Source organism: Camellia sinensis, chromosome 3 (assembly GCF_055761805.1).
Source record: "Camellia sinensis isolate YWXY chromosome 3, ASM5576180v1, whole genome shotgun sequence".
Taxonomy (NCBI): Eukaryota; Viridiplantae; Streptophyta; class Magnoliopsida; order Ericales; family Theaceae; genus Camellia; species Camellia sinensis.
This window is the reverse complement of record NC_138963.1, coordinates 196,103,801-196,175,889: the sequence shown is the minus strand read 5'-3', so window position 1 is coordinate 196,175,889 and position 72,089 is coordinate 196,103,801. Positions and strand designations below refer to the sequence as shown.

General features: G+C 36.3%; 2 protein-coding genes and 1 non-coding gene across 9 annotated transcripts; 2 read left to right on the top strand and 1 right to left on the bottom strand.

Moving 5' to 3' along the window:
* The first annotated feature begins 24,993 nt into the window (after window positions 1-24,993).
* Window positions 24,994-44,550, top strand: LOC114299548 (uncharacterized). 7 transcript variants are annotated; one of them, XM_082921807.1, is made up of 11 exons: window positions 25,125-25,450; window positions 25,629-25,701; window positions 26,112-26,173; window positions 27,140-27,473; window positions 27,615-27,696; window positions 27,777-27,852; window positions 28,934-29,014; window positions 40,154-40,293; window positions 41,681-41,930; window positions 42,784-42,847; window positions 43,605-44,550. In XM_082921807.1, the coding sequence occupies exons 4-11, from the start codon at window positions 27,197-27,199 to the stop codon at window positions 44,198-44,200; spliced, it is 1,566 nt and encodes a 521-aa protein (XP_082777933.1). In that variant the 5' UTR covers window positions 25,125-25,450; window positions 25,629-25,701; window positions 26,112-26,173; window positions 27,140-27,196; the 3' UTR covers window positions 44,201-44,550. The 7 variants fall into 7 exon arrangements, with proteins under 7 accessions (XP_028100117.2, XP_028100119.2, XP_028100118.2 ...); XM_082921808.1 differs by having other exon boundaries at window positions 25,605-25,701; XM_028244318.2 differs by lacking the exon at window positions 26,112-26,173 and having other exon boundaries at window positions 25,042-25,450.
* Window positions 44,551-45,377: 827 nt separating this feature from the next.
* ERG28 (ergosterol biosynthesis protein) lies at window positions 45,378-55,565 on the bottom strand. The gene is made up of 3 exons (XM_082921820.1): window positions 55,337-55,565; window positions 54,035-54,241; window positions 45,378-45,752 (listed from the first exon to the last, which is right to left on the bottom strand). The coding sequence occupies exons 1-3, from the start codon at window positions 55,449-55,451 to the stop codon at window positions 45,685-45,687; spliced, it is 390 nt and encodes a 129-aa protein (XP_082777946.1). The 5' UTR covers window positions 55,452-55,565; the 3' UTR covers window positions 45,378-45,684.
* A 4,462-nt stretch (window positions 55,566-60,027) lies between these two features.
* LOC114299552 (small nucleolar RNA U31b) lies at window positions 60,028-60,113 on the top strand. Its single transcript, XR_003642362.1, has one exon. It is a non-coding gene; the product is annotated as a small nucleolar RNA U31b (small nucleolar RNA).
* Window positions 60,114-72,089: the final 11,976 nt, after the last annotated feature.

Here is a 72,089-nt window from a genome sequence, read left to right as displayed (position 1 = left end):
TAACTACTAGTATAGTAATATAGTAAGAAGCACGTTTTAATTTTTTTTTTTTTAAAGAAAATAAAAATTAGTGAAAGAAGATTAGGTTGGATAGATTTGTAATATATATATATATATATATATATTTTATCTTTGCTTTTGAAATTATAAATTATGGAATTATTAACATTTTTAAAAACTACTACGTTAATAGATTAGCCAATACTACTTTTAAATTTACTTTTTAATTCAATAAATCCACAAATTTATTATGAGGTTTTGGAGTTTCCATAATGTTGCTTGTTAAAACCAACTTTTGCTTATATCATATATAGGTAGATTATCTGTCCATAGCGCAAGAAATATACCAGTTACCTATTAATCCTATAGGGGGGTAATGTTGATTTATTTGGTCGTAAGAGTCCTCTAATGAACTGAATGGTCCTGTTTGATTTGGAAATGTGTATTTATTTGATTTGGGTTTATTCGATTTGACTCGTTTACCAAAAACGAACCGAACCGAGCCGAGTCGAGCTTTGCTGAACTCAAGCTCAGCTTGATAAAAAACTGGACTCGAGCTCGGTTCAGCTCGACTCGAAAAAATTTTTAAATATTATTTAATATATAAATAATATATTTATTATGTAATTTAAATAGGTGAGCTCGGCAAGCTCGTGCGTATAGCGATTCCAGTTTTGACCTGTCACTTATTGTGTTCCAGATTCTGGCTGGTATGGTTTTGAATGGTGATTCATATCTTATTTCCCTTGTCTCCCCTCTATTTTGGTTATTGGATTGTAGTTGTCCATATAGAACAGGTTGGTTGATTGTTTTTCCAAACCTGTGTTGTTCAGAATTTTGGTCTTCCGCTCGAGCGGGGATTGCAAACCCTCAGTACTTTGATCGTCTGCAAAATACTGGAGAAGTGTTTTCCATGCTCGAACGGCATTTCCTACACTCGAGCGGTTTGCCTATTGTCTGCAAAAGTTCTGGATGTGTGTATTTGATGCTCGAGCGAGCCACTTTTGCACTCGAGCAGAACAAAACTTTGTGTCTGACGCTCAAGCGTCAACTCTTCCGCTCGAGCGAACCATGCGTATATCAGATCGTAAAAATGACATTTTATATCACTTTTTCATTCCTCTTTCTCTCTAAAACTTTCCAAGGACCTAGATTTTGACTCTCTCACTTTAAAATACTCTCACTTTCTGCATTTTGACCTTGATCTAGTAGGTTCCATACCCTAGTGCCTTTGTTAAAAAGTTAGAGCACCTCAAGATCTTCATTTTCATCCGATTGGAAGTTGGTTTCCGCATTGTTGGAGTTTCACCTTGCTTTGCTTGGTCTTCTAGCTTGAGGTAGAGATTTTCTATACTTTGTTATGATTTTTAACTTAGTTATTTGTAGTTGTGTAACAATGGTGGGATTTTGGAGTATTTTGAGCCAAACCTAAGGTTTGGGTAAAATGTGAAAGAGGGGTTTTTGGTGGAAATGAAATAAATGAATATGGGGTTTGAAAATGAAGTCATGTTATGTCAAAATAGGTGATTTTGGCATTTGGATTGGTATTTTGAAAATAGGGATTTTTGCCCTAAATTGATTATCATATCTATTTTGTATAAATAGTTGAAATTAGTGTTGCAAACATGGAATTGAGTGAGTATTGAAATAGATGATGGAATTGAGTATATAATGCTTCACACATTTGAAAATTTTGGATAAATTATCTATCTTGAGATTGTATATCTATTTAGAAATATATGTATTGTGCTATCGGTGGAGGATAGCTTTGCTTGTTATAGAAATTGCATGTGGATTAGGTGAATTGAAACTAGTCCATGGTTGATTATCATTGAATATGATCATGTTGTGAATACATTGTATATGTATGATTATTTGGGAGGAGAAATGGGGATGTACTCCATATATGTGATTATGTGATTATGTGTTTAAATACATTGCATATGTATGATTGTTTGGGAGGAGAAAGAGGATGGCCTCCATTATAATTAAGCTGGCCGGAGTATCCTAGATGAAAGTCCCGAAATTTATACATAGGTGCCGATCCCGTGGATAAAATATCTGTAAAATGGCAATTGAAAGTGTTTGTATATTGATTGTGAAATTGTTGAAACATTGAGTTGTAGTCTCATTTGGGTTATTGAAAAATAACGGAATTGGCTCATGTATTGAAATGAATTGAAGGAGAATGAAATGGAATAAGATCTTGGTATTTTATGACTATATAAAAATGTGAATGTTTAATCCTTGGCATTGTATATGCACACTGCACTTATATCTTCGTTAAATCTCATATACTGTGTTAGATTGTTCCTACTAGACTGTGGCTCACCCTATTTAGGAAAAACATTTTCAAGTATTGAAGGCATGCCTCCGCCAAGACAATAGCTTGGAGGGACTTTTAGGAGCACGAGCTTCTTTGTTTTGACTGTATATTTTTGTATAGCCAAAGGGCTTTATTTGTAAGAGCTAGTCTCTCTTTTGTTATAACCAAGTCAATGCTTGGAAAGGTATAAGCCGATAGGGCATTTACTTATGTTAAACCCTTTTGTATTATTGACTTCATGTAATGAAAGGACTATTTACTCTGATTTATGTAGCTATTAACAAATGTTTGGGTTGTATTTATTATATTATTTTGGGGGCGTTACAACTTGGTATTAGAGCGTACTGGGTTTGAATACTTTGGATACGTGGGAAGTGGTTAGTACCACAATAGGTTTGTCTCACTTGGTTGTGACGTTTGCATGCATTGTATGCTTATGTGATAACATGCTTATCTGATTATATGGGTATGTGATTTAGTTCTTAAGATGTTGATTGGGTCTACGGGTTTCTAGTCTATGGGTTTCTAGAAGTCCTATTAGAAGAGCACTTGATCACTGCTGTTTCTAATCGGAACTCCAGCAACACCGCGGGATGGTCATTGTCTAGGAAGGAAATTTGTATGTGTTTATGTGATTACGTGCTTATGTGCAGTGAATTATTGTTGTCCATCGTATTAGGACGCGAGTAAGTTAGTTTCGGCACATTTGTAAATGTGCTAATGCATTTTGTTACCTTTATTAGGATGTTAAGACGTGGTCGTGGTGGTAGGCGTGGTAGGCATGGTAGGCCTAGGAGGCATGAAATGCCTATACCGAATGAAATTCCGGCACAGGAGGAAAGAGTTGGTTAGGCCAACATGGTTGAGCCAGTCGATCAGTAGGCCATAGGTGTCTTAGCTCGTGAAATGGCCAGAGCGTTACGAAAATCTATGGACATTCTCGGGGCTAAAAATCATGTCCAGGCCCTGAAGCAGAGCCTTCTTTTCTGAAGAGGGGGTTTTTTCAGTCTAATCCGAATGAGTTTTTGGGTGACCCAAAGGAGCCACTGAAGGCAAATGAGAGGCTTGAACAGATAGTGAAGACGTTCGAGATGCTTGACATCAAGGGCGACCAGATGAGGGTGACCTTGGCGTCTTTCCAACCGAAGGGGGATGCGGGTCAGTGATGGAAGTATGCGGGGGGACACATTGGAGAGACTTGGAAAGCTTTTGTTAATGCCTTCTAGGACAAGTTTTTACCTCCCACGGTTAAGGAGAAGTTGAGAGACTAGTTCTTCAAGTTGGTGTAGTTGAACACACTAGTGGTTGAGCTTGAAACCATGTTAGACTTATTTATTCTGGATTCTATTTTTCTCTTTCAAATAAATTAAAACATAATTAAATAAATCATCAAAATAAATAAATATAACAATAGAGAAAAATAGAATCCAAAATTTATTTTGATGATTTATTTAATTATATTTTAATCAAAATTTATTTTGATGATTTATTTAAAAGAGAAAAATAGAATCAAAACATAATTAAATAAATCATCAAAATAAATAAGTCTAACAATTTCCCCCTTTTTGATGATGGCACACAATGATGTTTTGATTTGATTTGGGAGTAAGAAAAGCTCCCCCTCAAGTCATGCTCCCTTAATTCATTTCTAAATACATAGGTTAGCACATATGTAATAAATAAGCTTTAATCAACAACATGATATAAGATTAAGATATCAAACGATAAATGCATAATCATCAAATTAGTTCTCAAAAAATATCATAATTTGAAAATAATACCATAATACATAACATCATATAATTTTGATTTATAGAAGATCAAAGCTTCATTTTATATATCTATCTTTGAGAGATATTTATTGTAAGCTTTCTTTAAAAGAAAAAATACTATTTTATCTTGTAAAAGTATTGCAAACACTGTGTTCTTGAAATCTTGAGAGTGATTGTGAATCACCTAAGATTTGCAAGGGTTTGGGCTTGTGAAGTCTGTGTAAAATCCGTGGAGGATTGCTTCATTTGTAAAGAGATTGCTAGCACCCCTGTGAAGCTAGAAGATAGTGGAAAATCTCAAGTGAAGCTTGAGGAGTGGACGTAGGTCGAGTTGAAGCCGAAGCACTATAAATTTGTTTGCCTCTCTCTCCCTTATCTCTTTATTTTATTTTAAGTTGTCATAACTATATTTCACATTTTTACTGTGCTAAAATCATTAACTGACATAGTTATTAAGACACTTGTTTTAATTATTTTTATTTCATTAATTATATTTATCTATTGTGCTAGTCATAATTTTTATTAGGATATTATTAATTTTAATTGTAAAAACCTAATTCACCCCCCTCTTAGGTTGTCTTTTGGGTAACAATTGGTATCAGAGCCTAAACTCTTGTTTTAGATTTAACCATCTAGGAGTTTCGATCCATGGCAACCTTAACTAAAGGACAAGCCACAAATAGGCCACCATTGTTTGACGGAAACAACTATAGTCATTGGAAGGATAAGATGACCCTATACCTACAAGTCACTGATTATGCCATGTGGATTATTGTCACCAAAGGTCCTAAAATTCCTACCAAATTAGTAGACAATATTAGTGTACCTAAAACTGAAGATAAATTTGATGAGAAAGATCATAAATTATTGCAAGCCAATGCTAAAGTCAAACTCACCCTTGTTTGTGGATTAGACTCTAAGGAGTATAATAGAATTTCAAGTTGTGATTTGCCAAAAGAAATTTGGGACAAACTTGAGGTAACGTATGAAGGTACAAACCAAGTAAAGGAATCTCATATTGATATGCTTGTTCATAGTTATGAATTGTTTAAAATGAACTCTGATGAATCTATTTCAAGTATGTTTACTTGATTTACTGAAATTGTAAACTCTTTGAAATCTCTTGGCAAAACTTATACTAACACTGGGTTGGTAAGAAAAATTCTTAGGTGTTTACCAAAGAATTGGGAAGCAAAGGTCACAGCCATTATAGAAGCCAAAAATCTCTCTACACTTGGATTGGATGAGCTTATGGGTTCCCTTATGACTCATGAGATCACCATTAAAGGACATGAGGATGTTGAAAACAAAAAGAAAAATGGAATTGCATTCAAAGCCTCATCAAATGAAGAAGAACATGAAAACTCCAGTGAAGATGAAAGCTATGTCATGTTTAGTAGAAATCTCAAAAAGCACTTCAAGAAAAACAATTATGGAGGAAGACCTTTCAAGAAAGAGTACAACAAAGAGCCTATAATTTGCTATGAGTGCAAAAATCCTGGACATATGAAGATGGATTGTCCAAAATTGAAGAATCATGGAAAAGACTACAAAAGAAACAAAAAGGCCATGGTAGCAGCTTGGGAAAAAAGTGAAGATGAAAGCTCAAGTAATGAAATTGAAAATGAAGTAGCCAACTTATGTCTCATGACTCTTGAAGATGAAAACTCTATTCAAGATGAGGTAACTACTCTTTATGAAGAACTTGAAAGTGCATTTCATGAACTATCAAATGAAATTAGAAAAGTTTGTGCCAAAAATAATGTGTTGAAGAAATCTGTTGCATCTTTATCTATTAATGTAGAAAAATTAAATAAATAAAAAATTGTTTTGAAAAATGATTTTGACACCATCTCTAATGAGAAAACTACTTTACAGAACAATGTTGATGATTTAACAAAAACACTTGAAAATTTTGTAAAATATAGAGATAATCTCAACATGCTTCTTGGAAATCAAAGATGTGTTTTCGATAAGGCGGGCATTGGATATGACCCTATTAAAAAATAAAAGAATCTCAATACAATTTTTGAAAAGGCATATCTCATGACACACGCTCATGTTACTTGTCATTATTATAGAAAGAAAGACCATTATATATCTTATTGTCCATTCAAAAAGAATATGAACATGGGAATTAAAAAGATTTGGATTATTAAGGGATCTAACAAAATTAACCAAGAAGGACCCAAGAAACTATAGGTACCAACAACCAACACTTGATTGTCATCTTGTAGGTTTGCTTTAAATCCAAAGCTAAAGAAGGGAAGTGGTACCTTGATAGTGGATGTTCCAAACACATGACCGGAGATAAATCATTCTTTACTAAACTATCATCGAAAGATGGAGGATTTGTTACTTTTGGAGACAACAAGAAAGGAAAAATCATCGGTATTGGTAGCATCGGTATTTCTTCTAACCCTTCTATTGAAAATGTTTTACTTGTTGATGGACTTAAGCATAACCTACTTAGTATTAGTTAATTATGTGATAAAGGTAATCGAGTTATTTTTAATAAATCACATTGCACAATTGAAAGCACAAATGATCATAAAGCTTTATTTGTTGGTAATCGCTATGACGATGTTTATGTTTTTCATCTTAATGATCTCTATGCTAGTGATGTTAAATATTTATATGTTAATAATGAAAATAGTTGGTTATGGCATAGAAGACATAGTCATGCTCATATGGATTTAATTGCTAAACTTTTGAGAAAGGATTTGGTCATTGGACTTCCAAAAATTAAATTTGAAAAAGATCATCTTTGTAGTGCTTGTCAACAAGGAAAACAAACTAAAACATCATTTAAATCAAAATCTCATATTTTCACAACTAGACTTTTACAACTATTGCATATGGATTTATTTGGTCCCTCAAGGACATCTGGTCTAGGTGGTAAACGTTATTGTCTTGTTATTGTTGATGATTATTCAAGATTTACATGGGTTATATTTTTAGCACACAAAGATGAAACCTTTTCTTCTTTCACAAAACTCTATCATAGAATTCAAAATGAAAAAAGCTTTCTTATTACTAATATGTTAATTCCTTTTTTAGTCATATCTTTGTAGAATCAATTTTGATGTCATAGCATGTTTTTGAGATGTATACTATCTATATTTTGAATTGTACATTTATGATCTCAAGAATATGCTCAATACGAAAATTTCATACTTATATGCTTTACATATGAATATTTGAATGAGTTATGAAATTCGTTGATTATGATCCATCAACAATGTCTAAATGAAAAGAAGTACCATACGTTTGTAAAGACATTGTATCTATCCTATTGAATATCTTTTGAATATGGATTATATTGGCATACATCTCATGAAATGCTTTTGATTAATAAATTGATGAATTAATTGTTTATAACATTCATGTTGTATTCCACATTAAGTAAAATATTTTATCACACTTGAATATGTGGATTGAATTGATGAAAATGCCTCTTGATAATGCTATGTGATTAAATGAGATTGTTGCATCATTTTTTAATAAAACAAAGAGCATAACACTATTTTCTTATGCATATTATGCTATGTGCTACAACTTGAAAATTCTGAAAAATAGCATTCCAAACTCTTGTTTGATCATTGAATTATTTTTCACTTTTTGAGTTTGTGATAAGAAGTGATTTGTATTGTATTTTTATTAAGTAATAGTGTTTGTTCTATGAATACTATATTTACACAAATCACATTAGAAAAGAGTAGTACCAACTTAGGGAGAGAAATCATTTTGCTAACATACTTGTTAAACCCTTTTGAGATGAACTCCTCATGAAAGAAAATTGAAGATTGAAAAGCTTCCATCTCTTGAACCTAACGTATGCCTCATATACTCTCTTAAGCTTTTGAGGTAAAAATTCTATCTTATTTCCTTTGAGCTAATATTGTTATTACTTTGATATGAAAAAGATTGATTATACTTCATATAATTTGCAATGTATACTCTTTGATGATGCTCTTTCCTAAAAATCATGCCTATGCTTAAAATGTGTGCTATATATTGAAATTCATGATTTTTCTTGGCATATGGATTGATATACCTTGAACATGCTTCATTATTTGGACTTACATTAGCTCCATGAGATTATATTGCGTTTAACCTATTACGAGCAATACTTGGTATTCTACATAATACTTGAGCTATGATTGTTAAATCTTCTAGATTGTATATTGGTATCCTTGGTAGATTGCATGTTGGTATCATTTTGGCATCCTTATTGGTAATATTTTGCATCCTATTTGATATTATTGAGGAAAACATTTCAATTATGAGTTTTCATTATTCACATCTCCTATTGATTTTGCCAAATGAAACAAGGGGAAGAATTTAAACTTGATTAGTTTTAAACTGTGTAATTTTTTTTGGATTCTGCATCTTGAGGTAAAATTAACTTTGCATACATTGATTTTTTTAAACCCTCATGGTATTTTATTTGCATTATCATTCCAGCAACACCAACGTCCCATTAAGTTTAATTTCTGCTGGTATTATTTTATTTTATTTTACTTTATTTTTATTTTTTTATTTTGCTATTAGGCTTCATTTCTTTTTCCTTTTTTTTTTGTTATTATTTTTTGTTTGGGCTTAATTTTCTTATTTTTTTCTGCTTTTTAATTTTATTTTTCAGTACTTAAACATTAAAACAAAAACAAATCAAAATACAACTAATTACATAAAAAAAAAAACCATTCATTTTTTTTACGGCCATACGCCGATCAAACTAAACATATTTCAAAAAAAAAAAAAAAACAACCCTTCATTTTTTTTTCGGCCATACGCCGACCTCACTTACTCATCTCTTCCACCGTTTTCTTCTTCTTTTTATCACCTTGGGTGACCCTTGACGCCCCTGCCCTCGTGCTTTCGTCGAGAGCGACGACTCCCCACTAACTATCAAAGGCCAAGAATGACGTTGCTCCAAATCGGGCCATAGAGGTGGTTTTCCGTTTAAGCTCTTTATTTTCGGCCTTCAGTGCGCCTATTTTTGCTAGCGCATCCTTGTACATGTGCTGAAGCAGAGAGAGTTGGGCGTTGACCTGATGGAGCTCGCTCGTCCTGTTCTGCAATCGGTGAGCCAATTTTGTGACTGCAATCACCGTCTCCATACATGACGTCAGTGTGAAATGATTGGCTTCAATGTCTGATTGAGCTATCATGATTTGCTCAATCGACATCATAGGAAGGTTAGGCAGAGGAATGACAGGAAGAGTAGGAGTAGGGGCACTCGGTCCAGCAGAGCTTATGGGATTGTTCAGGTCCGGAAACAGAGTGAGGGGATGGGATGAGGAAGCTATGGATTAGAGGTGAGAGGTGTCAACGAAATAAGTTGTAGATAAATAGAAGCGAACAGACTGAGGTTTGGCCTCCTCCGTTCAGTTTTTTTTGTCTCTCGATGAGGAAGAAGAAACAAACGAGAGTGGTGAAAAAGAGATAGAAGAGAATGGTGAAGAAGAAAATAGAAGAGTGTGTGATTTAGAAGAAGGTTGAAGAGAAGAGGCTCAAGAGAAGAAGATAAAGAGGGCGAGATAGCCGAGGCGAGCGGCAATCGAGGAGAGCTGCTTTTGTCGGCCAATGAAGCAAAAGCTAGGCCGCGTGGCAACCGCGTTTTGCGAAAACGAGAGTTACGAGGGAAAGTTGTATATAATATATATATATATATATATTTGATGTTATTTATCACTATCATTTTCCTCCGCTTCCTCCAAATTCTGACCCATGATTTCCTTTTGATAATGTCACAGGGGGAGAAATTATATGATGTTATGTATTATGGTATTATTTTTAAATTATGGTATTATTTGAGAACTAATCTGATGATTATGTATTTATCGTTTGATATCTTAGTCTTATATCATGTTGTTGATTAAAGCTTATTTATTACATATGTGCTAACCTATGTATTTAGAAATGAATTCAGAGAGCATGACTTGAGGGGAGCTTTTCTTACTCCCAAATCAAATCAAAACATCATTGTGTGCCATCATAAAAAAGGGGGAGATTATTAGACTTATTTATTTTGATGATTTATTTAATTATGTTTTAATTTATTTGAAAGAGAAAAATAGAATCTAAAATTTATTTTGATGATTTATTTAATTTTATTTTAATCAAAATTTATTTTGATGATTTATTTGAAAGAGAAAAATAGAATCAAAATTTATTTTGTCCCATTATTTCTTATCCTAAATGTTGTTAGAATGTATTTAATATTTGATTAAATCAGATGTTCAAACGGCTATGAAGGTTCAAAAGGCCAAAAGGTTCAAAAGGTTCAAGTGGAAGATATTCAAATTTATAATGATGGAGTGGAAGATATTCAAATTGGTAATGATGGAAGTACAACGGCTATAAACGGCTATAAATTCAAATGACTACAACGGCTATAAACGGCTACAAATTCAAATGAATACAACGGCTATAAACGGCTATAATTTTCATTATATATACCAAAGCTTCTAATGTAAACAAGTTATAAAAAATCTGAAAATATTCTTTGATCTATAATCACTCACATCTATTCTCAGAAATCATACACTGAGCCTTATAGCATTAAGCTCATCTTTCCTGTGTGAGATTTACAGAAAAATCAAAGCTTCATTTTATATATCTATCTTTGAGAGATATTTATTGTAAGCTTTCTTTGAAAGCAAAAATACTATTTTATCTTGTAAAAGTGTTGCAAACACTGTATTCTTGAAATCTTAAGAGTGGTTGTGAATCACCTAAGATTTGCAAGGATTTGGGCTTGTGAAGTCTGTGTAAAATCCGTGGAGGATTGCTCCATTTGTAAAGAGGTTGCTAGCACCCCTGTGAAACTAGAAGATAGTGGAAAATTTCAAGTGAAGCTTGAGGAGTAGATGTAAGCCGAGTTGAAGCTGAAGCACTATAAATTTGTTTTCCTCTCTCTCCCTTATCTCTTTATGTTATTTTAAATTGCCATAGTTATATTTCACATTTTTACTGTGCTAAAATCATTAACTGACATAGTTGTTAAGACACTTGTTTTAATTATTTTTATTTCATTAATAATATTTATCTATTGTGCTAGTCATAATTTTTATTAGGGAATTATTAATTTTAATTGTAAAAACCCAATTCACCCCCCTCTTAGGTTGTCTTTTGGGTAACAAACCACATTCACTAGCTTGTCTAGGTTTGCACCGGAGTTAGTGGTGACTGAAGAGTGTCGGTGTTTGGATTTTAAGAAGAGGTTGAGGACCGGTCTCATGTTCTGAGTGGCTGGGTCCATGATTAGAGACTATGAGCACTTTGTGGAGGTGACGGCCCATCTTGAGACTATCACATAGGCAAAGGAGGAGAGGATGAGGGGCTCTAAGAGGAGTCAGGATAGTCCGGGGGACGGTAAGAGGCAGAGGGGTTCTAACCCTCAGTCCTTCTAAGGAGCTCAATCGAGGTCAACATTTCTAATGCTGAGTTCAGGTTCTGGGAGAGGTGGCCAGGGGGATATAACCTGTTTCAAATGTGTCCAGTTAAGCCACAAGTCTCCAGCTTGCCTGCACAGATGAGAAGGGCAGTGAGTAGCATCATCTTCGGCTCGTTCTCAGGGCAAGAGTCAAGGTAGAGGGCAGTCACCCACTTGCTATCAATGTGGGCAAACAGGGCACCTAAAGAGGTTTTGCCCTCAGTTGGATGGCACATCTAGTACGTCTGATTCGAGGCAAACACAGAGTCACCAGCCAGCGCAGTCAGCACAAGCCTTGAAGGCCAATTAGGGAGCCTCTTCGGCTCAATCCGTGTAGTAGGCTTATGCTCCAAGAGGTGAGCAAGTAGATCAGAGGCTAATAGGGCGTGTGTATGTTGTTACCGCGCCATTTCTTATACTGACTCCATCTATAGTGAAAGGTACCTTTTTATTTTGCAATTCAATTGTTAATGTATTGATTGATACGGGTGCATCCTATTCTTTTATCTCGTCTGTATTTGCATCAATTTTGGGATTGGAGTTGGCACAGTTAGCATCGCCTATTTGTGTAGAATCACCTATTGGCGGTGAGGTCATCTTGAAACAGGGGTGTCGGGGTTATGACATAAAGGCTGTCGATCGTCGAGTTCCATTTGCATTTGTATTGTTTGACATGTCTAGTTTTGATATTATTTTGGGTATGGACTGGTTATCATCATACCAAGCTGTTATAGATTGCTACCGTCAGAGGGTTATTGTATGTACCTTGAGCGGTGATTGCTTTTATTTCTTAGGGGACCGGGTGGATAGAGTCTTATCACCGATGTATGATCCGCGTGGGCGGAGTGAACTTAGTTGTCTCCTTGCTAGCTTTTTTAGTAGTGAGTGTGATGAAGGCCAGGTTGAGTTGCCAAGGGTGGTTTGTGAATACCCCGATGTCTTTCTCGAGGATCTTACTAGTTTGCCACCTCACCGGGAGATCGAGTTCTCTATTGACTTAGTGCTTGGCACAACACCAATTTCTATGGCACTGTATCGGTTTACACCTGCTGAGTTGAGTGAGTTAAAGATTCAACTCCAGGAGTTGTTAGATAAGGGTTTTATCCAACCAAGTACTTCACCTTGGGGAAAACCTGCTCTCTTTGCTAAAAAGAAAGATGGAGCGTTGTGACTTTGTATTGATTACCGAAAGCTGAACCGGATAACTGTTAAGAACAAGTACCCAATGCCTTGTATAGATGATCTGTTTGATCAGTTGAAAGGGTCTTGTTGTTTCTCTAAGATAGACTTGAGGTCGGGTTATCATCAGTTGAGGGTAAGGGAGGAGGATATCCCGAAGACGGTATTCCGTACGTAGTATGGCCATTATGAGTTTCTAGTGATGTCTTTTGGGCTAACCAATGCACCGGTTATATTTATGAATTTGATGAATCGGATCTTCCGTGAGTTTGTGGACCGCTTTGTGGTCGTCTTTGTAGACGACATTTTGATTTACTTACCCTCTGAGGAGGAACACGAGGAACACTTACGAGTAGTGCTTGAGTTACTTAGAATCCATAAGTTGTACGCTAAATTCGAGAAGTGTGGGTTTTGGCTAAAAGAGGTTAAGTTCCTTGGTCACGTGGTATCCGGGGAAGGCGTGACTGTAGATTCATCCAAGATAGAGACAGTGCAAGATTGGACACAACCTAAGAATGCTTTTGAGATCCGTAGTTTTCTAGGGTTGGCTGGGTATTGTCGAAGGTTTGTGAAGGATTTCTGTAGACTAGTTTCACCTTTAACTAGGCTGACGATAAAGGGAGTTAAATTTGTTTGGGACGAGACTTGTGAGAAGTCGTTCCAGGAACTTAAGGTTAGACTCACCACTGCTTCAATCTTGATTATTCCGGAGAAGGGTTTGGGTTTGGGTTATTCAGTGTATTCATGGGAGGGTTTGGGTTGTGTTCTGATGCAAGAGGGAAATGTGGTAGCCTATGGCTCACGGCAGTTGAAAACACATGAGAGGCATTATCCTACTCGTGATCTAGAGTTAGCAGCGGTGATATTTGCCTTGAAGATTTGGAGGCACTATTTGTACGATGAGAGATTTGAGGTGTTTTCTGATCACAAGAGTCTGAAGTATCTGTTTACACAGAAAGACTTAAATTTGAGGCAGAGAAGGTGGATGGAGTTCATAGAGAATTATGATTTCAAGTTGCATTATTATCCGGGGAAGGCCAATGTTGTAGCCGACGCCTTGAGTAGGAAATCTATTAGCAGTGTGGCTTGTATCGCCATTCGGAAATGGGAGATGTTGGGTGCTCTTGGGGAGTTTGACCTATATCTTGGTGAATCCATTGAATCTATAGTCTTGTTTACAGTAGTTGTCTAACCTACACTTGTGAACCGAGTGTTAGAAGCGCAAAAATGTGACCTTGAAGTAAAAACCCTCAGGGAGAAGATTTCCAATGGAAAAGTGGAGAGGGGCTTGAATGTGTGTCCCGACCTAAGTGTGAGATACCTTGACCGTTTGTTCATGCCGAAGTCTTGCCGAGAGGAGGTACTCTGAGAGTTTCACCATTCATGCCTTGCGGTGCATTCGGGAGGCACAAAGATGTATCACGATCTTAGTGGCCAGTTTTGGTGGAGAGGTATGAAGAAGGATGTAGCTGTGTTTGTATCGAAATGCCTTACTTGTCAACAAGTAAAGGCCGAACATCAGAGGCCAGCAGGTTTGTCACAGCCCTTGCCTATAGCCGGGTGGAAGTGGAAGCATGTCACGATGGATTTTGTTGTGGGCCTTCCAAGGACTCAATGGGGTAGTGATGCTATTTAGGTGGTAGTTGACCGGTTGACCAAGTTTGTGCACTTCATACCTATGCGCCTGAGTGATTCAGTAAACTATCTTGCCGACTTGTATATCAGGGACATAGTGAGGTTGCGCGGGGTCCCTATGACGATTGTTTCGGATAGAGATCCGCGTTTCACAATTCGATTGTGGCAGAGCTTGTAGAGTGTCTTGGGCGCTAGTTTGACCTTTAGTACTACGTATCATCCTTAGACTGGCAGGCAGTCCGAGCGTACTATCCAGATCCTTGAGGATATGCTTCGAGGTTGTGTCATTGATTTTAAAGGGTCGTGGGAAAGGCACTTACCCTTAGTGGAGCTTGCCTATAACAATAGCTTTCAATCGAGTGTTGGCATGGCACCATTTGAGGCCTTGTATAGCTGACCATGTAGATCCCCGGTGTGTTGAGCCGAGGTGGGTGATGCACCTCTATTGGGTCCAGAATTGGTTCGGGAAACGACGGAGAAAGTAGTATTTATTCGTAAAAGGTTGGTTACGGCTTAGAGTCGCCAGAAAAGTTATGTCGATCGTAGGATGAGACCCTTGTCTTTTGAGGTGGAAGACCATGTATTCCTGAAAATATCACCTAGGCGGGGTTTGATGAGATTTGGAAATAGTGGGAAGTTATCCCCTCAGTTTATGGGCCCTTTTAAGATATTTGAGCGGATTAGGAAGGTTGCTTACTGTTTGGTGTTACCGCCACAGCTTTCTGAAGTGCATGACGTGTTTCATATTAGTATGCTTCGGAAGTATGAGTCGGATCCATCACACGTGTTGGATTGGACTGACTTAGAGGTAGATGAGGATGCCTCGTATGAGGAGAGACCGGTGAGGGTCTTGGATAGGCGAGACCAAGTCTTGCAAGGCAAGACAATTCCCTTGGTTAAAGTATTGTGGAAACATCACGGAGTCGAGGAAGCGACTTGAGAACGTGAATTGGAAGTCCGAGAAAAGTATCCGGACTTATTTATTGATGTTTGAACATTTATTGGATTGCAATTATGATTGGTGATATGTGAAAGCATTGTATATATTGTTTACATTTTGGAAGCATGAATTTATTATTAACATAGCATATGTTTAAGAATGTGGAATATCATATGTATTATATCACTTTTGGAAGCATTGTATATGCGGTGTAAATTTCTTAAAAACTCGGATTTTGGTTAAACATTGTAAATGTTTTGAGAAATTGTAAATTTTGTTTTAATATGGGACTTGTGTATTAAGTTAATAAGAATGGATGACCGGAGAAAAGGTCATGGTATTGAACTTATGAGAATAACGTTGTGGTGAATGGTTTAATTTTGGTTTTCAACTTAATTTGTAATTTCGAGGACAAAATTCCTTAAGGGGGGGAGGTTATATCGATTTCGATTTTGACCCATCACTTGTTGTGTTCCGGATTCGGGTCGATATGGTTTTGAATGATGATTCATATCTTGTTTCCCTTATCTCCCCTCTGTTTTGGTTATTAGATTGTAGTTGTGCGTCTGGAACAAGTTGGTTGCTTGTTTTTCAAAACTTGTGTTGCCTAGAATTTTGGTCTTCTGCTCGAGCGGGCTTTTTTGCGCTCGAGCGAGGTTTGCAAACCCTCAGTAGTTTGATCGTCTGCAAAATACGGGAGAAGTGTTTTCTACGCTCGAGCGGGTCGGTGCTCGAGCGGACTTTATTGCGCTCGAGTGGTCTACCTATTGTCTGCAAAAGTTCTAGATGTGTGTATTCAATGCTCAAACGGGCCACTTTTGCGCTCGAGTGGAACAAAACTTTGTGTTTGACGCTCGAGCATCAACTCTTCCACTCGAGCGGACTGTGTGTATATCAGATCGTAAAAGTGACATTTTATATCACTTTTTCATTCCTCTCCCTCTCTAAAACTTTCCAAGGACCTAGATTTTGACTCTCTTACTCTAAAATACTATCTCTCTCTCTCCACATTTTGACCTTGATCTAGTGGGTTCCACACCCTAGTGCCTTTGTTAAAAAGTTAGAGCACCTCAAGATCTTCATTTTCATCCGATTGGAAGTTGGTTTCAGTATTGTTGGAGTTTCACCTTTGCTTTGCTTGTTCTTCTAGCTTGAGGTAAGGATTTTCTACACCTTGTTATGATTTTTAACCTAGTTATTTGTGGTTATGTAACAATTGTGGGATTTTGGAGTATTTTGAGCCAAACCTAGGGTTTGGGTGAAATGTGAAAGAGGGGTTTTTGGTGGAAATGAAATAAATGAACATGGGGTTTGAAAATGAAGTCATGTTATGTCAAAATGGGTGAGTTTGGAATTTGGATTGGTATTTTGAAAAGAGGGATTTTTGCCCTAAATAGATTATCATATCTATTTTGTATAAATAGTTGAAATTAGTGTTGCAAACATGGAATTGAGTGAGTATTGAAATAGATGATGGAATTGAGTATATAATGCTTCACACCTTTGGAAATTTTGGATAAATTATCTATCTTGAGATTGTATATCTGTTTAGAAATATCTATATTGTGCTATCGGTAAAGGATATCTTTGCTTGTTGTAGAAATTGCATGTGGATTAGGTGAATTGAAGCTAGTCCATAGTTGATTATCATTGAATATGATCATGTTGTGAATACATTGTATATGTATGATTATTTGGGAGGAGAAAGGAGATGTACTCCATATGTGTGATTATGTATTTAAATACATTGCATATGTATGATTGTTTGGGAGGAGAAAGGGGATGGACTCCATTATAATTAAGTTGGCCGAAGTGTCTTGGGTGAAAGTCCCGAAATTTATACATGAGTGCCAATCCCACGAACGAAATATCCGTAAAATGACAATTGGAAGTGTTTGTATGTTCATTGTGAAATTGTTGAACCATTGAGTTGTAATCTCATTTGGGTTATTGAAAAATAACGGAATTGGCTCATGTATTGAAATGAATTGAAGGATAAAGAAATGGAATAAGATCTTGGTATTTTATGACTATATAAAAATGTGAATATTTAATCCATGGTATTGTATATGCACACTGTACTTATATCTTCGTTAAACCTCATATACTGTGTTAGATTGTTCCTACTGGGCTGTGGCTCACCCTATTTAGGAAAAACATTTTCAGGTATTAAGGGCATGCCTCTGCCAAGACAATAGTTTAGAGGGACTTTTGGGAGCACGAACTTCTTTGTTTTGATTGTATATTTTGTATAGCCAAGAACTTTATTTGTAAGAGCTAGTCTCTCTTTTCTTATAACCAAGTCAAGGCTTGGAAAGGTGTAAGGCGATAGGACATTTACTTATGTTAAACCCTTTTGTATCATTGACTTCATGTAATGAAAGGACTATTTACTCTGATTTATGTCGCTATTAACAAATGTTTGGGTTGTATTTATTATATTATTTTGGGGGCGTTACAGTGCGAGCTAAAGCTCGGCTCGTTTACTAAAAGAACCAAGTAGAGCCGAGCTTGTTTATGAACAGCTTGATTCATTTGCAGCTTTATGTGTAATGTTTCCTTCTCTTTGAGTGATTAGGGGGAGTGATTCACGATGTTTATTTTTGGTGGTTGATATGATTTTTGGCAAACGTGAGAAACTCTATTTTGTGAGGAAGGTGGAAATTGTATCTGGCAGTGTGGTTTTCTATCGGAGTAACTAGGTTTGCATTTTGCTGGTCCGCTCGACTTGTCCCACTGTGGATGTGTTTTCATTTTTAATTGTTTTTTGGGTTTTCCGGTTTGGTTCTAGTGTTGTTTAGTACTGGTGTTGTGTTGTCTGGAATGATGAGTAGGTAAGGAAATTTTATGATTATGATTTGTAATATGGAATTTTGTGTATATCAATGGGTTTGATGATGTGTTGCTTCTGTTTTGTGGCCTAATGCAATGTGTTTAGTTTTTGGTGCATATGTAGTGTGTCACATTGTGGTTTTGCTGGTCTGTTTTTGTGTTTATTTTCTGATGTTAAAGTCTTCATAATGGGTTTGTTACGTTAAGGAGTTTTTTAATGTATTACATTGATTAGAGTATTATGTTTGAAAAAGTACACTAATTTTTTTTTATGTATTTTACATTGAAATGTTACGTTTGTGAAAAAAATACTAAGGAGTTTTTTAGTGTGTTACATTGGTTGGAGTGTTATATTTGGAAAAAAAAAATACTCTGCGGAGTTTTTGGAATATTATGTTGTTACGTTTGGGAAAAATACACTAAGAAATTTTTTAATGTGTTACATTCTTCTTTGTAATATGAGATTTGTTCCAGAATGAGAGAAAACTCAAAACTTCTATAGTGTGGATTAGAGGAACCCACTTTTATCCGTAAAAAATTAAACTCAAATGTGTAGATGACTACCTTTTTATATAATTTCTACTTTAATGGGACTTTTGAGTTCATGAAATAAAAAGAAGGTTGAAACAGTTTACAATATCATATTTTGAGATTTATTGGTGCTTCACTGTTATATTATTTGTCTCAAACTTCATAAAAAATATATAATAAACTAGATAGGAAATTTGGTCAGGAACAATGCAATTTAAATTTAAGTTTATAGATTAAATTGTCCAAATTATGTTGATAACAAGTCAATACGTAAACTTTAAAAATATATTGTCCATTTATTGGTCCAACTTCTAAAATTTCATAAAAGTCTTTAAAATTTAGAATGTATATTTATTTCTTTTACAATGGATGATTCTATAAAATATTTTATTAAAAGAAAATGTTAACCATCAAATAATCATCAAATAATCATTAAAGTTGATATGTGTAAAAACATTAATAAATCATTAAAGTTGATTTGTGTAAAAACATTAATAAAATATAATAAAAATAAATTTATATTCTCAAATCATCACATATATATTTTATTAAAAGTAGTATTTGTTCTCAATTTTTCTCTCTCCTATATAGCATATCTCTTTATTTATTTATTAAAATGCCAGATCAATATATCTTTTTACCAATATTCTTTCTAAAATTTAATATTTAAAAGATTTCTACTTAATCGAAATTACCCATAAACAAAACAATTATACATACTAAAAATACTTTACCAATTAACTTTATTATACTTTTTTTTCACTTTTATTTCTTATTTTTATGTCTATCTTATTTATAATAATAATTATATTGAATTTCTTAAATAATTAACAATTATTTCTAATATCAAGTTATAATTTAATATCATATAAATTTATTATTATTATTTATTTAAGTTACATTTTTGTAGCACGAAAGGTTTAAATTATCAAATGAATATTTCTTTTATTGTGTTATAATTTAAAGTGAGTATATATATTTATTTAGTTTATATTTTTATAGTATGATAGAGATAAAATTATTAAAATATACACAAATAATTTATTTAAAATTATTATGTGTTGATTTAAATAACACTTTTATAAGATTATCAAATTAAATAAAAAAAATATTGTTTAAATTTAACTTTTTTCTCTCTCCTATGTAACGCATCCCTCTTTTTTTTTTATTTTTCTGTTCTTTCTTTTTTTTTATTATTAAAATTCCAGATCAATATACCCTTACCAAAATTCTTTCTAAAATTTAATATTTAAAATACTTCTACCTAATATAAATTATCTATAAACAAAACTTAATAGAATTATATATACTAGAAATATTTTACCAATTAATTTTATTCTAAGTAAATATTAAAAATACTTATTTTTATGAAATTTATTATATCTATATATATATATAAAAGTAGTGTTTTTCTCTATAGCGATCCCGGTTTCTCTTCCTTTGATTGTTGTATTCCGAACTTAGGTTCTATGGAGTTGGTAGTTGTATATATTGTTGTTATCCTTTAATTCCGTGTGTTTGAGTTTTAGGATGTATTGGGCGTGTTTCGAACAAGTTGGTTGAGCTTTAATCTCATTCCTTGTTGCCCAGATTTTTGGTGGTACGCTCGAGCGGTTCCCTTTGCGCTCGAGCAGAATTTGATTTTTGGTTGTCCGCTCGAGCGGGCCTTATTGCGCTCGAACGGGGTTTACACACTCTCAGCATTTCGTGCCTCTGCAAAACTTCTGCAGGTGTGTTTTTCACGCTCGAGTGGATTTCCTTACGCTCGAGCAAGTAGCGCTCGAGCGGGTAGTTCATTGTCTGTAAAAGTTCTGGAATGGGGGAATCTATGCTCGAGCGGTTTTCCCTTTGCGCTCGAATGGGTGTGTTTTGCAGTTGTGTCTTGGCGCTCGAGCGGGTCCAGTTTTTGTGTCTGACGCTCGAGCGTCCTATTCTCTGCTCGAGCGGGTCATACGTATATCAAATATCAGCTGGGTCTTTTTAGATCACTTTTTCACTTTCCTTCTCTCTCTTACTTTTCAAAAAGCCATTTTCGAGAGCTTCTCTCTCTAGAATCTACCTTCTCTCTAGGGTTTGATCTAGTTAGAGTGATCTCCTACCCTTGAGCCTTTACAAAAAGTGTTGATCTTGGTGTGAGCTATCTTTTGATTCGAAAATCTTGGGATTTAGAGCACTTTGAGTTTTCGTCATCTTCTTCGTTGAGCTCCGGAATTTGAGGTAGGGATTCCTACTCATCTTTATGATCTTTAACCTAAATGTAGAGCTTTTGTATAAATGGTTTGGTTTGGAAAATTAGGGTTTGTAATGTATTATATTGAAAAAGAGGAGTTTTGTCTTTTTGACTCATATATATATATATATATATATTTGGGGTCTTAAAAAGATATTATTGATGTTGTCGGTAATATTTGGACCATTGGGTCAATATTGACTTTAAAGGGAAAAAATGTCATATTTGGGTATATTTCGGTCATTAGTGTAATTAATGACATTTGTTATGAAATTGAGTTGGGGATAATGAAATTTGATCATTAAGAGATAAAATGGTGGAGTTGGATTATAAATCGCTCACTTTTGAAAAAGTCAATTATATATCTGTTGAGGCATTTATTATCTATTTAGAAATAACTGCTTTGGGCTATCGGTAGAGGATAGTCTTGATTGTTGTAGACATTGCATGATGATTAGGTAAATTGAAACTAATCAAGTTGTGTATTTGAATACATGAGTGCTGAATCCCGCGGATGAAATTTCTGTAAAATGGCCATTTGAATATAATTATACATGGGTGCCGAATCCCGCGGATGCAATTTCCGTAAAATAGCAATCCGAATATATCTATATATGGGTGCCAAGTCCCGCGGATGAAATATCCGTAAAATGGCCATAAGAGAATGAAAATACATGGGTGCCGAATCCCGTGGACGCAATTTCCGTAAAATGGCAAGTTGTAGTATTGTTGGCATGAGATGTAGCCTCATTTCAGTTATTTGGCCAGGTTCTGAGCCATGTTCATAAGTTGAAGTTTTGGTTAAGTTGAACATTTATCAAGTGCTAATGTTTTAGTTATTGCTCATATTATGTTTAGCATATCTCTACTGGGCGTTGGCTCACCCTATATGGGACATCATTTTTAGGTACAAGTAGCATGCCACCTCCAAGGACGTAGCTTGAGAGACTTAGTGGCTAGGACATCTTTTGTGATTACATTTTTGTATTACATGTATATCAAGCCAAGGCTTCTTTTGTGTAGAGTTAATACTCTCCTTTTGTAACCAAGTGTTGACTTGAAAAGTTGTAAGCCTATAGGGCATTTACTTTTGTTGTCAACATGTAATATGTTTTGTAATGAACAATCTGATGAAATGTGATTAGGCTTCACTCTCTTATGTTTAAGCATGTCAAGAATGTATGATTTATGGATTTATTTTGAGGGCGTTACATTCTCTTACTTAAGTGTCACATTCAAAAGGCTCACTTTTTTCTAAAAAAATTACATCAACATGTTTTTTCCATTTACATATAAAATTTTACACAAACTTAATTTCAATGAACTCTATTTGAGAAATACTTATTTTCCATATATTTTTTTTCATCATGTATTTAGTCTTGTCGTAGTTAGATTTCTTTTATATAGTTGATATTTTAATTTAATTATTATGATATTTGAAAAAAAAAATCATATCAATATACAAATAAAAAAATACAGAATGTGCTTAATTATGTGCATCGCATGGATCAAATTAATTTTATTTTATATTTTATATTTTTTGTCTATCTTATTGATGTCTTAATATTAATTTATATTTAATTTTTTATTTAAAATGAAATTTTTTATTACAAAACATTAAATTTAATTGAAATTTTATATACCTTTATACAATATGTATGAATAATTCAAAAAGAATATTAAAGAAAAAAAATTAATACTCTACATATTTAATTTTTGTATTTTCTTCTTAGTCTAATCAAAACGTATTTACATTTAATCTTTTAAATAATTTTGTGTAGTTTCATTTCTACATATTTTTATTTTTCAAATAAATATAAAAATAAAAAAATTAAATTAAATATTTAGAATAACTTTTAGTTTTATATTAGTAATTCTCTTTCTAATTTAAATATTATTTTAAATATCAAAATGAGTGTTTATTTTACTATCTTATAATTTAATATATCTTTATATGCTAATTACACTTTTATAACACAATAGAACTAAAATAATCAAAATAAACAAACAATTTAACTAAGGTCAAGTTTGGCAAGTTGAAAAAGTCAAAAAGTCAAAAAGTTAAAAAGTTATCACTATTCACCAAAAGTCAAAAAGTACGGCTGCACAACTCTCAATTCTAATTTTTCCCTACACACTAATTTATATAATTTTTTAATACACATTTTTTTTTTATAAAAAGTCAAAAAGTTAATCCAAACATTCATATTTTTTTCCTCAACTTTTTAGTCCAAAAAGACAAAAAGTACGCTTATTTAGGACATTCCAAACAACCTATTAACAATAAGGCTAAAATTATTAAAATATATAATTTAAATTTAAATTTTATTTTAAATTAAAATTATTCTTTTGTAAATTTTATTTTAAATTAAAATTATTCTTTTGTAACACATATCATAATATAAAAATATCATTACATTAATTAAAGTTATTTCCATTGTGATTTTATGTTAGATATCATATTTGTATAAGTGATTTACATACCCATGTTGTGCCCAATTTTAATATTGATTGGTTAAAATAATTAAACTCAATATTTTTTTGGTAAGTTTTTAAAAGATAAGTTGACAAATATCAAATAATAAATAACGTGTAGTATTATTTTAAAGAATAATGATTCATTAAAAATGATTATATGTATTTAAGGCACATATTGATGTGTTTTGGATAATTTTTAAATAAAAAATTTGAATTTATAGTATTACTGATAATACACCTTCATGAGCTCTGTCAAAAAAGATATGCAAGAATAATTTGGTAAGAATAAAAAATCTACGGTTATTATGATGTGTCACGTAATTAATCAAAACCCTTTTGAGAACTGAAGTTATTAAGGTTGTAGAGATTTTATATCTAATTTTCTTTTAAGTCTTTGTTTATATTTATAATTTTTTTATCCATCAATGTGAATAATTCTTATGATATTACTGATATAAGCATGAATCCTACTTTTAAGTCAATCCACCTTAAGTACTTTTTCGTATAATAAAATACTTAAATATTGTCATATAAAAACATTATAATAGATTATAATCAAACACTACTTGAATCATAAATACCCGATGCACCATTTTTATTTATTTTTTGTTGAGAATATGGAAAACATTTATATTAAAAAACAATAACATACACTTTAGACATAATAAAAAATATAAGAAATTAACAAAGATTTTTTTAATTAATAACCATAAAAATACATCATGAGTTATGATTGTATATTATAGAATTTTTTGATATTTTTATTTTTTTCAGAAAAATATTTTGATACAAGTAGAATTCATGATTTTTAATAAATTTGATTAACACAAATGAAAATTTGATTTCAGGTTAAGAATATAATTTATTTTTTTTATAATTTTGAAAGAAATTATTTTTATAAACCTTTTATATAGGATCACATACATTAACAAAAAATTTCATCAGCCATTGACAAATTTATTTATATTTAATTTTTAATTATTAAAATTTTATACATATAAAATTGATTCAAAATTAATTTTTTATTTTAAAACTAAATTTCTATGCATGATACTTACTAATTTTTAATTATAATAAACGCCCATAGCGTCAATCTGATGAGATGGGTTACTGACAAGGAAATGGGATGCTGAAAAATAAGGCAGACCACTAATTAGTGGTTGCACTAGGGATGTGGTAATGGATCTCATCTATTGTTACATGTGTTTTGTGTCTTAATTTTTTTTTTTTTTTACTTGTCACATCATTAATGATAGTGTTAATAGTAAAAATTTAATGATCTGTAGCATTGTTGATGGGATGCCGTTGTGCTCTATGCACAGCAGTAACGGTTGTGCATCGCTACTGTGCTGTTTTCAGCCTGCGAATGGCCCATTTTAAAAACTCCAAAAAATTAAATTTTTTTTTGTCTTTAGTATTTTTTTAAAAAAATTATGTTAAAAAATCACTAAAAATATAAATAAGTCCAAAAAAGAATGCTTATTTTCATCTTTTCCAATATTTTTTTTATTTTTTAAAAAAAGTTATAATTTTTTGATTCATCTTATTGAGATAAATCTAAAAATATAAAACTTTTAAATTTTTTTTATTAAAAACAAAAATAAATAATAAAAAAAAAGTCAAAAAAATACGCTTCTCAAAGCACCCCAAAGCAAGGCAAGGATAACACACGCAACCAAAAAAAAAAAAAAAAAAGGAAAAAAAAAAAAAAAAAGAAAAGAAGTGAGAGATAAAGTAGGTTTAAGGCCGTGATTGGCATTATGAAATTAGGGCATTTGGAAATTCCAATTGATTATCAAGATTGACTTTGGATTTGAAATTTCAAATCCCACACGATTTCCAATTTCACATCTAGGTTTAACGATCTGCGATTCTAAAATTCTTACAGAGAATTAGATCTACCGATAAAGGAATCGATAGCTAATCCGGCTATCTCTCTCTCACTCTCTCTCACTCTCTCTCTTCTTCTTCACCGCTCAAACCCTATCCCCATAGTCGGCGGCAGTGTCGGGACGACTCTGATCCGACATCGTTGAAGGCATATCGAGCTGTAATCTCAAATGTGTAGCTGATTCCAGTTCTTTCTGTATGTCTTTCTTCTTTTTCTCAGCTATCTTTCTTTTCTTGATGGGTTTGTGTCTTTCAATCTCTTGATTGATGTGGATTTTTTTGCCATTAATGCTCTTCTAATTATTAAATTCTGTAATTGTATCACTCAAACACCCCTTCTTTGGTACTAGGAGTTGTTGTTTTACTCTTTTCAGAAAATTTGTCTTCAAGATTAAGCAATTCCAGAGGGTGTAGATTTTGCTCTGCCTAGGTGAATTGGGTGTTTCGGTACGACGACTCAACTGTGTGGTGTTGTTTTTAAATAGGTGTAATTGAATCTGTCTAAATTCAAATTTTAACTTGCCCTAACTTTTTAATTTTGGGTAGTTGTTCTGATTCTCTCATTGCCATTTTGCATTATGTCACAGATGTACTCCCCCCCCCCCCCCCCCCCCCCAAAAAAAAAAAAAAATGGTTACAGATTCGTCTCCTCTTTATAGGAGCTGCTGTTATGCTAGTATGAGAACTCAATTGTGTGGTGCTTTTATTCATTACTGAAACTTCATACGAAGTTGAATTCATGTAAATATAATTGAATTCAAATTTTAACTTGCCCTCACTTTTCTGTCATATGGTATTGTGTTTTAATTCTCTCATTGCAATTGCATTATGTCATTGATTTTGGCTCCTCTTTATAGGAGCTGCTGTTATGCTAGTACCATCTGATTGTCATTGACAGGATCCCTTTTAAAGCCAGGACGTAAGTTAGTTCTCGTTTGAATCTCACCTTGTCCATCGCTGTTTATTGCTGCTATGTTCTACTGAAGAGCTTGCCTTCTCATTCTCATATATGTGAGACAATACGTGTTCTGTCCTTTGTGCTTGATGATTTGCCCTTTCATTTTATGTGGACAAGGTGCACTATATCCATGTATACATGCAACACTCGGGGTTTGTTTGGATGGATGTGGATTTCAAATCAAGGGATTTGACCTTAGTCATTGAAGGGCAATAACTCAAATATAGATATGATAGTTTACTTATGAATTTCAAGGTTGAGTTAAATAGGTTTATCACGATGGGTTTGAAATAACTACATAAAACTAGTTATTTAAAATCATGCTAAGGATTCTCTTTCTAGTTATAGCTTACAAGGATCCTACTAATATATATATATATATATATCTTTTATCTCAATTTATCTCCTTTCATTTGATCAAAAAAAAAAACTTGTCTTCTTTCATTGTTTTCCATTCATTTAACCTCAAATCCCTTGATTTGAAATTCACATCTATTCAAATGGACCATTATATATATATACATGAACAAGTTATTTATAATTTATGTTCTTTTGAGGTCCTTGTTGAGTTATGGGACATGGATACAACACGGTGCATGTGATGGTATTTACTTTGGCTGTTGCTAATGTGAAAAGTTGCTGTAGGCCTCGTTTGAAAACATGCTATTTTAGTAACTTTTTGGCTTTTTGACTAAAATATGAGGTAAAAAAACTAATATGTTTGGAATGACTTTTTGATTTTTTATGAAAAGATGTGCAAAAAGTTGAGAGAAAAAGGAATCTTTGGCTTTTTGGGTATAGGTTCTACGCCTTTTGGTTTATTTAGTAATTTTTTGACTTTTAGGCTAGAACAAGCACATTTACAATCCTTAAAGAATGAGATGTTACTTTGCTCTATATTTGCTAACCAGGGTTAATCTTATGCAGAGTAACTTCTTGTTTGATTTGTGCCTCGCCACCACGGAAGCTTTTTTCATTTAAATTATGCAAAGTGAAGATTTGATTGACCTCCCTGCTCCTAGCAATTCTGGCTGTAAAAGTGAGAATGGTGAGCTTCGTAATTCTAATTGTGAACCTAGTGGTGCTGATTCTCAACCAAGTAGTGTAGAGGTTAAAAAAGACAAGCAAAATGGGGAGATCTCAGGGACTGAGGTTGATGTTAGCAATGGAGACAGCCAACTTTTGCCGGCAGCTGAGATGGATGGGGAGGATGGAAGTCCCATTACCAGTTACAAGAGAGATGGAAGTCCCGTCAGTAACTGTATCCTGTTATTTGATTTCCATGTGTCTTAGGACAATGCAGTTCAGAAAAGAAATACTAACATGTCCACGGAAACAAGTTTCTGCCTGCAGCTTATAATTAGTTATCCCATGTTATGTTTTCCATAATTTTGCATGTTAGCCATTTCTGGTGTTAAGAAAGCCAGAATGACAGCTGATGAGCAGCAACCTTCAGTGCGTGTGGTGTATAATTCTCTAACAAGGTATTTTCATAAAAGAAGAGTTGCATGTTTCACTTGCATGTTTTTGGTCAACCTCTGAATGGATAAGTTTTCTTTAACAGAGGCAGTAAACGGAAGCTTGAGCAGCTACTACAGCAATGGTCGGAATGGCATGCGCAGCATTTTTCTTCATCACATGTAAGCCTGATTCATTTTATTAAACCCAAAATTGTAGTCTTCACTTTCCCATTTTTCTTTTAGTCAAAATACTGTGATCTTTTATTACTCTTCAAATGAAGAAGAAACTAATCCAGTGGAATCTCCATAAAGAAGTGATTCTGTACATTTGGATGCAGAGGTCATTTTTCTGAAGATTTTTTAGTTGGCTGTGGAGAATATATTGGGCATCCTTTGGGATGAATTTAAATCCTGGAAAATTAGCCCAAATTGAGTTCAAAGCCGTATGTTATTTCCTTCCTCCGCTAACATATCAGAGAATGTCCCAAATTGCCTTGACAGAATCTGGTGGCAGGCAAAAATAGCCCCTTCATCTATATCAACCATTTAAGATTAAGAATATTGTAAGAGTGAATAATAAATATGGAAATATGGTTCAAGTACCAACGCATTCCCAGTCTCCTGCACTGTTGGAGTTTGGACTGACCAATTATGAGGATTGAGTTGGGACGTGGAACTTCCGTTCTGTTCCGGAGGGCGGAAGGCTATAAGGCTAAGATGCATTATTATACTGGTTTTTCTTAGATCAGCAATAACCTCTCCGTTCTTATTTTTTCTTTTCATAATATAACTGCTGTATTAAAAAATGGTGTAATGTGGTAATTTGTAACATCAATATAGCCAGCAGCATGGATAATTATACTGGTTTTTCTTAGATCATCAATAACCTCTCTGTTCTTATTTTTTTCCTTTAACAATATTACTGCTGTAATAAAAAAAAATGGTGTAATTTGGTAATTTGCAACATCAATATAGCCAGCAGCATGGATAATTTGAGGTGTGAGCTGAAAATTGATTAGTTTAATGGATCTTATTGCCCAGAATAAAATCAAAAAAATTTATCCTTAGTCTGTCTGGTATTTGCACAATGGTAATTCAGTTTCAGTGTTTCTTATGGATTCCTTGCAGTTATATATTTATGAAGTTGTCCCTTGATGTTATTTAGGTTATGCAATCGGTTTAGATGTCTCATCAGTTAGCTGCATTTTTTAAATATTTTTGTTTGGTTGAAGTCCTTGTTGACATATTTTTATCCATTTAGGTTTCCATTGAAGTGCCAGAATCTGGTGAAGAGACATACTTCCCTGCACTTCATGTTGGTTTGGATAATCCTTCTGCAGTGGTATGTTTTCTTATGTGTCTCGGGTGCACACAAAGCATTAACCTGATATCTTATTTATGGCATATTTGGTTTGGTTTTTGACCTTTACTGCTTGTCTTATCTCTGTAGTCTGTACCTGTTTTGACGATCGGTTTCTTTAGTTCATTGAAATATGATGTGATTTGAAATGTTTTCATTGGTCCTTCCAATTTCAAAGTGATTTAAAAAATTGTAACTCCTTTCAATGCGCCTCTACTTTGTTTACAGAAGGAAGGAGTAATATAATTATTGTTCAGTTTTCAAGAGAAATCAGGCTGCACAATTAGTTGATGATAAGCTCATTTGTGTCTCAATGTGCTCAACATATCATTAAATATGGGAGTAACAAGGACCTATGAAGCACGGATACTTCAAAAAGGGTGACGTATCCGTATCGGATACTTATCAGATACCGATACTCCTCGGATACTCGCGGATACGTATCAGATACTTCTTAAAAGTATCAGATACTTCTTAATTAATTTTTTATTAATTTTGAAGTATCGGATACTTAATTTTGAAGTATCGGATACTCGAAGTTACATATTACTTATAATATTTTGTTTAGTTCTTTGATAAGAGGAATATAGTGAGAGTTAAAGTAATAGAATTTGTCAAATTGATGTATCTTTGTTGTCTCTCTCACTTCTCTCTCGCTTTCTCACTCTCGCACGTTTCTTCTCTCTGCTCTCATTCTTTTTTTGGTGTTGGCATGTAAGGATGATGTTTAATTTGCATTTGCTTTTGCTTTTGCTTTTAGTTTTGAATGTTTGAGCACTTTTAGGTTAATAGGAATCCCTCTTTTTATTTATTAATTTACTTTAAGTTTTATTTTCATGCATATTACATTATTAAAATTATAATTTTTTTTTTTTTTACGAATGTATCTCCGTTGTACCTGTATCATACTTTTTCAAATTTTGACATTTCGCCATATCCACATCCCCATATCACCATATCTGTATCTGTGCTTCCTAGGCTATCATTGATGACTTAAAAAAGTATATTTGCTGAAATTTTTATTTAAGAATGGTTTTTTGGGTTTAGCTAAGGTCTGTGATATTCACTGATGAAGGGGAACAAGTTGAAGCTATTGACCTTGAAAACTCTTAGTTTTATAGGAATTTTTCTTCTTTATCAAGTTATCTTTTCCTTTAGGTTTTATTTTTATGCATACTGCATTACTAAAAATTGTTAAAATAATATTTTTTATGAACGTATCCCCGCCGTACCCGTATCCTAGTTTTTCAAATTTTGTCGTATCGCCGTATCCGTATCGTATCGTATCGTATCCGTATCCCGTATCCGTATCCGTGCTTCCTAGACAAGGACAATCCTCTTTGGGAGCTTTTTCCTTTGTTTTGAAATTAGTAAAGCATAAGACTTAAAATCAACAATAATGATTATTATAATCACTGTGTATTTGTAATGTTAGAATTTCCCATCTTTACCTTCACCTACTCCACTACACACTCCACTTCACCTACCTCTACTCCACTACACACTCCACTTCACCTAACCCACTATCACCTCCACTACACCTACTACCACATTACCTTCACCTACTCCACTACACACTCCACTTCACCTACCTCTACTCCACTACACACTCCACTTCACCTAACCCACTATCACCTCCACTACACCTACTACCACATTTTCTTCTATATATAGATTGTATAGGAATTGTAATTAATGGATCTTGTAATCTATCAATCAAGACATCAATCAATAATACATAAATTCTTACATGGTATCAGAGCAAGGTTAAGAATTTAATATTTTTTCGCTTCACCGGCGGGCGGCAACCTCGCCTTGGCCGCCCGCCGGACCTCAACCTAGTCCGCTAGAATTGTCTACTACATACCTACCTCCTCATCATATCTTCATAACATCTCATTCTCTCTCGGCATCATAGTAGCCGTGATACTGCTCATACTTCTGGACAGCGGAGAGAACATCGACTTTCTCGATCTTTCCGCCGACGCCGGTGGCGAGATCCAGGGCTCCGGCTTTCGACATCACTCTCCCCAAATAGTCCATAGCAGCTTCTCCACCGGAAAGATACTCCTAACAGCAGCGGAAAAAAGGTGTTTCCCTCAGCCAAACAAGGCTCAATAGCTGTGGTCCTCATCAAAATACGTGTAATTGCTACTCCTGAACTTGGTTTCCCTATCCTTGCTAACAAGCTTCTCAAATGCTTCCGGGCCATGTTCTTCTATGTACTTCTCAGCAGCAGTTAGAATGTCATCTGGCTTACTGAAGATGTCCTTCTTCCTTGGGACATACTAGACGTTAACAGTCTGCTGTGGGTTAAGAAAGAAAGGCCTCAAATAATGCTCATAAACATATGCAGCACCACTGATACTCTTTATGATGGTGGATATTTCAATGCCATTACAACACAGCACCAGCACACTTGTTCCCACCTTTCATCATGGTCTCCACTTTCTTTTTCTTTTTTTTATATTTATTTTAATCCATCTTTTTTGAAAACAAAACCAATATCACTTTTTTTAATTCCTTAATTTATTTTAATAACATGAGTGGCCTCTCTTTTCCACCATCTCCCTCTTTTTCTACACAATATTTTTGTACCACCGCCCACTCCATGATTTCCATATTAATATTATTATTATTATTATTATTATTATTATTATTTTCACAAAAAAAAAAAAAAAAAAAAAAAAAATCATTCCAGTTGATTTTTCTGCCTTACCACACCTACCATTCGAGTTTGCCAAACACACTTATTTTATTCATGTCAGGATCAACCCCGATCATAATTTTACACGAGGAAAAAAAAAAAAAAAAAAAAAAAAAAAAAAAAAAAAAAAAAAAAAAAAAAAAACCACCATAACACACCCAACACCCACAGTGGGATTTTTCTTCTCTACTCTGCTGCAGATCTCTTCTTCTTTCCTCCGTCCTGGGCGGCCCTTGACGGTGCTGCCTCCGTGTTTCCTACGCCGCCGAGCACGTTCACTCCTCCATACTCCTCCACTGCAGCATACGGCGGACCTCCAAATCGGAACATCACAGTGGCCTTCCGCTTCAGCTCCTTATTTTCTGCTTTCAGCACACTTATCTCTGCTCGCGCATCCTTATACATGCGTTGGAGCAGAGCCAGCTGGGAATTTAAATGCTGCACCTCATTTGTCCTACTCTGCAGCCGGTTCGACAAATTTGTGACCGCCGTCATGGTTTCCACGCATGACTTCAGAGTATACTGATTAGCCTCAATATCAGTTTGCACTGCCATTTTTTGCTCCACCGACCGCATCGGAAAGTTCAATGGAGCAAAACCAGAGGTGTTTGGTTGAGGTTCACTGGCCACCGCACCAGTTATTTCTCTTGTGGGCTCGTTCAGTTCTGGAAAGAGCGTGAGCAGGTTCTGGGTAGCTGGACGGGAAGAAGAGGCCATGTTTTTGGGTTGCTAAGTGTTTCAGCGAAATAGCAATTTCAGACTGGTAATGTTCGGAAGGGTTGGTGACAGAATGGCAACAAAGTGTTCCACAGTTTCTCTCTCTGCAGAGGCAGAGTTTTTTCAGCGAAGGGTTGGTTTCAGAGGTTTCAGAATGGTATGCCTCAGCCTCAGCCTTCGTCTTGGTTAAATAGCCGAGGCAGCCACGCGTATCGCGCGCCTCTTGCCGCCCGACAAACTGGCACGCCTTTTCATGGCACATCTTTTGACAAAGTGGACACGCCTTTTGATGGCACGCCTTTTGATGGCACGCCTTTTGATGGCACGCCTTTTGACAAAATTGGGCACACCTTTTGAGGGTGCAACTTTTTAAGAGTCCGACAAGACTCTGTAAACTGTCCCGACATTGATTCCGGTTAGTTTTTACAAGTGTCCGACAAGACTCTGTAAACTGTCCCGACATTGATTCCGGTTAGCTCCTTTATGGGTCCGACAAGACTCTGTAAACTGTCCCGACATTGATTCCGGTTAGCTCCTTTATGGGTCCGACAAGACTCTGTAAACTGTCCCGACATTGATTCCGGTTAGTTTCTACAAGGGTCCAGCAAGACTCCGTAAACTGTCACAACATTGTCTTCTACAACGGTCCGACATGACCCCATAAACTGTCTTCTACATCGGTCTGACACCACCATACAGTGTCCTCTACAACGTTATGACACCCCATACAGTGTCTTCACCAACGGTCTGACACGACCATACAGTGTCTCCTATCCTTTTTTATTTTTATGTATTTTCTTGTTTTGTTACTCTCTCCAAACTCAAGTTGGTTAGTTTCTCTCCTCCTTGAGTTTGCGGGGGGCTGTTAGAATTTCCCATCTTTACCTTCACCTACTCCACTACACACTCCACTTCACCTACCTCTACTCCACTACACACTCCACTTCACCTAACCCACTATCACCTCCACTACACCTACTACCACATTACCTTCACCTACTCCACTACACACTCCACTTCACCTACCTCTACTCCACTACACACTCCACTTCACCTAACCCACTATCACCTCCACTACACCTACTACCACATTTTCTTCTATATATAGATTGTATAGGAATTGTAATTAATGGATCTTGTAATCTATCAATCAAGACATCAATCAATAATACATAAATTCTTACATGTAATAATATGATTTTACTGACATAATGCACCCAAGTTGGTCTAAGACTATGAGAACTGAGAAGATGATTGTCAATTGATGTATTTCAATCATTAGAATTCTGTTAGGACTTGTGATTACTTTAGTTGTATGTAGCTGTATTTCTATTTTAATTTTTTTTTTTTTTTTAAAGAATTTTAGGGATAAACTCTTGGGCTGAAGTTTTTACTATATGGGCTAGGGTAGTTTCATATGGTAACTATGTATTATTAGGGCCTCTTATGAGAAAATGAGATGATGCCTTTGAAAAGGAATTAAAATTGAAATATTTGGAAGAGATGTGCTCTCCTTCTCTCTGCTTCTTGGCTTTTTTTTCTTCTATGTTAAATTAAATCTCTGTACTCTCTTTCTTCTCATATTTTTATCTTCTCTTCCTCCTCCCTCATCTCTTGTTTGTATCTTCTCTCTGTCCCTCTTCTCTTCTCTCTTCTTTAATATCTCTGCTTCTCTTCTGAATGGCTTGGAAGATTTGATGCGCACTCTATATCATCATGCCATTTTTGGCCACTACTGAAGAAAGTCTCGTGAGTAGGGATGGCAATGGATAATCTACCCTGTGGGTATCTATGAAGACCCAACCCAAAAATATGAGTTTTTTCTTTTTTTTCTTATCCATTGGGTAGGGTAAGTGATATTCTTTAAATATTCACAGGGGATGGGTTGGGGATGGGTACCCACTAATTTCCCCATATATCTTTTTTTTTTTTTTTTTTTAAGGATTCACAAGCAAAACTAAATATACATTCAATCTTTTTTCTTTTATTTATTTATTTATTTTTTCAAGTTCACAACCAACTTTTTTTTTTTTTTTTAGATTCACAACCAAAGCTAAATATACATCCAATCTTTTTTTTTTATTATTATTTTTTATTTTTAAGGTTCACAACCATTTTTTTTTTAATTTTTAAGATTCACAACCAAAGCTAAATATACATTCAATATTTTTTCTTTTGGTTTTTTTTTTTAATTTTTAAGGTTCACAACAAAAGCTAAATATCATTTAATCTTTTTTCTTTTGTTTTTTGTTTTTTTTTTTAATTTTTAAGATTCACAACAAAAGCTAAATATACATTCAATCTTTTTTCTTTTTAGAGGTTTTGCCTATTTGACTATTTTAGTAAACTATTTTAGTTTTTGCATTTAAGAAGATGGATTGGATTTTTTGTTAGATTGATGTATTGAAAAATGTGTTTGAAATAATGTAGAGATAATAAATGACCAAAATGTCCCTATGTGTATTATCGTTGTTGTTGAGTTTCTCAAAAATTAAAAAGGCAAAAGCGTCATTTTACCTTTTGTCCATTACAGCTGTGTATCATGTGGGAAGCCAGCAACAATACATTTTGAATTTTTTTCTTGAAGAGGCTAAAGTGATCTATAAATTTCATTTCCAAACACTGCCATAATTAAATGCATAAATCACTTTTATCTTCATCATTTTGTAATTATTTTTTACTTTTGATTTTTTTGATATTCTCCAAAAAAAAAAAAAAGAAAGAAAGAAAAAAGTGAGGTCTTAAAATTGTTTCAGTCAATTTTTTTTTTCTTCTATCAATAATTTAGTTTTTAAATAAAAAAATAAAAAATTAGAAAGAGAGAACATGAGTGGAACGAGGCCGGCTGAGGTGGAAGAATAGGAGAGAGAGAGAGACTACATTAGTAGGCATCATGCGTATTTTGACCTTTTTTGATATTTGAATTTAAAAAAAAATAAACACATTAATAAATTATTTAGCTTTTGTTGTCAACCTTAAAACAAAATAAAAAAATAAGTTGTTAACATTAAATATATTAAAAAAGAAAGAAAAAAAGATTGAAGGTATATTTAGCTAAAATCTTAAAAAAAAGAAAAAAAAAAAGTTGTTAACATTAAATATATTAAAAAAGAAAGAAAAAATATTGAAGGTAAGTGGTTGTTAACATTAAATAATAAAAATAAAAATGGGGATTAAAGTGGGTTGGGGAAAATCCAAACCCATTAAGAAATGGGGAGAGTGGTACCCATGGAGAATGGATAATGGGGAATGGGGAAAATTTATCATAGGGGAATGGGGATGGAAAATTAATATCCACCCCATTAACCCCCATTGCCATCCCTACTCATGAGAACCAAGTCACATCAGCATATTTGTGTTATGTAACTGCACTTTCAACTTAGGGCTGGATGGTTTCTTTTCTCCCTTTCCTTTTTATTAGGGGGTGTTCACGGGTCAGTTGGCACAGGTTTGCAGTCTCAACCAGCACTCAAACCGACCCCTTCGGTTTGGTACTAATATCAACCTTTGTTGACCGCCGTTTTCCTCAAACTCGACCGCACTTTCGTTCGGTTTTGTTAGTTGGCTTTGCTGGTTTCACACAAAGAATACAAGATTCAGCTATCAATCATCAGATCTAAGAAAGTCACATCCAGACCTGTAGAGAGAGATCTGAAAGCGTGGAGAGTTAGTAGAGTGAATAAAGGAACTCACTGCCACCATTGCAAGTCCACCGCTGCAACTACGAGTACGCTACCGTCACACCCATCGTCGTTGCGAGATCAGAGGAGGTGAGTTTGTAGGGAGAGCTACTATCACCATCTTTGATGTTGCAATATAGGGGTTGGTTGAGTTTGAGAACTCTGCTGCATAGAGAGAGAGAGAAAAGGAGGGTTGGGTTTCCCAGGCTGTCTTTTGGGTTTCCAAGTCTGAGAAGTTGAAGGTATTTTAAAATGGTTTTCGGTTCAAGCTTCCTACCCATGACCGACCGTGAACTTGTTAAAACAATAGATTTACTCCCGCAACCGAACCACAGCACATGCGAAACCGTCTGTAGCTCGTCGGGTGGGTTCGGATTGGACGGTTTGCCAGGTCTCCGGGTTAGATTAACAGCCCTACTTTTTTATCATTGCTTTTTTTCTAGGCAATGCTCGTACGATTTTTCTTTTTCTTTTTCTTTTTTTCTTCCTTTTTTTTTTTTTTGTTGTTGGCATGCATGTATGTCAGGTTAAAGAAGAACAAGTGCAACTTCAAATGCAATGGTAAAACCTTAGGAATTGATACATTTGCATCATGAGTAAAACTGTAAAAAATAAATTGATGTATTATTGATTGATGTGTTGTTATTTTTGATATTACAAGGATTCCTATTATATAGGAGAGGATTTGGGTAGTAGGTGAGGAGTAGGTGAGGGTACATTGGTGGTAGGTGTAGTAGGTGTGGTAGTAGGTGGTGGTAGGTGTAGGTACATTTTAACAGCCCCCCGCAAACTCAAGGAGGATAGGAACTAACCAACTTGAGTTTGGAGAGAGTTACAAAACAAGAAAATACATAAAAATAAAAGAGGATAAGAGACACTGTATGGTCGTGTCAGACCATTGGTGAAGACACTGGATGGGGGTGTCATAACGTTGTAGAGGACACTGTATGGGGGTGTCATAACGTTGTAGAGGACACTGTATGGTAGTGTCATAACGGTGTAGAGGACACTGGATGGCGGTGTCAGACCGATGTAGAAGACAGTTTATGGGGTCATGTCGGACCGTTGTAACAGACAATGTTGTGACAGTTTACGGAGTCTTGCTGGACCCTTGTAGAAACTAACCGGAATCAATGTCGGGACAGTTTACTGAGTCTTGTCGGACCCCTAAAAAGTCGCACCCTCAAAAGGTGTGCCCAATCTTTCAAAAGGCGTGCCATCAAAAGGCGTGCCATCAAAAGTTGCACCCTCAAAAGGCGCGCCCACTTCATCAAAAGTCGTGCCCGACAGAAAGCGTCGAGCCATCAAAAGGTGAGCCGGAGACGCGGCAAGGCACGTGAGTGACAGAGCGGCGTGTCGGCCGCGTCGTCTGTGTCAATATAAACCAATGCGGAGGCGGAGGAAACCAAACCAGACTGAAACCTCTGAACTTGTTATTCTGAAACAATCTGTAAACACTCTGTATCCAACCCTTCTCGGAAACACTCAGCAACCCAAAAAACATGGCCTCTTCTTCCCGTTCAGCTACCCAGAATATGGCCTCTTCATCCCGTGGTCCACTCACTCTCTTTCCCGACCTCAATGAGTCAACAAGAGAGAGAACTGGTGCGGTGGCCAGTGAACCTCAACCAAACACCTCTGTGTTTGCTCCGTTGAACTTTCCGATGCGGTCGGTGGAGCAAAAAATGGCGGTGCAAACTGATATTGAGGCCAATCAGTATACTCTGAAGTCATGTGTGGAAACCATGACTGCGGTTACAAATTTGTCGAACCGGCTGCAGAGTAGGACAAATGAGGTGCAGCAATTAAACTCCCAGCTGGCTCTGCTCCAACGCATGTATAAGGATGCGCGAGCAGAGATAAGCGTGCTAAGGGCAGAAAACAAGGAGCTGAAGCGGAAGGCCACCGTGATGTTCCGATTTGGAGGGCCGCCATATGCTGTAGTGGAGGAGCAGGGAGTAGGCAACTTGCTTGGTGGTCTAGGAAGTACAGAGGGAGCACCGTCAAGAGCCGCCCAGGATGGAGGCAAGAAGAAAAGACCGGCGGCAGAGTAGAGAAGAAAATCCTGCTTGTGGATGTGGTTGATTTGTTGCTGTTGTTGGTGTTTTTTTAATTTTTTTTTTTTTTTTTTTTTTTTTTTTTTTTTTTGGTGGTGTAAAATTGTGATCGGGGTTGAGCCCCTGATATGAATAAAATGACAAGGTGTGATGTTGTGAATGTTTTTTTTTTTTTTTTTTTTTTGTTATAAAAAAAAATATATATATATATATATTAAAATAAAAGAAAATGGTGAAATCGTGGGTGGAAGAAAGTAAGGGAAAGAAGGGATATAATTGAAGTGGGTTTGAAAAAGTGGGAAAATGTGATGATAGTGGTGAGTGGAGCATAATGTAGAATAGAAAAGGTGTATATAATAAGAAGAAGAAAAGTGAAATGGGTTGTCGGTGGAATAGAAAAAAAAATAAATAAATAAAGAAGAAGAAGATAATGGAAAACGGGGGAGGCGCACGAAAATATATATATATATATATATATATATAGAATAAAAGAAAAGAAAATGGAGAAATAAAGTAAGAGAGAGTGGGGTGATATGATATTCTACAAGAACTGAAGCCTTCAGCTCGGCAGGGACGGCTCCGGGTTTCGAGGGTCTTCATCATTGGTGCCCTCGTCACGTCCTGCGGAATGGGCCTCACCACTGGTTGCACTTCATCAGATTGAAGAACCCTAGTCAAGGCGAGCCAGGACGAGGGAGGGAACGGCAGAGGCGGCGATGGCGGAGGCGACAGCGTAGCGCTGCTGGTTGACGTGGATGCGGCGGTGCCAGCGGCGCCAGATCGGGGCGGAGCGAACATGCGGCCGCCGCGGCACAGGTGTCCGAAAGCACCTTGGCCGGCGCGGTGAGTGCCGCCGCCGGGAACACGGGGGTGTAGCATGGCTCCGTGGGCATAGCAGCATGCGGACTTGGTGGGTCGGTTGGTACAGGTTGGGAACCTTTTTTTTTTTTTGTTTATTGCAGACTAGGCTTAAATCTGGGTGAATCTGGACCGTTGCTTCACGGGTTGGGTGATGAATCAGTTTGTTGAGGAAGGAGAGAGAGAATTAGAAAATTTGGGTTTGTCCGGCGGACGGCCAAGGCGAGGCTGCCGCCCGCCGGTGAAGCGGAATCACTAAGTTCTTAACCTTGCTCTGATACCATGTAAAAAATAAATTGATGTATTATTGATTGATGTGTTGTTATTTTTGATATTACAAGGATTCCTATTATATAGGAGAGGATTTGGGTAGTAGGTGAGGAGTAGGTGAGGGTACATTGGTGGTAGGTGTAGTAGGTGTGGTAGTAGGTGGTGGTAGGTGTAGGTACATTTTAATTGTTTAAGTAGATTATATAGACTTAAATTTACCGTAGCCTCAGCTTTCGGGAAGTCTGTGATATTATTAGTTATGGAGGTTTCTGATATTTGAAATTTAACTGTATAACATGCATACAGACACTGTCTTCCATTTTTTGTAGTTTCTGGACTTGTTGCTAATCTTGCTTCCACTCTTTTCTTTTGAAAACTTTTTCATCCAAGAGTGCTAACATTTTGTTCAAGGTTTTATAATATGTGAACATTTTCCTGACATTTCTGTTCTTGATGGGTGGCTAATATTTTCATTCAAAAAAATAATAATTTAATGAGTATTTTTACAAGAACTGCATTTGTCTTCCAGTGCTTTTTTTTTTTTCTTCTTTTTTTTTGGTGTGTGTGTTAGTGTGTTGACGCAACACTATTTTGGTCCTACCATTCATTAAAAAAATTTGTGTTATTCGATTGCTATGCCTTTCTAATTGGCTGCTCAGAGTAGTGGATGCCATACCACTTGACTAAGTGAAGCAAGAAATTGTGTTATTTCCTTGACATAGTGTTAAGAGTATGTCAAATATTTCTGCTCAAAATTTCCTTGGTTTTGTAGTTTCAAGTTTCCTTTGCAGTGCATATTTTGTTGAAGTTGTCTGTACTCTTTTATGTGTAGTCTTTCTGGATGGACAATCAGCCAATGAACCAGCAGAACAACAAGGAGTTTATTACATTGGATAGTAAGTCAGTTCCACTTTATGACCGGGGATACTCATTCGGCTTGACTTTGACAGATGGTTCTAATAAGCTGGAAGGGTAAATACTTTGATTTGTTTGTATGAACTTGCAAACTCCTTTTAGTCATAAATGAATCAATGTCTATTAAAAGAAATAGCTGCAGGTTGGCCTTTTGAGTTGCACTATTTTGATCTCAAGATCCTTAGAAGTGTAATTTTGAAGTTGAAATTTTTTGATATATTTAATTTTGATCTCTGTGGAGAAACTTGGTTCTTAATTTACAGGCATGACAAGTATTTCGGATATAATTTTTATCAAAAAAATATTTCAGATATATTTAACCTTTGGGTTTTGACAAAAAACTTCTGAAATCTTGTTATGCAAGCAATATTTATGTTCATCTCATGAGAATAATTATATTGTTTCGAAATAACGTATGATATCCAGAGGCTCTGTTCTCTTACGGGGAGAGCCACATGTTGTGTTCACTTGTTTCTACAACTGTACTCATATTTGCTGGCATTTTTATTTGTCTATGTTGACAACTTTCTAATAGGTACTTGAGTCAGTATGTTTCATACTCACCTATGTCTCCTCACGGAGACTGCTGAGAGTAAGAACAAAATAAAGTAGGAAAATATGAGATGATGGTCACATACCTAAACTTGTTGAGATCTGGAGAAGTTTTTTTCTTTTTTTTTAATAATTATTACGTGGTTGTTAGTGATAGGATTGTTTTCTTCTCCTCCTTGCTTCCTTTTCAGTGATCATACAAGTTGTGAAGTATATATTGTTCAATTTTCCTGTAGGTGGCTTAATATTTTTTTAAAGCCTTTTGGTTTCGATGATGTCATAAAAACAAGTTTGACATGGTCCTTCTTTTTTGTTTGTTTGTTTGTTTTTTTTTTTTTTTTTATTTAGAAATTTTATATTGTGCCTCATATTGTTCCGTTTTTAACAAGCCATTTCTATGTTTCTCATATTACCTACTTCGTTTAAAATTTCCATCCATTTCCTATAATGACAAAATCTTCAGATTCTTGAGATATTGGGATGTCAAAGAGGGATAATTATGGACTTAATGATATGTGTGTCGGCCTGCCCTGTGTCCCTATAGGATGTTGCAATGTCAAATGGTAGGGGTTCTGCATTGGTTTGTTTTGATTGAACCCTGTATCTAATGAAGCTTTCTATAGAACCTAATCCAACCATCCTGCACTGTATCATGTTGGTTCGGTATGTTTCTCAGTTTCCAAGATCTAGTATACGATTCTTGATTTCAGAGACCTTGGAAGAAAAATAACTTTAGCTCTGTGGCCTTTGAAATGAATCCAAGAAAAAGATTAAAAGAAGGCGCTGTTTCTTGTCCCGTATTCAATGCTAGGAAAATCTAATTTACCGCACTCATTCTGTTGAATTGCCTAGTACATGATGTATTTTGTTGTTATTATTTGTTGTGTTGTAGGGGCTTGGAAATAATAGATGCTTCCCGGTGTTTTAATTGTGGTTCTTACAACCACTCATTAAAGGAGTGTCCAAAGCCTCGTGACAATGTAGCTGTCAATAATGCTCGCAACAAACTCAAGTCTAAGCGTAATCCAAATGTTGGTTCCCGTAACCCAACTCGATATTATCAAGATTCTCCTAGGGGAAAGTATGATGGTTTAAAGCCAGGTGTCCTTGATGCTGAAACACGGCAACTTTTAGGTCTTGGGGTAAGTAATATATGAATAATGCTTTTGCATGGAAAGGCTTAGTACTATTTTTATTAGTGTTTTACATGAGCATTAATTGTTATGACAAAACGTCAACATTACACAGTTGTTCAGATCATTTTAAGTCAGATTGTGTCGTATTCCTTTTTTATTACTTGGTACTAATGTTGTCATATTTGGAACCAATGCGCAACACAAAAAAATACATGTTAGCTGCTTGTTTGATTGAAATTAAAGCCCTTTATCTATGTTACATGGACTTTGGTTTAAGTGTTGGATTCATTTAGCTCTCATGTTCAAAGACACGGGGACACTAAAATATTCATATTTCTAATACATTTCTTTTATTTTCTACAGTAAAATAGTATCGACAAGGTGTCATATTGCATTTCATGCATAATACGGAGTTTTCTGTATAATTACATTTTAAACTCGAGTTACTAATAATGTTTGCTAGGTGAATACCCAACCATATATGTCAGACACCATATCTCATACCCTTAATCTTGTCAAAAACATGAGCTGTTTGATTTCTCTCTCTTTCAGTGAGTGGTGTTGAAGGTGTCTCAAAAAATATTGCCTACTTCCCCCTTTCATGTTGAAGTTGGTTGCACTAACTCTTTCGGAACAACACTTTTCTTAAGACTTGAAAGCAATTTGAAATGTTTTATTTTATTTTCTGTCGTTAAATTAGTTGTTAACTTTCTTGACTTACTGTTCACTTTATTGGTGCAAAAATGCAGGTACTTTAGTCAAGTAATATGTGTAATAATATGAACACCCTTAGTTGTAATAGGATGTCTATTTTTATTTTCTCAAGTTCCTTGAACTTTTCTTTTCTATGTACGCACAGGAGCTTGATCCACCTCCTTGGCTTAACAGAATGCGAGAATTAGGATACCCACCGGGATATCTAGGTAAATGTATTATTACTTGAATTCTTAGTAACCAACCACATGTTTTCTTCCATATCTACCTGAAAGAGTTCTTTGTTTTTATATATAAATCTGTAGTTGTGCTATTTAGATTTTTGGAGTGCATATAAGTGAAATGATTTAGTCTTGTACTCGATTAGATGTTGGATTTCTCCTCTTTCTCCATAGCATCATGGGTCTCTTCTTTGTGCTCTCATTCTTGTTTACAGTGTCATACCTACCTGCATGTGCATTGTCTGGAAATTTGGAAAATCTTTCAACCTCGGCCCAATGTCCACTTCCTGTGGTTTATTCAGTTCTTTTGGTTAGCCATGCCCTGAGAAATTCATCGAGTTCAAAACATGGTAGTAAATATAGATTTCGTTTCCCTAGAAAATGGATGGGCATACTAATAAAATGTTTTTCACGTGAAGCTTGGGGGGGAAAAACAGTAATATGGTAAAATCTGTCAGTATGGAACATCAATCTCTTACATTCTGTTTGGATCTTGTGATTTGATGGAAATGAAAGAGAAAGAGAACTCTTCTCATATTCAGTTTGTATGAGTTATAGGAGAGATATGGAGACCAAAATCATTTCTTTTATTTCCTCATTCTGCAATCCAAACGGAGTAATAAGCTAAGTTTTGTTTCTACCGCTGTCACTATTCTAGTTATTCTATTGTTCATGTTTCGTCAATTTCCCTTAATAATCTTAACTTCATTTATGGTCTCATGTAATTTTTGTTGGTGTTTTTTAGATCATGACAATGAGGACCAGCCATCAGGGATCAAAATATTTGGTGATGAGGAAACTAAGGAAGAAACGGAGGATGGGGAAATCCTCGACACTGACTATCCTGAGCTGCCAAAGAAAAAGAGCATCGAATTTCCAGGAATAAATGCACCAATCCCGGAAAATGCAGATGAAAGACGATGGACAGATGGGCCTTCAAATCGATCACACCGCAGATCTAACTATTCATCAGAATCCGTTAGCAGAGGCCAGTATCACGAGCAGAGGCGGTCCCGGGATTTCAGAGATGAAGGGCCTCCCGGATGTGACCCTGGATATAACGCAACCTCATCTATTTTCTCACCAAGATATGGTGGATACGACTCTATCTATAGTTCCCATTCCCATAGTGCAAGAGGTAATATTTCGAAACCTAGAAGCCCTACTTTTGGAAGGTCCTTGTCAGACAGAGGTAGATGGAGCCCTTCAGCCTATGAAGATGCTCCAACTTCTAGTTCATACAATTCTGTACCATTTTCACCCCCGAACCGTCTGTTTTCACCACACAATCATGGCTCAGCCTGGGACGATGTCAAATACCACTATCGTAGTTGGAAGTGATTTATCGATGTGATCATAATCATTAGTGGACATTCTAATCATGGACTAGATACATGAGATTATAATTGGCAACAACTGGAATGTGTTAATTGTACAAAGATTAAATAGGTGATCTTTAGATTAAAATGGTCTTGTAGAGATGTATCTTTGTATGTGATTAACTAGTTAATGCCATCATTACTCCTGTAACTTTGAGTCCCAGCCTCAAAGTTCCAACTTTGTGGGATTTTCTTGCTCATGGCTTTTTTGTTGTTTGTTATTTGTAGTAGAACTAGTAATGCTTTAGTCTTGTTGATGTGTTATTTAATATAACTTCCATTAATATAAATTAAAGAGAAAATATTGTCTAAGTGTTGTATGTGCATGGGTTCATCGAGGGTTCTGATTGTCATATAAGGTCAAGGTTATGTATTATCATCTGTAGCAAGTAAAATACTCCATAGAATCTTGGATTTGTGGAGACATTTGTGAACGTGAAGCAAATGTGAGAGTGAATTAAGTAAAACTTAAATTTTAGACTGTATAATTTAAAAAAGATTTTGTACTGGAAACATGAGAAATATAAATTAAAATTATCACATTTTTGTTTAAATTTTTCTTCTCTCTACAATCTCTTTAAATCTAAAATTCAAACATAGCATTAGATAAAGGTTGAACAAAAAGGGTTTGAGACCGAAAAACCATTTTGTATTTTTGTTGGTGAGCCATACTTGTCTTCTCAAAGCATATAAAAGCAAGCCATAAAAGAATTTATTACTGAAAAGTCTGATTTATATCCCTGTACTAAAAAATTTTGAGTGAACTATATTCTCGTGGGAAGATTTCGAGTATGCAAGGAAAAGATAAAAGTTCACGTATAATGTGAAGCAAATGAGCAAGTGAAATGATGGTAACCCGAATTGTATCTAAGGTGGTGAGAAGCTCAAAAACAAAACATAAGAAACCCACAACCACCACCACAACAAAATGGACAGAGATAACGAGACCTGGGAGCAAATACCTAAATTCTTAAGTTGTGGAAACAGCTGCAGAGAACGAGAAGCAATGGGGACAAAGAAAAGGGGACATCGAGAGCCTCTGAATCCAAACCTGTCCCAAACTGAGCATGAGCTAAAATTACTGCATTGTTATGTTTGAAATCCACAGCTAACTGATTCTGAGAATCTTAAAACTTCAGTTTCAACAATTCAGGAATCCTTCAAAAGGAGCCTTAAAATGGCGTCAAACTACAATTACATCCAAGGTGAAGTACTTCAAAGTTCCAGTGAACTCAGTTTCTGGTCTATTCAATTGGTACACGATGCAAAAAAATTCACTAAACTGGCTTTCTTGTTATAATCTCATCCACCAAAACTTAATGATCTACCCATAACTGTAAGGCCCCCGAGCAAATTCAAGAATGCGAAGGGAAAACAATACAAGTAACCAGAAATTCAACAATGTCAAGTAAAGAAATATAGCACAGCCAATGCTTCACTTCACTTTCAAGACCGTTTCATGTTGATCTGCTGATGTGCATTCCACTGCAACAACATCCATATTATGGATGTGCCTGATTGAGAACAATGTCTGTTAAATTCTAGCAATCAAATATTACACTAATAATTTACATTAATTTGTAAACTGACCACAAACATTAATGAAAACATGATCATCTAGGGCAAATTAATTACCACCCATACTAGGATTGAGAGAAATTGAAAATTAAGATATAAATCACTAACCAATGGCACATTCAATACTTGGAAATGCATCTCTTACATATTATACATGAGTAGCCAGTAGCATGTAAGAATTCAAAAATTACCCACGACTGATAAAGTGGACAGTACTTCTGCCTATCCCCAAAGGAGATGGCAAGGTTTGAATTGCCCCCCCCCCCCCCCCCCCCCTTATGGGATTCACAAGTAGATGCCCAACATATGGCCTGTGCTAAAGGGTTATAACATGGTACAGGCTCAAGAGCATGTTAGCATGCACAATAAAATTTGGTAGATTAACGAGCTTACTGGACCCTAAATTTATGCAGCAGAGCAGAGTACAGGCTCCATAGTTTTTGGAGGCTCAAACTGCTAATCCTGTAGTCCAAAGACTCCAAACCAACACATTACAAGAATACTTAAAAGATCCCAAATATCAAAGCAACAAATCGAAGTACATACAATGACATGTGTTACAAAACCACCAAGCCATTCCAGCTTAGGTTTGTCAAACTTTGAGATCTAGCCAACAAAATGTAGGATTAACTCAAAGTCAACAGCTATCAAAACTAGGAGATTTAGCTCAAAGTGGGAGAAAAGGAAAGGGAGGAAGACCTCAAACACAACCACCATATTTCAGGTGCAACAGATTTTCAAGTGCACAGAAACTACAGTCATCATCTTTTCTACAGGTAAAAGTTCAGAGAGATACTAACCTCTGGTTCACATGCATGCACGGCCACCAATATCCTTGCGAGATAACTCGGTAGGCTAGAGATCTGCCCCCTATGTGACTGCCGCATATGCCTTCGTGAATTTCGTACAGGAAAGCTTCCACGCTGCTTGGGTGTACACACTTGAGATAGGGACCGGTGAAAGACTTCTTGTATAAAGCGCCAGATAGAGAGAGCCAAAACCGCTCTGACTTCACCCAGACTTTATGTGCTTCCTTTTTGTCGGTGGGAAGGGTCCGATCTTTGAGGAAGAGGATAATTGGGTCCATCCAGGAAGGACCTAACTCGGTGCAGAGTACTTATGTCTGCTCGGCTTCCTCAATGCTGGGCCTTGGAAGGAATTCAACCAAGAGAGGGCTAGGAGATGTGCTGTCAACCATGGAAGCGAGACCGGTTAATTCATCTGCTCGGCCGATCTCTTCACGGCCAATTTGTTGGACCCTTACTGCCTGGAATCGCTTGATGTGGTCTCTTACCAGAGCTTGGTACTTCGTCATTCTGTCGTCTTTAGCTTCGTAAACCCCAAAAACTTGGTTAACCACAAGTTGGGAATCATTATAAACCATTAGCTCGGATGCGTGCATCTGAAGCGTGCTCTTGAGCCCGGCCAAAAGCGCCGCGTACTCAGCCTCATTGTTTGATGCAGGGAATCCAAGGGTGATAAGAGTGTTCGATGGTCAGTCTGTCTGGCGAAATCAGAACTATGCCCAGCCCGGCACCGTGGCGGTTAGAAGCCCCATCTACGAAAAGTTTTCACATTTCGCCCACAAAGAGCTTCCAACATTCTGAGGGGTCCTAGGAGGTTTGCAGGTGGATGGGCGCATGGTCGCTCGGCTGTGCGGCGTTAGGTTCAATGCTGATCGGTTCCACTTCCTCCCCTTCTGGCGATGCGGCACCGGACAGAGCAGGTTGGTCGGTAATACCCAACTCCGTCATCACATCGCCGGGCTGCAGCGTCGTACTAGCTGAAGGTTCTTCGGCGGGGCGCGCAAGTTCCGCATCGCCAACATCGCCTTGCTGTGTTACTTCGGTTAAATCTGCACTCACCTCCTCGGCTACTGCCACAAGATCCATTGGGCAGACGGGATGAATCCCGGGTGAGAATTCAACAACAAAATCGGCCAATGTCTGGGCCTTTATGGCAGTGCGTGGCTAGAACTGGACGTCAAACTGTCCCAATTCGACCGCCCACTTGAGAATTCAACCGGAAAAGTCCGCCCGCTCGAACAAAGCTTTGAGGGGGAACTCGGTTAGAACAATGATTGTATGAGCATGGAAATATTGCGCCAACTTCCTGGAGGCCATTATTAATGCCAACGCAAGTTTTTCCAGCGGCAAGTATCTCGATTCTGCCGGTAGCAAGGTTTTACTTACATAAAAGATAGGGAGGTGCTTGATTCCTTCCAACCGGACAAGCACCGCACTAACTACATGCTGAGAAACGGCCAGATAAAGGTATAGTTCCTCGCCAAGCTTCGGTGTTACCAACAGTAGTGCTGAAGACAGATACTCCTTGAGCTCGGCCAAAGCCCGGTCACATTCTTCATCCCATGAGAACTTTGATTTCAAAGCTTGAAAGAAAAGGCGGCAGCGATCTGATGACCGGCTTATGAATCGGTTAAGCGCGGCGGCCATTCCGGCCAGATGCTGCACGTCCTTAGCCGAGCTTGGCTGCTTTAATTCTTGTACGGCTCTGATTTGTGTGGGGTCTGCCTCGATGCCTCGGTTTGTGACTAGGAAGCCTAAGAATTTTCCGGATCCCACGCCAAAGGCACACTTAGACGCATTCAGGCATAGCTTGCGTCGTTTGAGAATGGCGAACGTCTCGGCCAAGTCAGACAAGTGGTCTGCTTGATGCCGGCTTTTAACCACCATATCATCAATATAAGCCTCCATTGTCCGACCTAGCAGAGGAGCGAACATCTTGGTCACCATCTTTTGGAAAGTTGCCCCGGCGTTCTTCAAACCAAAAGGCATGACTCGGTAAAAGAAGAGTCCCCTTGAAGTAGTGAAATAGGTGATCTCACGGTCAGGGCCATGCATGGCAATCTGATGATAGCCGCGGTAGGCATACAAAAAACTGAGTCTGTTATGTCCGGCCGTTAGATCGACAAGCTGGTCTATTCTAGGCAGGGAAAAGCTGTCTTTAGGGCAAGCTCGATTGACGGTCTTGTAGTCGACGCAAACTCGCCATTTCCCATTCTTCTTAGGTACCACGACCGTGTTTGAAATCCACCAAGGGTAGTGCACTTCCTGAATAGCTCGTGCCTCAAGCAAGTTTTTCACCTCTTCTGCAACTACCTTGGCATGGTGTAGCGCCAATCTCCTCGTTCTCTGAATGACCGGCTTTGCCCCGGGAAAAATATTGAGGTGATGGCAAATAAAACTCAGATCGATACCGGGCATGTCGTAAGGTGACCATGCGAAGACTTCGATATTTGCCATAAAAAATTCCACCATCTCGGTCCTTTCTTGGGCGGTGAAGCTTGATCCAAGCAAGAACAACTTGTTCGGGCTCTCCGTGTCAAGTCGCACTTCCACCAACTCTTCAACGGCTTTGTCCTCAGCCTTGGTGCCCACATCGTCAAGGACTCTCCGGTCTTCCAGTCTTTCAATCATTTGGACGAAGCCTTTGGCAGCTCAGCTCCCGTTCACTGCTACGAAGCATTGCTTCGACATGACCTAATCGCCCCAAACTTCCTCAATTGCCCCCATAGCCGAGGGGAATCTCATCACTTGATGGTAGGTCGACGCTACGGCTTGCATAGCGTGAAGCCATCCCCTTCCAAGGATCAGGTTATATGTAGACGGCACATGCAATACCCAGAACTCCACTTGCTTGACCACGGATCCCGCTTTGACAGGCAGAATAATTTTTCCCAAAGGCCACTCCAGTTGCGAGTTGAAACCAACCAGTGGCGAAGTTACCGGAGCCAAGTCTGTATCTCGGAGTTTGAACTGTTTGAACGCGTCGTAATACATGATCTCGACCGAGCTTTCCTGGTCGATCAAGATGCGCTTGACTTCGAATTCCTTAACGCAGAGTGTGACCACTAAGGCATCGTTGTGCGGCGTCTGAATGCGTTCTAAGTCCCTTGCAGAGAAACTGATCACGTCTTTCTCTTCGGTCTTCCCCCTCTTGAACACAAGCTGGACCGACAAAACTTCCCTCATGTGTTCTGCCTTCTTGATCATACCTTGGAGCTCGCATACACGCGCCGGCTCCACTATGCCATGGATGACATTAACAACTCCTTGTGGGGGCGCCTCCAGGTCATCCGGTCCACGCGGGTCAACCGGGGCTTGATGTGCGGCCTTCACACCCCCATCAATGTAAAGGTCCAAGTGTCCGGCTGCGACTAGCTCCTCCAAGTGTTGCTTCAGAGGCAAACAGTCCTCTGCCAGGTGTCCGCGCTCCCGGTGGAATGTGCAGCGGTATCGCGGATTGAAGCCTTTTTGCGCATCGCCTAACTTAGCAGGAAACCGAACGTAATCCTCGTCACGGATTTCACTAAGTATGCGATAGATTGGAATCTTAAAGACCGTAGTGATGCCCGTCCGAGCTTTCAACCTTCTGTTTGCATTAGCTACGTCGTCGCGGGGGTATTCATCTCGGTCATTCCGCCGACCCCTACCCCGATTTCGATGATTTAAACAGCGGTCAGATTCCTCGGCGAGATCATTTGAATGGTTGGCCTCCTGTCCAACCGCGTGCACCTTGCCAGCCAACCTCTTGTCTGTTGCTACCGGAGTTGCCTTCGCGGTAGATGCTGCCGCATCATCTTCTACTCGGACGTGCTCGTTAATGTGCTGCATTAGTTGGCCCATGGATGTCGGCTGGTGCATGGTAAGCGAGTCCTGCAGTCTATGTCCGACCAGGAGACCACGCTTATACTGTGTGATTGCCAGGTTGACCGGGCAATCCAAGATCTCATTAAAGGTTTCCCAGTATCTGGAGTTATATGCCTTGAGTGTGTCGCTCGACTCCATCTTGACACTAAGAATGTGGTCAACTTCCTTTGGCGTTCTGGTGTTTGTTTTGAAACGCATCACAAAGGCTTCCGCCAACTGCTGCCACCTTTCGATGCTCCCCTCCAGCAGCCTCTCAAACCATTTCAAGCCCAGCTCGCCCAAGCTCGCCCAAACTTGACAGGAAGATAAGGCACATAAGAGCGTCATTCCGCCTATATCCGGCCATGACCTGTCGAAAGTGGCTTACATGCATGTATGGATCGTTCTTTCCGTCGTAGAGCGTGAACTTTGGCTGGTGGAAGCCCGCGGGAAGCGGTGTTGTTTCTATCTCCAGGGAGAAAGAAGTGGCGCTCATCCTCGCCAAATCCGTGTCTAGAGGAGGAGGCACAGCAAGGCGAGGTGGAGGTATTACGACCTCTTCACTGGCGCGACCCCCATAGGATAACTGCTGGAACGCCGGCACCCTGAGTCTCTCGCCGGCGAGCCCGCTCCTTCAAGACTGCCCGCAAGTCCTCTGAGCAAGCGGAATAGGAATACCTCGACGTCGTCGCCGGACGAGAGGGAATGTAGGTACTATCTTGCACGCTTGACCTCTTTACAGACGCGTCGGAATCTCCCACCCTGTAACTTCTGGTGAACGAAAGGGAGAGAGTGTGCCTCTGGCTCTGACTGCCTGAACGGCGGGGTTGGGTGCGCTCACTGTGGTCTCCCACTCCAGCTACACCCTTCCCTTTGACATGTCGCTTAAGATCCTCCATCTCCGCTGCCATTCTCCGGATGACGGCATCTTGGTCCCTTAGCTTGTGTTCCAAACGTCTGGCGTGCGATTCTCTCCGCCGCCAGTGACCGTCTGGACTCCGAGAATGACCAAAGCTTCTTCCGCGCTTATCCCGCGCGTCTCTCGAATGTCCTCCTAGAGAAGTCTCTAGGTCCGCCATCGGAAGAATGGCGGGGTGTCCTTCTCTCCGTCTGGCTGACTCCGGGGTAACTCCGTCGATGGCAGACAATGGAATCTCTTCGTTGTTCGCCATGGACGACGATCAGATGAGCTGGGAAGACAAGGTTTTGTCTATCAAGTTCCCACAGACGGCGCCAATTGTACGGGGAGCAAATATTCCGGCGAGCCCGTACACCTTTCTTCCCTGTCTGTCCGATCGACCTGCGAACACAACGGCAGTGAGCTACCCGGCGGTGTGTGGCCGGAAAACCCCTCCGACGGTCAAGTTAGCACCCACTCAGGGATAGAGCGAGAGAGGAGAGAGTTGAATGTCTAAGTGTATCTCACTAAATGATCATCTGTCTCATCATGGGGGGCGCAAACACGCTTATATACCTTCTGCGCTCCAAATCTACTCCCATTAGTCTCTCGACACGTGGTGCTGCTATCCCATCTGTCAGCACAAATCCAGCAATCACCACCTAACCAAACTGTTAGGATATCTTGGCGGAGCTCGGCAGACCGGCGAAATCACCTCGGCCTCACACGGCCGTGCTGCGCCGCATGCCCGAATGCTCACTAGCCGAGCTCCATACCGACCGAGCTCAGTTGCATTCTGGCACAGCCGAGCTCGAAATAGGTCACGCGGGTAAAATAAAGGCCTTCCTGCAGAGCTAAAGGCACGAGCCTTCCTGCCGAGCAATGCAAATAGCACGGTTCCCACCTGTGCAAGTTCAAATAGCTCGGTCTTGGGCTTTAGCCGAGCAGCCCCATCTCCGTGCAAGCCCAAAGCTATCCTGGCCCAAACGCGCTCGGCCTTCAACTTGCCCGGCCCTTACCATGACCCATTTTCAGCTCATAAAATCTCCCTCTCATATGCAAAGGTAAATATCTGCTCAAAAATAGGAACTTGCACAAGAGAGCCAAACAGGTGCATCCTTGTTCTGTATAGATCGTTACAAAAAATTACTCCCTCCGTCCCAAAAATATTAGTCCCTTATTCCATTTTTCATTATCCCAAAATATTAATCCCTCTTCAAAAACCAAGTACAAAAATAATATAAATTTCTTATTTTGCCCTTTTTTTAAATAATAAACAATATAAAAAGTACAATTATGACATTGATATTCCCAAAAAATGTACTATCAAAAGGGTAATTTTGGAAAATCAACTTTTTTAAAGTGTAATAATTGTACTAATAAAAAAAGTTAGATTCTCCAAAATGAACCATTATTTTGGGACAGAGGGAGTATCTTAATCTGTTGTCCAAAATAGTGCAGTATCATTAAGGAGATAGTGAAGTACAGAACAAACTACACAATAAGGCTAAGTTTGGGAAGTCCCAAATAAGTCAAAAAGTCAAAAAGTTACTCAAAAAGTTAAAAAGTTAACACTATTTACCAAAAGTCAACAATTACGGCTGCACAACTCCCAATTCAAATTTTCCTCTACAAACCAATTTTTACAATTTTTTATTACACATTTTTCCATAAAAAGTCAAAAAGTTAACCCAAACATCCATATTTTCAATCTCAATTTTTTAGTCCAAAAAGACAAAAAATGCACTTATTTAGTCTTCCCAAACTTGGCCTAAGATGACAGGAAAGACTTGAAAACACAAAATTTAAGCTTATACTAAATAAATTATATAGAAGACTGCGAAAACTAACAGCACACCTGTATAAATATTACTAATTAAAGAAAAAAAACTATTTGATAACGAGTTTAGTATTTTAGTTGCACATAAAGCCTTTTGGGTGAACCAATGTAAGAAAAATTTCCAGTAAAAGTAGAGGAACTTTAAAAATGCACTTTTCTTTCTGGTTTTTGTTCTTTCCTTTTTTCTTTTTTCTGAAAAAAACAAATTTAATTTTTTGGGTTCAGGTCTTGTGTAAAGAGACACAAGACTTACCAAAAAAATAAAAAGAAGAAGAAAAACATACAATCATCAGAAGATCTAAAAATCAAAAGTTTGTGAAACAATAATGTTGAATGACATGAATTTGTAAAACATGATCCTAATTGTGATGGTCGAATAATTTGGATGAAAATGGCAATGGTGATCAAATGTCCTACCGAAAAATTGCCATACTCAATGTCCATAGATTGTTTGTGTGTCAGAAATGGAATACCAAATTATTTGAGATGGGGAAAGGATGTTTTGATCTATGTTGGATCAATTGTAGACAGCGACTAATATTATCTTCATGAAAATTTTAACAGAAAAAAGGAATAAAAAAAAAGGAAGAAAAGGATTAACTATGCAATTCAGATTGACAATGTACATTTGACTTTTTGATTGAGTGCAACATCCAAGATCAGATAATGATTTGGTAGGACTCCGAACCTAAACTGAATCTTCAAATGCACACAAAATGGAGAAGAATACAGATCAAAATAAAATCACGACGACTTGAATGTCAAGTGGAATGATTATGTAAAATAAAGTCCAAAGATTATCATATTTTACTAGTAATTATTAATTAATACCTGCAAAGACGCTAACAGTTGTCAGATTTGCAATGGCCATTGTCTCATATATTAGGTATTCTGTGAGGAAATGACCAAGCGCGTAGATGAAAGACAAAAAGGTAGCTAGGTATAGCGGCTTGTTATCAAGGTTAAACGCACAAAGAAAGCAAAGAGTGCAAGTCAAGAGCGTCCATACTCCAAATGTCCTTCCATGAATTTCAGTCACTACAAAACAACAGCGGGGAAAAAGTAATGAAACTAATAGAAATTCAACCTCATAGGACACATTACATTGCACAAAAAGAAGGAAATATTAAAGACGACATTAGGCACGAACATGGAACGATAAGGATATGAATGTTTTGTGTTTCAAGCAAACAACAAACTTATTCTGCACTGGCTAACAGCATAAAATCAACCCGGTATTTTTGTAAAAAATATTACAAAAATATAATCACCTCTAAGCATCATTCACGCTATATATATATGGTTTATAACCAGGTGATATAATGATAGCAATTAAAACTACGAGATATGATGAATCCAAGCATCTATGGCGGCCTGATTGCAAGCCAATCTTCCATAGGAACGCGATCACCTCTAAGCATCATTCTTGCTATATAAACAAGATTTTTTTGGTTTATTTTGTTTATATCATAATTGCAATTATAATAACAAGATCCTATTAGTCCAAGTATATACGGCAACCATGATTGAAAGATGCTTAGCTAATCTTATAATGGGAATAGAATTACTAGTAAGCATCATTCATGATATATAGATAGATGAGTTTTGTGATTTTTGTTTTTTTGTTTTTCTTCTTCCCCATAATCATTAATACAACAATAATGTCATCATAGCCTGCTCGGACTTACAAATCTTGCCGTGTTTAAGCAAATTGAGAAAAGGGGAATAATTACAATGCCATTGCTTGACACTCATATAAAAGAGTGACACAAATATATCAGAAATGCTACATATAGGTAAAAATTGTGTGTAAATGAGATTGGGGTAAATCGATTGGGGCTCTAATAGATTGCTTTTGGCAGACAAAAGTAGATCTACTGCCACCCCCCCCCCCCCCCAAAAACCCTCGGATATATACAATGTATCTTTACTGTACCCAAGTGACAATGTTTGTTTTTGAGATTTTGTTTCCTTATATGAAGGGATTCGATATATTATCAATCTCTCCCAACTCTGTACATGGAATCAAAATCACAACACTTCAATCTATATAGATTTCTAGAATCCCTAGAGCAAATTGTGTAGTAATATATATATATATATACATATAAAATAGAGAAAGAGAGAACTGACTGGTGGTGTTGGAGAAAACAGCGAGTCGAAGGGCCCATATATCGAAGAAGCCGAACCAAACTGACGCCATTCGAAGTGAACCCACCAACATCAACCACCATCCCAGCAGCTTCATCTCTCTCTCTCTCTCTCTGTCCGCAGTTCGACCAGTAAAATTCTCTCCTTTAGCTTCAAAGACTCGCGCAGGTCGAACCGGCCGGTCTTGTTACAGGTTGTAAATGAACAAAACTGTTCGTTCGTGAATAAGTATAAATTTCGGTAATGATTCATTCGAACCTAATTTGTTGAGTTTGTTAAAATTTTAATAAATAAATGTAATAGTTTGTTTGATTTCAATTTTTTAGTTAAAAAAATATAAAAGATAAAATAAATTAAATAAATAAAATTTCACATTCAAAACATAATTATTATTTTTTTTTTTTAACAAAAGTCAAAAATGTCAAACTAAATAAACTTTTACTTTTAGGTTAAAATAGCCAATAAACTAAATGAACATATTATCAAACGACGACTCAATATATTAAAACTCAGCTTATTAACCATTCATTTAACATTTATTTAAATAATAAAATAAATATATTATTATATATTAAATAATATAAAAATATGTATAAAAAATAGGATAAATATGTTATTTATATATTTAAATAATGTAAATAATAGTTAAATTTGTTTATGTGTAAATAATAACTAATTATAAATAATACATTTATATAATATTACTGATAGATATTATTATTTTGATAAGATATTAATTTTTTTTCTTTAATTATGTTTATATATATTGTATATATAATTATATAATCAAAATTTAAATTGTAATTTATAATTTTTTTTGTTCGTTAAGGCTTATGAACAAATTCGAGTTTGAGTCAAACCTGAGCCAACTTGGCTTGAGCTCAATTCATTAAATTTTCATTTAGCTCAAGCTCGACTTGAGCTCCAATTCGAATTCGTTAAAATATTAATAAACAGGTCCAAATATACAAAAATTCGGCTCGGCTCGGCTCGTTTGCAACTCTACTATAACTATATTATTATTGTTATTCAAGTCAAAAATTAGATTCATTTTTTAAATACAATGATGTGTTAATCAATTAGGATATCGAAGGTTAGGGCTGTGCAGCGGATCCACCGACCCGCCACACCCGACCAACCCGACCCCAACGGATAGATGCGTGCCACGTGGCGGGCGGATGCGGGCCTGATATATGGCATTTTTCAGGTTCGGGCCGGATGGCGGGTGATCCGTCATTTTAGTCACCCGACCCGACCCGACCACCCCTTGGCTAATTTTTATTTATTTTTGGCTGATTCCTCATTTTCCCCTCTTTTCCTTTCTGATATGCATCCATCGGCCTCCCTCTTGTCATTTTGCCCTAATTTTCGATAGAGACAGACATTCTCATTCTCTCTCTCTCTCTCTCTCTCTCTCTCTCTACCATACCCACCCATCGTCGGATGATCTACACAGCGTCGACGATCGATACACTATTGACTAAGGTATCTCTCTCTCTGTTTTCCTCTTCTTCTCTTTTCTTCTCTTCTTCTGATCTGAGTCTAATCTGTTTTTTTTTATATTTTTATTTTTTAGTTCCAGTTCTAAAACGAAATAGATGGTTAGATTGATCGATATACAGTCTAGTCTACTACACTGACTGTAACTGAGGTACCCCTCTCTCTCTCTCTCTCTCTCTCCTTCTTTTTCTTTTTCTTCTTCTGAATCTTAACTGTTTTTTTTTTTTTTTTGTTCTAGTTCTAAACTTCTAATCTTTTAGATTCTAATCTATCCTTATTATTTTGTTTTGTTCCAGTTCTAAAACTACACACAGAGAAAGGAATACAGAGAGAACCACAGAGACGTTTGGTTTATTTTTTTGAACAATCTGTTTTGTTAATCAGCCTTGTATTTTATTCTTACTTCTATTATCTCTTAAAATACTAACATAAATATAATGTAGAATCTGTTTGGAGACTGTGGAAGTATGGGCTATACTAGGATTGATTGTTGTTGATGTTTGTGAAATTTGCTTTGAATCTGTTTGTGGAAGTATGGGCTATTATCTCTTAAAATACTAACATAAATATAAATATAATATAGAATCTATTTTGAATCTGTTTTGTTGTTGATTAATTGTATGGTTCTAAACCTCAAAAAGATAGGAGATATAAGAGGACCAAGTTTCTCTCCAGATAGAATAAGATTATCAAATGATAAATCTTTAAAGCACTTGTAAGATTATCAAATGAGGACCAAGTTTCTCCCCAATATAATGTAGAATCTGTTTTGAGACTGTGGAAGTACGGTGTGTTTGATCGAGTTGTAGATATATGGCGTACTTACAAGAGATTTGATTTTCTATAACCATCTGTTTGTTGCCGAGAAAGCGAAGGAAAATAGTATATATATATGTTATTTTTCCGCATTAAAAAATGAAGGTTTAAGTCTTAAGATATCTCTTCTTTCCTAATTTTTCAATAATGAATTGCTGTCAATTTATTCAAACAAATTTTACATTTAGGTTGAAAAGCAGATTCTCAAAAATATATTTTAAAAAAACTGTGAACTGCCTTGAAATCTGAAAGTTTCGAATATTTGTTGATGTTCTATGGAATCTACCAAAATTGCTGTATTAAGCTCGATTTGGAAATTTTCATTGTGTTAATGCATTTAAAAGAAAAAATAGAATTCAAAGTTTTGATTTATTTTACTTCTCTTATATTTTTTCACCTACCAAACAGAGTATATCGCTAATACCCAAACTTTGGTCTTATTGCAATTTTTTTTTTTTTTTTTTGAGAGAGGGAGAGAGTTAATTAAATCAAAAGCTATTCATTCCAATAATATTACGATTGTGGTTTTTTTTTTATATTATGTATTATCAGATTAATAAAATACATGAATAGAGAGACTCATTAAATCAGTGATAAGATGATAAATAAATTAATGAAAAAATATAATTATCATAAAATTATTTGCACCCTTATATGCATATCTTGGATAACTTTATCATCATTTGATATTTACATATATGACTTAAACTTGGATGCCAAAACGCATCATTGAAAACATTGCATCTGTTTACTTTATATATCATTACTTTAGTAGGATGCCAATATGTCCATTTTTCATGTTTCATAGATGTGAATGAATAAATGATTTTGAACAAATGATATGAATGTTTTTCATGAATAAATGATTTTAAATTTTGAATTATGTCCAAGTTGCATTGTCTATTATAATTTATAATGAATAAATAGATGTTGAATTATGCACAATTATTTTTTTATTTTTTGTATGTTGAAAATTTGTAAAATTTCAAACCGCCAACCGATTCGCATTCATCCGCCAATCCGCCAAATCCGCATCCGCCGGATTGGCAGACGGATGCAGATTGATTTTCTCCAATCTGCCAATTTGGCGGACGGATGGCGGATTAGAGGTTTCGTGGCCGCAACCGATCCGCGCCCACCCCTATCGAAGGTAACACACTTTCTCATATGTTTTTTCATTATCAACCAATCATGTCATTTACACATGATTCGGTCTAGAAAGTAGATTTGTATATTAATTTTTTTTTTATATTTGTTTAAAATAATAAGTAATAAATGTTATTTTGAAAATAAATTTTTTATTTTTAAAAAATAAATATTAAAAAATTACGTGATTATAATAATTTAATTAATTAATTTTTTTATGAATAATTTACAAATTCTTATCTTACAATATAAAAAGGGTAAATTACAAATACACCCCCTAAGGTTTACTTAAAATACAGATTACCTCTTGTGGTTTTAAAAATTACAAATGCTCCTTTGTTAGAATTTTTTATTTAGCAGAATTAACTAAAAAATGAAATTCATAATTACTCTTCTATAAAATAATAAAATTACCTAAATTATTAATTGAAATATATTTTCAATATCATTAAAAACTGTTAATTGACTTAATGATTAATTAATAAAAAGGGAGATTTGTTATGAAATTAAAAACCTTAGGGGGTGAAATGTAATTTTCAAAACTATTGGGAGCGATTTATATTTTAATCAAATCTCATGGGGTGTATTTGTAATTTACCCATATAAAAATAATATAATTACAATATAACTAATTTTTTATGAATGATTTACCAGTCAAATTATAAAAAATAACGAATAAGATGGGAGATTCTATTTGCACCAAAAAAATTATTAAGTACACTTAATTTATCAATATATTCTATTAAATTATTTAAGATTATAATTTACTCTTAATACATTTTATATTTTTTTTCCCAAATCACCCTTGAAGGTACACCCAAATAATAAATAAATAAATAATCTCAAATTATACTATACTTTGAAAAACTCTTAAACAAATTTCTCATTACATCTATTCCTTTTATTCATGTACAGATTTCTCACTGTCAATTAAATTCATCACTATTGACAATACACAATTTGATATTTATTGCTCTTTCCTATTTCAATTGAGATTTTTCCAAGAAAAAAAAAAAGAACGAAAAAAAAAGAGTTGTGTATTCAGTTATATATAAAATTCTATCATGTGCTCATTGATGCTTTGAGGATAGTTTCAGTGTTAAACAAAAATATTTGAATTTGGGTATTTTTATAGAAAAAAATATTTTAATAATTTGGGTATTCTCTCTCTAATGGGATAGATATATGCATATTGATATGTTTATCGTGTTGAATATGATGATTATTGTCATCGCCCTAGTTTTACAAGCATATCTAGATGTTTGATGGTAATCAACACTTCATTCTTATTTGATTCTCATTTTTCTCCTTCAATTTTCCTCAAATTTTATTTTCACTTTGCTTTTCCGTTTTCATACTCCTTTATGTATAGGGGTACAGTTAATCAATCACAAACAATCAAGAAAACAGATTTGGCCTTATTTCTTGATATTAATTATTTTTTCCGTTTAAATTTAGGGAAAATCGGTCTAAGGTCCCTATCCAACTTTTAGTAATAGATTAGGTCCACAATCTATTCTTTTGTAGTCTAAGGTCCTCCCTCACCCATACCCATATATAACACTCACTCTCTCATTCTCTCTCCTCTCTCTTTTTGCACCAAACAACCCCTCTCTCTCTCCTCTTCGTCCTCAACATTCTTCGGAGCTTCACCACCGCCCCAACATTATACACAGACTTTGAGATCAATTCATTCTCAACAATTATACACATACTTTGAGATCAAATGCATAGATAGAGAGAGAAAGAGAACACAGGTAATTGCTTCCGCAGAAGAGGACTCAGACGATTTGCTTCTGAAGATCTGGAAGAGAACACAGGTAAATTAAATAACACAAATGGACGCGACAACTCCATATGATCTCTATTCGAAGCGAACATAGTATACGCAAATGTATAGTTCAGATCTGAGTTTAAACAAGTCTCTGAAACATTGCGAGACTTTATATATTCATTCAATTCACTTTTACATTATACATATACATACATATATATATTGATTGTGAGAGAGAGAGAGAGAAAGAGAGAGAGAGAGTACATCCGAGATGATGATACGGAGGCTTTTGAGTCTAAGAGTCTGATTGACCCAGAGTTTTGAAAGATTACTTATGATGTATGTTTGGGTTAAAATGTTTAAGAGTCTATATCTGTAATTGTTTGGTCTTTGGACTTTTATACATAAAGACTTTTGGTTGGTGACTTTTGGTGAAGTTACTGGACAGAGCCACACAAATTTCTCTGGATAGCTTCAAATCTGCTTTTTTGTTTTTTTGTTCAATTTTCTCTGGTTTGATCAAAAACACAAATTTTTTCTACACAATTTTTTCTGGATAGAGCGATACAAGGCCACACAAATTTTCTCTACACAAATTTTTTTTGTATAGAGCCATACAAAGTCACACAAATTTTTTCTAACACAATTTTCTCTGGATAGAGTCACACAAAGCCACACAAATTTTCTCTGGATAAAACCACACAAAGCCACACAAATTTTCTTTACACAATTTGCTGCCAATGTGAGTCACTAAAATCAGCATCTCCCTCAAACATTAAGGTGAAATCCACTTCTATAGTGAAGTAGAGGGACTAACCTACTATTTGTAGTTCTATTTAATAAGCCAACTATATTCTTAAGTTGATTCTTGTCTGCCTATGGCAACAGCAGCTATTGCATCTGGTCATGCCTAGAGAAATTCTTTGGGTTGAGAGAATTTCTCTGGCTGGGAATTTTCTCTGGATTGTGGAGTCCAGAGAAATTCTCTGGGTGAGAGAATCTCTGAAAATGTATGTCTGAGAATTTCTTTGGGTTTGGGGAGTTTAGAGAAACAGAATCCCTTTTCTTTCCCCCCCTCTTCACAGCAGCTTCCTCCATACCTTCTCCCTTTCCTTCCCTTTTCTCCCCTTTCATCTAATTGGTAGTCATAGTTATATATATATATATATATATATATTCACAATTCCCAGAGAAATTTGAATTTTCTCTGGGTTGAATCCAGAGAAATTCAGAATTTCTCTGGATGAAATTTCTCTGGACTAATTTTCTTTGGACCAATTTTCTCTGGATCAACCTGAGGGACCTTAGACATTATGAAAATATTTGGTGTCCTTTATGCTAGAAAATGTTAATACCAGGGACCTTAAAAAAAAAGCCCCTTAAATTTATTCAATAATTGTCTAAATAAAAATAAATAGATGGAATAAAGATTCCTTGATGATTATGTTCATAGTTTTGAAGATGAAGAGAGTTAAATACGAATGATATGTATAAGTAATTTTGGTGTATCATGAGAAAAAAAAATTATTTTAAAATTTAATATGTATTGTCCTTATTAATAAATTTACAATAAGATATAATAAAAATTAAAATTTTAAAAATTATTATTTAAATGCAATTAGAATCACCCAATTAGATTATTAAAATAGTACCAACCGTGGAACTATGAGCCCAAGCTACATGGTCTAGGTCACAATAGTGGATTGGAGACAACCTTTTTTTTATTTAAAAATCTGAGAAGATGAAATGAATGAGTTATGTTTTATTATTAACTCTTAAAAGTTAGTACAATCAATTATACACACTTTGGTTGGTTTAGGAAGTTGATTGACTTTTTTTAGTTATTTTAGCCTCCGTTTGGGAAGTGGGTTGGTTTTTTAAATTTTTAACTTTTTGGCTATTTTAACTTTGGCTATTTTAACTTGGTCTGGGAAGGACTTTTTGATTTTTTTGACTTTTTTTGTGAGAGAGGATTGTAATGATTATATGTTGGATTTGATGTTTGATTTTTTATGACTAAAATAGCCTATTTTGTTTTTTGTGACTATTTTAGCAAAAAAAGCTTGACTTTTTTCTTTCTAAACGGAGCTTAAGTTTGGAATTAAAAATTTTCGTTTGGAAGAGCTTTTGGCTTTTTTAAGAGTTGGATATGATATTTTGTTTTTTGTGACTAAAAATCCTATTTTATTTTTTGTAACTATTTTAGCCAAAAAAGTCCAACCTTTGGCTTCCCAAACGAAGCCTTGTATGATGGATTGTTTTGAAAAGTATGTTAAAAATTAATTTTTTAATTTTTTTTAGCTTTTCTTTTTTAAAAAAAAAAAGTGTAAAAAAGTAAAAAGATTATGGGTGTTTTTTGTTTGTCTTTTGAAATAAATTTTCAAATTTTTTTTTTGGAAGAGTGTTTAGAAATTTTTTTTAGTTTGTTTGGTTGTATATTTTGAAAATAATTTTGAAATTTAGGATGATTTAATACTTTGTTGTAATTGAGTAAATGTGTGTGAGAAAGAAAAAGTAATTGAGAAGGACAGAGGAGACAGAAAAAGTAATTGATTGATATGTAAGAGAGAGAAAGTGACCGATATGTTCCTTTAATTATTTTTTTTTAACTATAATCAATTTTCTTCTTTAATTATGATATTATTTTGAGATTTTAATTATGACTTTTTTGTATTTGGCTATATTTTTTTTTTTAGTTATAATTTAGAAAATATAAAATTATATCATTTTTTTATTATTATAGAGTGTATATGATATATATCCTTCAAAGGGTGGGAAATAGGTTAAAAGCCACTTCTCAACTTTTAACCTACTTCCCTCTCACACAAAAAAGTTAAAAAGAGCAAAAAAATAAATTTTAATCATCTTCCTAAAATTGTGATGCCCCAAAATTTGAGGACATCATAATAAGGCGTAAAACTTAAAATCAATTTTCTTAATTAAGAATCATCATCAATGTTGTCTCCGAATTTACCATCATCCATTAATTAACAATGCGGAAACTAAGGGTATGTTTGGTTTGTGTTTGAGAGATGTGTTTTAGAGATAAAAAGTACGAAAAGTTGTTTGGTTTGATTTTTTTCAAAAGATGTTTTGGAAAATTATTTTGAGAGAGAATTTTGGAAAAAGTGATTGATTTGATGTGTGTGAGAGAGAGATTTGTTTGGAAAACTTGTTTGGTTTACAAGTTTTGAGAAATTTTTTTGGGAAAATTTGTTTGGTTTGATTACTTTTAAAAACTTATTTGTAGAAAAAATTTTGGAAATTTTTTCAGAAATACAAACCAAACGAACCCTAAAAGTTCTTAAGTTACAACTCCAAATAACTTAAAACTTAGTCTTAGAATAAATAATTAAAAAAAAACACAATTATAAAAAAATAAAACTAGGGAAATGGTTCATGGAATCTTGGGCATTCTTCAAGCTGACCAAGGCTGAATGTCGCCTTGCAAGGTCTCGGCTCTTCCCTCGGTTTCTTCGATACCTGGCATGAAACGCCAGGACAATGGGAATGCTAATGAGCGACGAGCTCAATAAGATATTACAACCTGAAAATACCCACCCCAATAATAATACTCACAAATAATTGTGTAATGACAGAATAATAAGCAGCATTTAATAAGCATAACAGAAAAGCCAACAGTTAAAATAATAACAATAGATAAATAAATAAAAATGGCAAACGAAAATAGTGATTCATCATAAGGAAAATGCACACTCTTCTTTTTAAAATCACATAGATTTAATTTAACAGGTAAGTTTAAGTAACTCTCCGCGGAGCACTATTTACACTTAACCGCTAAGCAATAGCCACGAGCAATTCTAACTCTCTATTTGTCAAATATTCAAATGTTACTTACTGCAACTACCAATGATGCCCACGCACCAGGGTTACGTACCCGAGTCGTGACATTATAGTCTGCCCTAAGGGAACAGTCTATGTTGTGACACCCGCACCACCAACCTTATATCGCCTACACCGATAAGAGCCGAAATACCTTCCCGTGCTATGTTAGGGTTCGCAACTCACTTGCGCAAGATTCTAAACTGGGCTCACCCCATCACTTGTAAACTTTAATGCATCTATTCAATTTTGTATTTATTTACTTCGTCAAATTCACATTTTGATGCATGTGCGAGTTTTAGTTTGAAAATCACAGTGTCATAATGTTTATATAGCGCAACACAATCATGTATAGCAACCAAAATAAATATGATAGAATTTCTTAGGACTCATTACAAAGTTTCTTAGAAATTCACACACTTCTTCTTTCAGTACTGTATGGCCAGACAAAAAAAAAAAAAACATGAAACCCATAGCAAACGAAGTTCAACCATTAAAATATTTTAATTGGTGCTAGTTTATCAAGTTAGGAAAATATTTCAAGAAGGATACCAGGGCTAAAAATGGTTCTAAAATAGAGAAATAATTTTTGGAAGAAAACTGGTTTTCAGGGACAGTGAGTTACATTAACCTCTAGCACAGGTATTCTGTGTTCGAAAAATAAAAAGAGGGCTCAAATGGTGTCTAAAAGAGGCATGGTAAGAACATTTTACTAAATTTTTGAATTTAGAACATATTTCCAGAAGAGTGTGGAGACTGAAAACCAGTCGAAGATGGTCAAATAATTTTTATAAGAAAACTGGACAGATTCTGTCACGTTTTGGAAAAATTGGCGTTTCTCTCTTAATACTAAATAAAAAAATATGAAACCAGTGGCGTTTGAAAGATAACTTAAAAATCTAACTTTTCCAAGTGGTCGTGCAGAAAAATACCATTTGTAGAGAAAATGGGACCTGTTTGAAGCCACTGCTTCTGCTGTGTTGTAAGCGACGTTTAGGGAAAATATTTGTTCGGTAAGAAAACAATGTATAACACCTATATATACTTCCAGTATATACAGATTTTTAACATCAATTATTTTCAATTTATTAGAGCCCTCTTTTCATCCGATAAAGTCTGAAACAGTGAGGAAGAATCTAAGTTTTCAAGTAAAGGAAAGCCATTCTCATTTTCATTTTATTCTCTTGCAAGATTATTTCAACAATGGAGAATATTGAACACATAAAAACAGTAGCTAAGCCATATATCTATGTTTGCAAGAAGGAATATGAAATTATAACATAATGAAACCCTCATCCTATCAAAATTTTAAACATGCATGGTACTATTTTGCTATATATGACTTAACCATACTTAGTCGTGTATTTATAAATTATATAAATTCAGTTAGAGGTATCTAAGAGAGGATAGAGGTGATGTATTCTTACCTCAAGAGCTTTTGGAAACACTTCTCAAACTAAGTTGAAATTGGTATTCACCAAGTACCCTATCTTTTTCCTCTCTTTCTCTTCTCCTTACTACTCTCTTTTTCTCCTCTCACAGCCGTGTGTGTCTGTATTATGGCTGATGGTGAGGTCCCTTATGTAGGGAATATGGGAGCAATTTTTTGTTTTATTTTATTATTTCCTTTCTTTAGCAAAAAAATTTCTATTGACTTGGAATTGCCATCCTAAGCCATGCTTGTTTCTCTAGGGATGTTGAGTGTGAAATTGGGAAAACAAGCATGCCTTGCATGTAGCGTAGCAGCCTAGGGAAAAAGAAGTGGCAGTCAGCCACTTTTCTTACAATTTGACCTTCACCTTCCTCCTTTTTTTTAAATTGAATTGAAATCGATGCCAATACAATATTAGTATATATAACCTTTTTTTATTATTATTATATTTTTTTTAGTACAAAAATAAAAATCAATGAATATATATATATATATTTTACTCCTTACTATTTTCTAACTAACTTAGTTATTATTTGTTTAACTCATTTAGTTCCCATAACTGTAGTTAGATACAAAAATTTAATCACATAAATAAATTTATTTAAATGAGTTTAATATTAGTATTAATCGTGATGCTATTATTATTATAATTTTATAGTTTAATAATCACTATTAATTGACTTAATATTATAATATTATTATATGTAACTAAAATACTTGAGATTGAGCCAATTAATCTCCATGGATTAATTTTCTTGCACACAAATTATTAATCTAAAACTTCATACAGAACAATTACACAGAATAATATATTTTAAGAATTACATTTGTGTAGTCATAAAAGTGACGACAACGACGATGATGACAACAACAATAATAATAATACTATGAAGATAAAAATTGTACTAATTAAATAATTAAAAGTTGATTATAGAATTTCGACACAAAATGTTGTTATGAAATTAGATTATGACTGTTGATTACAAAATTTAAGTAACTAAATATAATTACTAAAATAATTTAATATGCAAAAATACAAGTTCTCACAAAAACACTCAATTGTCTTTCCCTAAAAGTTGTACTTCGTAATCTCTTTTAAAATCACTCTCATGATTTATGGAAGAGGGGTTACCAAAAGGCACAATAGTTGTTGTGGTGTCTCAACGTGAGATTAATTATGAACTTACTTTTATGATTGGAATTCTTCATTTTATAAAATTTGTCAAATACTTTTTGAAAGAGAAATTGAGAGAGTTGAGAGAGTAATATTGAAAGAGGCTTCTGTATTATTAACACTCTGATTACAAACCAAATGGAGGCTCCGTTATATAGGAGAGTTGAATACAAACATCATTATGGTCTACATTACTAAAATAAGAAAAAGGCACACCGAAAGGAAGTGGGCGGCCGAAAGAGGAGACAAGCCGAAAGCATATTACATATTATATTAATTACATACTATATTATATTATATATGAAAGCTGGCTTCATATTAGAGTATAATATTATATACATATAAATATTATATACATATGTTATACCTATGTTAATATATTAACAGCCCCCCGCAAACTCAAGGAGGAGCAACCAACTGGAGTTTGGAGACAAGTTCAACGAAGCGGCCAGGAGAATGAGCTTTGGTGAAGATATCAGCAGGTTGATCAGCAGAGGAGATGGGAAGGAGATGGACAGTACCACGAGTAACGTGTTGACGAATAAAGTGACAGTCAATCTCAATGTGCTTGGTGCGATCATGAAAAACATCATTGTGAGCTATTTGAAGAGCACTGTGATTGTCACAAAAGAGAGTAGTAGCACCAGAGGGGGAAACACCCAAGTCAGCAAGAAGCCAACGAAGCCAGAGCAGTTCCTGAGTAGTATCAGCAAGAGCACGATATTCGGCCTCGGTACTGGAGCGAGCAGTAAGAGATTATTTCTTGCTGCGCCAAGAAATAAGAGAATCACCCAAGAAAAAGCAGAACCCGGTAGTAGAGCGTCGGTCAGTAGGGTCCCCAGCCCAATCAGCATCGGAAAAAGCACGAAGCTGGAGAGAGGACCGGGCGGAATAATGAAGTCCATGAAACAAGGTACCTTTGAGATAGCGAAGGATACGGACTAAGGCAGCATAGTGAGGGGTACGAGGAGCTGACATAAACTGGCTGACAATATGAACGGCATAGGCAATATCAGGACGAGTAACAGTGAGATAGACAAGGCTGCCAACCAGCTGACGATATAAGGTAGCATCAGAGAGAAGAGTGCCATCAAGAGGGGTAAGACGACTCTGAGGCTCCAGAGGAGTGGAGGCAGTCTTGCAATCCGTAAGACCAGCACGGGTGAGAAGATCAGAGGTATACTTAGCCTGAGAGAGAAAAGACCCCGTGGAATCATGGAAGATTTCAAGACCCAAGAAATAGCTGAGAGGACCAAGATCTTTCATCTCGAAATGATGGCTAAGAAACTGTTTAAGGCATACAATACCATCAAGATCGTCACCGGTGATAATCATATCATCCACATAAAGGAGAAGCAAGGTGGTCCCTTGAGCAGTGTTGCGGATAAAAAGAGCAGTATCATAAGAACTGGAGGTGAAACCACAGTCATGAATAGTGGAGCTGAACTTGGCAAACCAAGCGCGCGGAGCTTGTTTGAGACCATACAGAGCACGCTGAAGTTTGCAGACTTTATGAGGGGGATAAGTAGACCCAGGGGGAGGTTGCATGTAGACCTCCTCAAGAAGAACCCCATTAAGGAAGGCATTTTTCACGTCCATTTGATAAAGATCCCAGTGTCGGGAGGTAGCAACCGCAATTAGGCTGCGAACAGAGGTGAGACGAGCAACAGGAGCAAACGTCTCTTCATAGTCAATACCATACTCTTGGTTGAAGCCTTTTGCAACAAGGCGGGCTTTGTAGCGCTCAATAGATCCATCAGAACAAGTTTTGATTTTGTAGACCCATTTGCAACCAATGGCAGTCTTGCCAGGAGGAAGATCAACAATGTCCCAAGTGTGAGTTTTGTCTAAAGCCTGCAATTCATCAGTCATAGCTTGCTGCCAAAGAGGATTAGAGCGAGCCTCACGATAGGAGGTCGGTTCATAAGTGGAAAAAGCAGTAGAACCAACAATAAAGTCACGAAGACGAGTAGAAGGTTGGGTTACCCGGTGTGGTCGAGTAGAGGCAGGAGGAGCCAGGGGGAGAGACTCACCAGGAGAGGAGGATCCCGAGGAAGCAAGAGCAGGACCATCAGAGTGAGCAGGGGCATGGGACAGACCAGAAGGCAAGACAGTCTCGAGAGAGGCCGGTAGGGGTGGTGGAGAGGTTGGCGAGGGCGAGGGCGAGGGAGGAAGGTCATCAGAGAACAGATCCATGGAAGGGTCAGTAAAAAACAGAGAGGGTGAGGGAACGGACAAACGGAAGAGAGAGAGAGAGGAAAACATTTTGTGTTCCCAAAAGACTACATGACGAGAGATACGGAGGCGCTGGGAGAGAGGATCCCAACAACGATACCCCTTGTGTTCAATACCATACCCTAAGAAGCAACAAAGGCGAGAACGTGGTTCAAGTTTGGTACGTTCATGAGGTTGGAGAAGAACAAAACAGGCAGATCCAAAGACCCTAAGGGTGGTGTAAGGGGGACAGGTGCCATGCAGACGCTCATAAGGAGTGTGATTATGAATGACAGGTGTAGGGATACAATTGATAGTGTAAGCAGCAGTGAGAGCTGCCTCACCCCAAAAATGTTCCGGACAAGAGGAAGACAGAAGGAGAGCGCGAGTAGTGTCAAGGATGTGTCGATGTTTCCGTTCAGCACGTCCATTTTGTTGAGACGTACCGGGACAGGAACGATGAGGTTGAGTACCATGATTCTGAAGAAAAGAAAGAAAGTCAAAATCTTTATATTCCATGGCATTGTCGGAGCGAAAAATCTTAATATTTTTAGAAAATTGAGTTTTAACCATTGTAGCAAAATTGTAATAAAGTTGTTTGAGCTCAGAGCGATTTTTCATAAGAAATAACCAGGTAAAACGGGAAAAATCATCTATAAAAACAACAAAATAGCGTGCACCTCCCATAGTAGGAGTAGGAGAAGGTCCCCAAATATCAGAATGAATGAGATCAAATGGTGCAAGAGAAACAGAGTCACTTTTATTAAACGACAAAGCAGGTTGTTTGGCAAGTTGACAGGACACACAATCTAAAACATCAGAACTTACATGACCTAAATGACCACTGGAAATTAGAGATTTTAAACGACCAACAGAAAGATGACCTAAACGATAATGCCAAAGCTGAAAAGGAGATAAAGGAGGAGCAGTGGTAGCAGTGGTAGTAGTGGTAGTAGTGGCAGGAGCTGTGGTAGTAGTGGTAGTGGTAGGAGCTGTGATCTGAGAGGAAGCTGGAACATGAAGATGGATGAGTTCGTAGAGACGTCCATGCTTACGGCCTATCCCAAGAGTTTGCCTCGTCCGAGGGTCCTGCACCAAACAACCAGTACGGGAAAAGGTAACAGTTAGACCATGCTCACATAATTGACTGATGGAGATAAGATTTAAAGTAAGAGCAGGCATAAGATAGACATGGGATAAAGATAAGTGAGAGGTTGAAACAGAACCAACATGACTGACAGACAGAAGAGACCCATCAGCAGTATGGATAGAAGGAACATGAGGAGGAGAAGATAGAGAAGTAAAAATAGTAGGGTCAAAGGTCATGTGATTACAACAAGCGGAATCAAAGTACCAAGAAGTGTTACCTGCGGTGACAGATAAAGCAGTAGATGGAGGTGTACCGGAATGCTGCCAAAAATGTTGAAACATGGCTGCGACATCGGTTTGAGAGAAGACTGGAGTGGAAGGGTCTATAGGGACAGAGGAAGGTAAATCCTCGGAGGCAGCAGCAGCAGTGCGTTGAGCAGGTATTGGTTTAGACGGAGTCCCAGAACGGTGAGAGTGGCTGCGAGAAAAATTCCCGGTGGAAGGACCATTGCGAGAGGCACGGGCGGGATTGCGAAAGCAATCTTGCTGGAGATGACCAGGGCCAGTCTTGTTGCAAAACCGACAAAGACGAACTGGACAATGAACCAGAAGATGAGTCGATGGAAGATTGCGGTTGTGACAGTAATTGCAGGCATTGGACCTCTGTGGTGAAGGTGAGGAAGGAGAACTTCGAATCTGGGGAGTGGCAAGAACAGAGTCCACAGGGTGTGGATGGAGAGTACCAAATCTAGTTTCCTCGGACAACAGTTCTGAAATTGCTTGCTCAAGAGTAGGTAAAGGAGTTCGATGAAGGAGAGATGCGCGTACTGGCTCAAAGCGAGGAGTGAGAGCCATGAGAAACTGAACCAAGCGCTGTTGGTCACGGTAAGTAGTAAACAAGGTAGCATCCTTAGTACAGTCCCATGTAGGTTCAGAAAGAGCGAGTTGATCCCAAGCATAATACATTTGGGAGAGAAAATCATTAATGGTTTGAGTGGTTTCTTGGCGCATACCGTGAAGATGACTCAGAAGCTGATATTGGTGAGCAAGGCCAGTAGTCTGATAGCGTTCGTGTAAAAAATCCCAGATGGCTTTGGCAGGAGAGGAAGCAGAGTCAAGTTGGAACCGACCAAACTGAAGGCTAATAGATGTAATAGAAGTATTGCGAAACCAAGTGATGATCTGATAGTTTTTACTATCCCAATCTTCCAGTCGGTCAATATATTTGGCAGTGGAGTCTGTGGCAGCGGAATCTGTGTTCTCGGGAACGGGTTTGCATACATCCCCAGTAATGATGCGCCAAAGTTTCTTTCCTTTCAGGAAGCCAGACATAGCTTGTGCCCATAGGACATAATTAGTCCCGTCAAGAATAGCGGAAATAGGGTGGGTAGTGGAGTCTAGGCGATCCATGAGAGAAAAATAGCACAAATGAGGTAGAATCTGAAAAAACTGAGGTTACCAGTGAATTCAGAAGGTCGAAATTAGTCAGAAAATGAGTGAACTGACCAAAAATATGACCAGAAAGGCCGAAAATGGAAAAGTCAATGAAGCTGGTCAAACAGGGCTGATGCGCGGCGCACGTTAGCAGAGAGTGGCGCGGCGCACGTTAGCAGGCGAGAGGCACAAGGCGCACGGAAGCAGCTAGGGCTGACGTTGGCTGACGTCAGAAACACGCGGCGCACGTTAGCAGATGAGGCCGGGGTGCACGATAGCACTGGACAGTGTAGGAGCGCGTCTGAACCGAGTG

Excerpts from the sequence above, each read along its gene's own strand:
- LOC114299548 (XM_028244316.2), top strand. The coding sequence starts at position 27,197 with ATGCAAAGTGAAGATTTGATTGACCTCCCTGCTCCTAGCAATTCTGGC. Across the intron at positions 27,853-28,933 it reads AGCATTTTTCTTCATCACAT|GTTTCCATTGAAGTGCCAGA; the intron begins GTAAGCCTGATT and ends TTATCCATTTAG. Across the intron at positions 29,015-40,153 it reads TGGATAATCCTTCTGCAGTG|TCTTTCTGGATGGACAATCA; the intron begins GTATGTTTTCTT and ends TTTTATGTGTAG.
- ERG28 (XM_082921820.1), bottom strand. The coding sequence starts at position 55,451 with ATGAAGCTGCTGGGATGGTGGTTGATGTTGGTGGGTTCACTTCGAATG. Across the intron at positions 54,242-55,336 it reads TGTTTTCTCCAACACCACCA|TGACTGAAATTCATGGAAGG; the intron begins GTCAGTTCTCTC and ends GTTGTTTTGTAG. Across the intron at positions 45,753-54,034 it reads AACTGTTAGCGTCTTTGCAG|GCACATCCATAATATGGATG; the intron begins GTATTAATTAAT and ends GTTCTCAATCAG.